Source organism: Callithrix jacchus, chromosome 22 (genome assembly GCF_049354715.1).
Source record: "Callithrix jacchus isolate 240 chromosome 22, calJac240_pri, whole genome shotgun sequence".
NCBI lineage: Eukaryota > Metazoa > Chordata > Mammalia > Primates > Cebidae > Callithrix > Callithrix jacchus.
The window spans coordinates 37852900-37922852 of NC_133523.1; the positions used below are offsets into that span (position 1 = coordinate 37852900).

A 69953-nucleotide genomic window follows, 5' to 3' on the forward strand; every position below is an offset into this window, starting at 1 on the left:
ACCATGTTTGAGGGTCATGCCTGCAACCATGGGGTGGCACACACTGTGCCAGGAACCAGGGAACAAGGAGGGAGAACAGCTAGGGGAACATCCCACTGTTTTCCCCTCCACCTTTGGTCAAACCAAAAAGGAGGAGGATATTGAGGGACACCTCTTCTCTTGTCTCTTTTCAGGGATGGGTAGCAAGCCATCCTCAGCCTGTACTCCTCTTGATTGCTTTTTGTACTCTTTTGACCCCAAAATTCTATAAAATAAGTGACTTATTATCATTTGCACAAGGGCATGACCTTCTTACCATCTTGAGAATGAACATATCTGGCCAGCTGAATGGAGCCTTGACTTTAATCTTATCCAACAATTAGATCTTTTCTGTAGGCAGGAGGTCAAATGGTCTGAGATCCTCTATGTACAGGCTTTCTTTGCCCTGTGAGACAACCCAGACCTTTTTTTTTTTTTTTTTTTTTTGAGATGGAGTCTTGCTCTGTCCCCAGGTTAGAGTGCAGTGGTGCCATCTCAGCTCCTTGCAACCTCCACCACCCAAGTTCAAGCAATTTTCCTGCCTCAGCCTCCCAAATAGCTGGGACTACAAGTGCACACCACTACACCCAGCTGATTTTTGAATTTTTAGTAGAGATGGGGTTTCGCCATATTGCAGGCTGGTCTCAAACTCCTGACCTCAGGTGATCTGCCTGCCTCAGCCTCCCAAAGTGCTGGGATTACAGGCATGAGCCACCATGCCTGGCCTGACTCAGCCCTCTTAACAATCATATCAGGCTGGTCTTTGATGAGCAGTTCCCCTATGTCAGAAGACCAAGTTTTTGAGGAGCTGTTGGAGGTGGCTTCTATGTGCCCCAGTCCTTCCAGTTTCCTATATTCAGGGCCCCCTCCAACTGTGCCATCAGTTCCACCATCTCCGGACTTCCCCAACTTCAACTTTACCCCTACAAGAAATGCCAGATGGAAGGGGCAACACTAGGGTACATAGTCCCATCTCATTACAGGACCTTAGGCAAATAACAGGAGACTCGGGCTGATTTTTTGACGATGCTTATAGGTATATAGATGCCTTCCGAAATTTAACACAAGTGTTTGATCTCGCATGAAGGGCAGTTATGCTGCTTCTAAGCCAAACCCTCATTGTAGCTGAAAAGCAGGCAGCTTCGCAAGCAGCAGAATAGTTCAGAGATGAACTGTCTCCTACAATAGACCAAAAAGGAAGAGGGGAGATAGGGAAGATGAGGAAATAACAGAATCACCATTCTCAACAGGGAGAGAGCCTGCACCTCCTGACAGTTCTGAGTGGAATTCCTGTGACCCCCATAGAGAAATAGAAAGGAAAACACTTTGGAATGTTCATTTTAAAAGGCTTGCAGAGAACCAGAACCAAACCTCTTAATTACTCTAAACTGTCCTTGTTAAACCAGAAAGCAGATGAAAACCCCCCTGCCTTTTTGGACTCCTTTCGCTTCAGTATTTTACTCAGCCTAAGGTGCAATTGAGTAAGACACCATTCTACTCATTCTCTCTGGAATGTTCTGAGAGCATTCCAGACTCGGCTGCAATGTTCCTCCAGCACTGGTACCGTCGGCTATGCACTCAGGGCAGTGGATATTATTTATATGAAGAGGCCTATTTATAACAAGAAGTTCCTTATATATTCACACAAGATTTATACATGCTTCCTCTTATTTACACACACCAGTCCCAGTTCTTCCCTGTTAATTCAGACATGTTCTTCCTTATTCCACACTTCTTTTTTTTTTTTTTTTTTTGAGACAGAGTTTCGCTCTTGTTACCCAGGCTGGAGTGCAATGGTGCGATCTCGGCTCACAGCAACCTCCACCACCTGGGTTCAGGCAATTCTCCTGCCTCAGCCCCCCGAGCAGCTGGGATTACAGGCATGCGCCACCGTGCCCAGCTAATTTTTTGTATCTTTAGTAGAGATGGGGTTTCGCCATGTTGAACAGGATGGTCTCGATCTCCTGACCTCATGATCCACCCACCTCAGCCTCCCAAAGTGCTGGGATTACAGGCTTGAGCCACCGTGCCCGGCCATTTCACAATTCTTTAGTCTTTATCTTAACACCTTACAAATTAGAACAATACAGAGACATGAATAATGGCCTGGACCACAAGAGTGGATTTCTCTACAAAGATGAATTCTTCTCCTTGGTGAGATGAACAGTATGTGCAAAGCAGCGCTGAAGTGCATTTCTAGGCATGGCTCACATCACAGTGATCTGACTCTAGGACACATTCTTGGGCTCTCGGGAGACAATAATTGTGACAGAAGCCACAACCACTCTGGATAGTCCAGCTGTTGGGTGAATGTATTTTCACAGAATGTTGTGCATGAATTACTCCTCCTCAATCCTCTCACTCCTGGAAGTTAAGTTTCCCCTTTAACCATCTTCATCTGCAGCTGGCCTTTCAGGACTCTGGCTAGAAAATCCCTCCCATTTTGGATGCACAGGCTGGCACCTTTGTCTATTCCCATAATTATAATAGCTCACGCTGAGGCAGCATTCACTACGCACCACGCACTATACTGAGCTTTCCAGGTAGCTAAAGTTCTCAGTAAAATTCCTGTCAACTTCCATATTTCCACAAATTAAAAAAAACTGAGGCAGGTGAGTTAGGTACCCGGTATAACCCAACTCCATAATTAAACCTCATTCACCTCTTCATCTGGGAACAGGACACCCTGAGATTTCTGAGGTCTTTCTGAATACATCTATAACATGAATATATTCTGCATATATACTTAATATTAATATATATTCTACATGAATATATATATTTTACGTGAATAAATACAAGGGTTGAGTATCAGTTTTTCACTAAGCTGACTTTTCATCACAGAGCTCTTTTACGAACGGTTTCTCTTGGCACCCAGACATAACTAAGAAACAGCTCCAAAGTCTGTTAGCAGCAGCAGTCTGTCCAAGTCTGCAGCAACCTCAATTCTTGCCTCTTCAGAAGAAAGAATTTCACTAAGAGACACGACGCAGAAGAGACTGAGGCAAGTTTTAGAGCACGAGTGAAGGTTCATTAAAAACGCTTTAGAGCAAGAGTTAAAGAGTACACTTAAAAGAGGACCGAGCAGGTGACAACAGATCAAGTGCGTGGTTTGACTTTACTTACGCTATTGTAGGCTGGCATAATCCTGGGGTCCGCATCTCTTCTCCCCCGATTTTTCCCTTGGAGTGGGCTGTCGGCACGCACAGTGGCCCGCCAGCCCTCGGGAGGGGAACAGGTGCCCTGTGTTTACCGGAATTGTGCGCATGCGCACTTGAGGTTTCCTGCCCTCACCTTCTAACCTCTTAATTTACGTGCCTGAGCCCATGCTCCCAGCTTCTGTGAATTTATCGGCAAACTGCTCATTACCTGTTTCAGGTGTTTTCTATCTATTGAAAGACTGCCTTTATCTGGCACTGCTGTGACCAATTATTACTGTTGAGAGGCAGTTACCAACCACCTCACATCACTTGATAGTCAGCTGACATTCCTAGTGTATGGGGTGGGAAGCTGTTTTCTGCCCTGCTCATGTTAGACGAGCTGCCTACTGTAACACTCTCAGACGTCTCATGGTCAGATTTTAGCTAGGACAGACTGCCGATATTATGGGATAACCAGCAATATCCTCCCAACTGAAACTAATAAACCTTAACCTAGATTATGACTCAGCCAAGAATGTATGAGGCATCTTCAAAAAGGTGAAAGCGTACCTCAACAACTCAAAACCACACAAATACCAAAACCAAAGATTCAGTTAAATTTTCCCAGATTCAGATAAGGGAAGGCCTTCCTGCATTAATAGTCTCTATGATGTAAATTTCCCCACAAAAGGCAGCTTTGCAGGTTCACTCTTGTTTGCTGACCCTCTGGCAGCCATTTAAACATTTTTCAAAGAAATATGATTTGAGTTAAAATATTTTTATTTTCTTCAACTGGCAGGTGTTTCTAGAGGTGGAATTTGACGTTCAGCAGTTGCAGGTGTTTTATCCACTGTAGAGGCCTGATCCACCATCATTTAGAGCTCCTGTTGGATGTGACCAAGTTGGAAGGTGTTTGGGGCACTAGACATGCCAAACAGTTGGTCAAATCCAGAGGAACAGTGATGAAAACCAAAAACACAAACAGCCATTGCACGATTTACATCCTTTTGGGCACTCGAAGCATAAGGAGAGGTCAGAGGCAAGAAACAATAAACCTTCACCTGTAACTACCTAGTTCTAAAACAAAACCCAAACCAGCTCGTTACCTGAGAGGGGACCAAGATGAAGTCTGCTCTCCACTGTCACAGAAGCAGAAACTCCCCTTCTTGTAGGAAGTGAGGAAAACTCCGTAAGTAGAGGAGTTCTGTGGTAAAACAAAACTCAGATCTCAAACAAGCAAGTGGGGAGAGCAGCGACCTTGAGAGTTAGTAGAACGCAATCGTCAGAAAGTCACACAGTCGGTCAGAGCTAAAGCTCTATTGTTGGCACTGAGCATGACAGGAGAATCGCCGCACGTCAAAGGGGCTGAGCTCCATTCAGAGGATCCCTTCGTGGCTGCCATATTGTCAACCAAAGTGAGTGACTGAGGCAAGTGTCTGCATCCGTTGAGGTTTTATTGAACCAGAGCTTTGATACAAGAAGTAGAAAAAAATCTATTTAGGCAGATAGTGAGGGCAACAGGGTCTTTGGCAGAGCTTCCCTTCTAACAAAAAGCAGCCCCAGAATTTTTTTTTTTCTCTAACAAAGAGCAGCCTGAAAAATCAAGCTTCAAACATAAATAAGGAAGCTAGAAGCTTGCACAGGGGAATGGCAGCAGCTGTGCCAATAGAAAAGGGCTCCCTGGGGGCCAGGCGTGTCCAACATGAAGGCTTTATTTTCCATATTTTGTTACCATGTGTACCGTGCCAGAGAAATGGGCAATATGGCCCAGCTCAGGTAGGGAAGCCACCTGCATAATACAGGATCAGAATGGTTGCTACCAGAAATTGCTGCCCTTGACAGCAAATGACACAACTTGTCTAACCAGTCTTTGATGCCCTTTGCAAATCAGACACCACCCTCAGCAGCTCATCTATAAAATGATGCACCTTCTCCATCCACCATATTAGCATCCCGTAATGTCAATACCTATGATTACTGGGAATGTTGACTTTGAGCACTGGGCTCATAAAATGACCATTTTCCTTGGAAGCATTCTTAAACAACCAGTGCCTGGGCCACACCGTGCACCAATCAGATCAGACACTCTTGGGGAAGGCACAGGCATTCAGACGTTATACGCCCTGCAGATGACTCTAACCAGTATCCAGGGTTGGAAACACCCAGCTTAGACAGTGAAGACTAGAATCCTGGAAAATCAGCTAGGATGCCATTCCTTAGCCTTCACTTTTTAAATGAACATCCAGTTCTAAACACAAATATATACATCTGGACATTGGCATGGACACATGGTAGGGAAATGGGAAGGTTAAAAATCCACCAATTGGGAAAGTGACAAGTGAGCAGACTGCAGCCAGAAGGCAGGGCCGGGTGCAGTGGCTCAAGCTTGTAACCCCAGCATTTTGCGAGACCAAGGCTTGTGGATCGCTTGAGCCCAAAAGTTCAAGACTAGCCTGGGCAGCATAAAGAAACCTCATCTCTACAAACACACACACACAAATATACAAAATTAGCTGGGCATGATGGCACAAACTGTGGTCCCAGCTACTCAGGAGGCTGAAATGGGAGAATTAAGCCTAGAAATTCAAGGCCTCAGTGAGTTCTGATCACACCACTGCACCTCAGCCTGGGTGGGGGAGCAAGACACTGTCTCTGAAATTAAAAAATAAATAAATACGACATTTTTTATTTATTAATTTTTTTTGGTTTTTTTTTTTGAGATGGAGTCTCACTCTGCCACCAGGCTGGAGTGCAGTGGCGTGATCTCAGCTCACTGTAATCTCTGCCTCCTGGGTTCAAGTGATTCTCCTGTCTCAGCCTCCCAAGTAGCTGGAGTTACAGGCGTGTGCTACCACGCCCAGCTAATTTTTTTATTTTTATTTTTTAATAGAGATGGTGTTTTACCATGTTGGCCAGGATGGTCTTAATCTCCTGATCTCCTGATCCAGCCGCCTCAGCCTCCCAAAGTGCTGGGATTACAGGTGTGAGCCACCTCGCCCAGCCAGGATAACATTTTTAAGGCAAGATTTAGTTTGAAAAATGCATCTCGTTGTATGTTGTTTACATGCTGCAATTGGAACAGAACATGGAGGTATTTCCATCGGAATACCCGAAAGATGCTCTACTTTTTATACAGCTGCATTATATTCCCCTGTGCAGATATAAGTTAACGTGTTCAATTGGCATTATGCTGGTGAAAGTCTAGGTTTTTCTCAGTCTTTTGCTCTTAAATGATCACTATCATGAATAACTATGATTGGGTGTCATTTTGATGACTGTAACTGTGATAAATTACTTCCATTGAATTTTGGGAGCCAAAGGGAAATATATTTTATATTTTGACATGTATTTAGAAAGTTTACTCCACAAGATTTGTATAAATTTCTATGCGTCCCAGAAAAGTAGGGGAGGGTGCTATCATCTCACTTACTTCCAAATGTTGTGTTATCAAACACGTGGTTTGGGCACATTTGAGGCCACAGGACTGTATTTTAATATTTGGTGTCCCATGACATCAACCTCCATTTCTACTGTGTATAGGAGGGCGAATTTTGTTTGTGTGTCTCAGAGCCATTAAATCAACCTAGGTGTCCATCAAGAGTGGGATAGATAACAGAATTCATACCTATATACCATGGAGTACTAGGCAGCCATATAAAAAGAAAAGGTCATGTCGTTTGCAGCAACATGGATGCAGATGGAGGCCATTATCCTAAGCACATTAACACAGGAAGCCATAAGCGGTCACTTTATAAGTGGTAGCTAAACATTGCATGTTCAGGGACATAAAAACGGCAACAGGAGAAGCTAGAAGCTACTGGGGAAGGGAGGAAAGAAAGGGAGAATAAATGAAAGACCAACTCTTCAGTACTATCCACGATGCCTGGGTGAGAAGATTATTCACACGCCAAACCTCAGCATCACACAACATGCCCATGAAACACACCTGCACATGTACCCTCTTATCTAAAATAAAAGTTGAGAGGAAAAAAAAAGAAAAGTTTTCTAAGCTTACAGTCTCAGAGATTTGTGATCAATGCGGTGAAACTACTTATATTTAATCAATATCAACTTGGAGAGAATTCACATCTTGAGAATATTTATTTTCTCTGATCCATGAATATGCTATAGTTCTCCACGGAGTATTTAGACCTTCTTTAATGTCCCTTGATTGTTATAATTTTGTCTGAAAAGATTGTGTGCATTTGGTCTTTGGTTGGATTGGTTCCTAAATATTTTATATTATCTCACACTATTATATTCCTTTTAATTACACAATCTAGTTGTTTGTTGTTGCTGATGGTAAATTAATATATTTTAGTATACTCATAATATTCAACTACCTAATCTCTCTTATTATTTTTAATTTTTTCCATTAGACTCTCTTGGATTCCTCTATATGAACAAGGTTATCTTCTGAAAATAATCACAGTTTTGTTTCTACTTTTCCAATCCATTTAACTGTGATTTATCTTGCATTTCTTATTTCTTTAGGCTAGGAATTCCAGTATCAGGTTAAAATAAGCATTAGATTTTTTTTTCTGAACTCCTTTCATATATTTACCCCCTTTTCTGCTATGCTTTGGTATTATTAATTTTACGTGTTCTTTATATAGTAGCATATTATCTGTTTATTTTAATTGCAAATATATTCGGATATTATTTGCTTTTCTTACACAGAATGTTTTGACTGAAGACTTTTTTTCAAAGGTTCATGCGTGTAACTCTTTCCTTCCTTGGCTACACAGTAAGAAAGTCCTTCCCCACCTGAATGAGCTTTAGTGGCCTCAATTTGCTATTTAATTTTCATTCATTTGTAACATGTCTGGAAATATTTTTTTTTCTTTCTTTCTTTTTCTTTTTTTTTTTGAGAGGGAGTCTCTCTCTTTTACCCAGGCTGGAGTGCAGTGGTGCAATCTCAGCTCACTGCAACCTCTCCCTCCTGGTTTCAAGTGATTCTCCTGCTTCAGCCTCCTGAGTAGCTGGGATTACAGGCACCTGCCACCATACCCAGCTAAGTTTTGTATTTTTAGTAGAGACAGGGTTTCACCATGTTGGTCAGCCTGGTCTCAAACTCCTGACCTTGTGATCTGCCTGCCTTGGCCTCCCAAAGTGCTGGGTTACAGGCGCGAGCCCCTGCTCCTGGCCTTGTTCTGTTTAAGATGCTTACCAGTTATCCACCTAACACTCTGAATGTCCATGTTGTCCACAATAAATCATTTTAAAGACTTCATCCGTACTCTAGCAAACACGCCTCATCCCTGCAAAAATATGCATTTGAACCGAACATTCAAAAGGCAATAGCAACGGCACAGGATAGGCAAACACCCTGCCCCACAGGTGTTCTCTTCAGATTCACGTGGAACATTTGTGAAGACTGAGCTCAGTCATATATTAGCAAACACTGTTGAATAATCACATACTGTGAGGCCACATTGATACAATCACAGTGAGAAAGTATAAGTGTTTTTACTACTCACAGGCACTGGGGAGCACACGGAACACCTGGAGACCACAGACACAGAGGTCAGGGAGCCCAAGCAGGGAGGAGAGAAGGGAATAGCAGGCCAATGGCATTACTGGGTTCAGGGTGTTCTCTGACAGGTTTCCAGCAGGAAGCTTCAATGGGTTTGTTAAAAGCAAGGAAACACAGCAGTCAGGAGATCACGCTGTGACTGGGAGGTGATCACTTTAAATTTGAGGGGAAATGACAAAACTCTCAGTTTAAAGGAAGCAGCTGGAGAGGAGAGCCCAGCACACTGAACAGGAGAGATGCTTCTAAGATTATGTCTCTGGCCACCAACCAGAGCCATTTTGAATGGGTACAGTAGTGGAAATTGTCAAAGTGACCAAGCTCTGCTTCTGATATGAGGCATGAAACTTACACTTGAAAATACAGATGCTAAGGCAAGATAAAATTAGGAGCACCTGTGACATCCAGGGACACTAACAGGGTGTAGTGCTGTGCCCCATAGTCAGTCTTGGGTTCTGGTCCCCTGGGAGTCAGAAATAAAGATGACTTGTCCCTGCTCCACCTGTGCCCCACCCCCGACATTGATCTTCCCTCTCTGCACTTCCCTCTTCTGCTTACAAACCCTACCCTGTTCTCAGCCCCAGACATCACTGCCCCGCGTGAATACACAGTGCAGCCAAGCACATAAACACAAACTCATAGAAGGTGACAAAAATCTGTGCATGGGACATCTGATTGTGAACGAGGGAGGACAGTGAACTTGCAGCCTCAGAGACTGGGACTCACAGGACTGAAACGTGATGGAGATGTGACATATGTGCATAACTTGCTGTGAAATGTGCAGATCCAGGTGGAATAAAACTCAGCCTACGCAGGGTACGGTGGCTCACACCTGTAATCCCAGCACTTTGGGAGGCGGTGGATCACCTGAGGTCAGGAGTTAGAGACCAGACTTACCAACATGGAGAAACCCCTTCTCTACTAAAAATACAAAATAAGCTGGGTGTGGTGGCATGCACCTATAATCCCAGCTACTCGGGAGGCTGAGGCAGGAGAATTGCTTGAACCTGAGAGGTGGAGATTGCGGTGGGCCGAGATCACGCCATGGCACTTCAGCCTGGGCAACAAGAGCGAAACTACATCTCAACAAACTCACAGCCTAGCCTGGGGCCACTGCCGTGGAAACTTCCCTCCATCACCACTAGATGGCGGCAGAGTGTCTCTAAGCCCGCAGCCTCCCCCAGCAGCTGCTGATGGCGGCAGAGTGTCTCTAAGCCCGCAGCCTCCCCCAGCAGCTGCTGACCTCTCTCAGCAGGGCCCACATCCCAGCAGGGTCCACCCTTACCAGGGTCACCACGGCCCACATCCTCCTGGTACTCCAAGCTCACCACACGGACTCTGCCAGCTCCTTCCTGCAGCCCTGTGGCCGCCCACCAGAGGCTGTTCCCTCAGAAGGCAGGTCCTGCCCCCAAAATGCCGTTTCCTGGGCCTCAACCAAAAGGGCATCATGTTCCAGGACAGCGCTGGTGCGCTCGGGCCACACTGGGCACTGACCCTCGTGACCTCCTTCCATCCTCACCACCTCTTTCTGCGACTGCTCCCTAAATGCCGCCACTGCTCCATCTGTCCCGCTCTCTGGAGCATCCCAGGCCCAGCCCCGTGCTATACAGCAGCACTGCCTGAGTGCCATATGCCACCAGCAGTCAGCCAGGCACCCTCTGACCCGCAGTTTGGACCCCAGAAGGCTCAGAGCATGTGTAAAGATCACCCACAGCATCATTTGGGATGTGGCCACCTGCGTTTTGCTGTCCCTTGTCAAGTCAGAAGGAAAGACACAGCTGTCCTCTGTGCACAAGGGGAGGTAGGATGAGGGGTATGAGCTCCCTTTGCTCCCAGAACATGGCCCACCTTCATCTGCTCTCTCAGGGGTGACCACAATGCCTCCAGACAGGCTCTCCAGCCACTGACTGCTTCTCCTCTAGACAGAGAGGCCTGGCCACATTCAAATTCTCAGTAGGACCCAGGGGAAGCCAGCACAGGGAAGACCGAGCCCATCCTGGCTGCAGAGTAAGTGGGCTGAATCTGCAACTCAGCCTCTGCTCTGTCCCAGGCTCCCGCTTTGGGGTTTCAAAGAGCTGTGTCCTGTGGGGATTCTGGGCAGCTCCCCGCTCCCTGTTCCACCAGCCGTAAACAAAATGGGTGACCCCAGGACAGTCAGTGGGGCAGAGGACAGAGGACTCCCAAGATGGTCAGGGAGAAAATAGGCCTCAGCCCAAGCTCAGCCAGCAGAACCCAGGGAGCAAGAGAATGGCTGAGATCTGTCCCTGGTGACCACGGGGACCACAGCCTCCACTGACCAACCAGCACAGGCCTCTACCCCCAGAGGCAGGAGAAGTTCGCCATGTACACAATATTGAGTCTTCTGGTCCGTGCAAACGAAATGTCTTCATTTGTTGATGTCTTTAATTTCTTTCAGCAATGTTTCGTAGTTTTCAGGTATAATCCTTTGACTTTTTGGTTAAACTTATTCCAAAATATTTTATTCTTTTTGATGTTAATGTGAATTCAAATTCTTAATTTCCTTTCAGATTGTTCATTGTTAGTGCATAGAAATACAACCGATGTTTGCATGTTGATTTTGTGTCCTGTGACCTCACTGAACTTACTTATTAATTCCAACATGTTTTTTTTATAAAGTTTTGTTACTTTTTTATTTTTTATTTTATTTTATTTTGAGACAGAGTTTCGCTCTTGTTACCCAGGCTGGAGTGCAATGGCACGGCTCACCGCAACCTCCGCCTCCTGGGTTCAGGCAATTCTCCTGCCTCAACCTCCCGAGTAGCTGGTACTACAGGCACGTGCCACCATGCCCAGCTAATTTTTTGTAGTTTTAGTAGAGACAGGGTTTCACCATGCTGACCAGGATGGTCTCAATCTCTTGACCTCGTGATCCACCCGCCTCGGCCTCCCAAAGTGCTGGGATTACAGGCTTGAGCCACCGCGCCCGGCCCAACATGTTTTTTATCTTTAGTGTTTTCTACATGTAAGCTCAAGTTATCTGTGAACAGAGATTATTTTACTTCTTCTCTCCAATTTGAAAGTCTTTTTTTCTTGCCTAATTTCTCTGGCTAGGACTTCCAATACTACATTGAATAGAAGTGGCAAAAGCACGTGTCCTTTGTATTGCTCCTGATGATACAGGGAAAAGGTTCTGTCTTTCTCCATCGAGTATAAGCATAGGCAACGATGCTCCACGTCACTAATACTTGAGATATGCAAATCGAACCGCAGTAATAAACCATCGCACACACCTCAGGATGACTTTGATTTAAAAAACTAAACACAGAACAACAAGCGTTTTCAAGTAGGTGGAGAAATTGGAGCTCTAAGGGATGCTGATGAAATGTGAGATGTTATCGCCTCTGTGGAAAATGGTGTAGCTGGTTCTCAAAGAAATTAAACAAAGAATCGCCATTTGATCCAGCAATTCCGCTTCTGGCCGTATCCCCGAAAGAACAGTAAGGAATGTGAACACCGATGTCCACAGCATTACCACTCACAGGAGCCAACACGTGGAAACAATTGAAAGTCCATTAAAAGATAAGGAAACAGACAAATGAGGCACAGCTGTGCGGTGGAATGTAACCTGAACTAAGCAAGGAATAAAATTCTAATACACGGTGCACAGTGGAGGAACCTTGAAGACGTGATGCTCAGTGAAATAAGCCAGATGCAAAGGACAATGATTACAGAATTGCATTTACATAAGATAATTACAAGAGTCAATTAGATACAGAAGTGGAATGGTGATTCCTAGGGGTTAGGGGGAGAAGGAGTGAGAGTTATTGTTTGTTTGGTGGGTACAGAGGTTTAGTACGTTCCGATGAAAAAGTTCTGGAAATAGATAGCATGCTGGTTACACAACACTAAAATGCACACTTAGAAATAAGTTAATGATAAGTCTTTTATATATGTGTGTGTATATACATATGCACATATATATATGTGACTTTACATATATACATATAGTGTCTGGTAGTCTTACCCTCTCTATAAATACACACTTTTTGGCACTGTTTCCTGCCATGCAGAGTCCCCACGGGTGAATCTCCCGATTTCTCCAAGTGTGCATCATTCACTGTCCTCCCTGCTGTGTCCCACGTGCTGTGTCAACAGCCTCATACAGCTGGTGACATCAGAGCCAGGGCACAGCTCAGGAGTCTGCCCTGAAGCCCCCTCTCTCTCCATTTGCCCTGTACCCTGACCTGGGGACGTTTGGCTTCAACCAGCAGCTTGATCTTGGTCAAATTCAAGAGAAGCTACCTGGGCTCCTTCTCCACACATGCTGGTCCCACCCCGGGTGGAGTCAGGCGGGGCCAGTCACCAGGCGAGGCCAAGGAAAAGCCGGGAGCAGAGTCTCAGCTGCTCCTCCCTCATCCAAGGGGCTTCCTCCTCTCATTTAGGGGGAAAGTGTGAGCTTGTTTCAAAGCCTCAGATGTTCCTTGTAGCTCATGGAGTAGGTAAAAGAAAACAAAGAGGTGACAGAAAGGCATGTGTTGGTGACAGAGAGAAGCAACTTGATCTCAAGGACTCTCCTCCTTGTCCTTCTGTGAAGCCTCTTCCACTACAGGGCTCGGGGCTGAGGATGCTCCTTCCCTGCATTGCTCAGGCCAGACACAAGCTCAAGCATGAGAAATCAGAAAAACAAGGAGAGAGTCTGTAACAGAGATGAATTGGGAGGTTCAGAAGGAGAATTTGGGATTTACTTGTGCCCATGGGACACAGGCTGGGAATAAACAAGTTTTCCTGACTCTTCTCTGAAAGCCACCTATTGCCAGGGATGCCGGGATCCACTTACCTGGGACTGTGATCGTCTTGAATATGGAACTTCTCTTGCAAGTGGCTAGGTTCTGAGCAAAACAGCCATAGAGCCCCCTTTGCAGTGATCTGGGGGATACAGATCTCTTGTGTTTGTCGATAGATCCTCCAATAAATCATCCAAAAATACTGTGCAGGTGGGTTAGAGGCCATGTGGCAGGAGAGACTGAGGTTTGTCCCTGGATGACAGTAGGAGTCTGAGGGGGAAATGGTGTGGGTGTCCAGGCCATCTGCAGCAAAGAGAATAAAGCTACAGGTTATATCATCAGAGGGAAGGGGAAGTTTCTGGTCTGTGGAAGGGACACAGTGTCCCTCTGAGCCAAGTCACAATCTTGAAGTCCCAGCCAAGACCTGCTGTGTTAACTGAGGCCAAGTCTGAGACATTACCCGTTTCTCTCAGAAGATGTGGACCCTGAGCCTCACGGGACAGGAGCACCCCCTTTCCGCCTATTCTTGGTCAAGGCTGGGACTGCCCAGGTTGGCCTGGGGCAGGAAGTCATGGCCAGCCTGGGTGTCTAGGGGTGAGGGTCTTGTACGTAGACCTGAGAGGGACTGAGAGGCCTGGCTGCTGGCCTTGTGGATTTGGGCTGGCAGCCTGGGTCACAGAGGAACAGAAGATACTCACAGGTGACATTCAGGGTGACGGGGTCACTGCACTGGCACTCACTGGGTTCTGAATTTCACACTCTTAGGGTCCTGTGTCATTTCTTGTGCCATTGAGTAGAGTGAGGGTCCTGTTGTCTCATTGGACATCTACAGCCTGGGGCTGGATGGGAGTCTCTGATTGTTCACCCACCACAGGTAGGTGGATTCCTGAGTCTCAGGTTCACAGGTTAAGGCCACGGCATCCTCGTCCTCCACGGGGTTGGAGTTGTTGCTGGTGATGGAGGGCTTGGGCAGCTCTGCTGTGCAGAAACCAGACAGAAGATTGCCTTGTGTGGCACCTGTGATTCCTCCACGGGCATCTTTCAATCAGAGTTGGCATCTTCCACCTCTCAGCCCACCCGAGTCCTTGAAAGCCCACAGAAGGTGTGTGTGTCACAAGACAGATGCATGGCCATCTGAGGGCTCACAGACTGTGAGGCCACCTGCTCTGTGTGGGCACCTGCACAGTATGAATTGAGCAGCAGTGTTGCGTCGTGAACAGACACAGGACCGGGAGTCAGCCCCTGGTGCCTCTCCTGGTTTTTGCTGATTGCTGCCTGCCTGGCCCACCTTGGGGTCCTCATCTGGAATGGGCAGCTGCGGGACCCTTTTCAGCTTCAGTCCTACTTGGCCCCACTGGGTTTTCTTCTCTGCCGCCCTCTGGTGGACAGAGAGGGAAGTGTGAGCAGGAAGGACCCCAGGCCAGGCTGTGTGTTTTATTCCACATGGGTCTGCAGATTCCACATGAGGTCACACGTATGTTACAGCTCCATCGCATTCCAGCCCCCACGAGTCCCAGTCTCTGTGACTTCAAGTTCACTGTCTCTCTTTCACAATCAAAAATGTCCCAAATGCAGATTTTTGTCACCTTCCGTGTGTTTGTGTGCACCCTGAAGGCAGTGGTGTCTGCAGCTGAACGTTGGGCAAGGCTTTGGGAGCAGAAGAGAGAGGTGCAGGTCCGGAAGATCAGTATCAGGGGAGCAGAGTGGGAGAAGTCTTCATTTCTCACTCCCAGGGGCCAGAATCCGGGCCCCTGACCCTGGGGCACAGCAGCGCACCCTGCTGGTGTCCCTGGGTGTCGCAAGTGCTCATAACTTCAGGTTGCCTTGGTGTCCATATTTTAAGATGTAAATTTACTTGTCTCCTATCAGAAGCAGGACTTGGTCGCATGAGTTTTTGGTTTTCGTTTTTCTTTTCAGGACAGTATCTCACTCTGTCACTCAGGCTGGGGTGCAATGGTGCAATCTTGGCTCACTGCAACCTCCACTTCCAGGGTTCAAGCGATTCTCCTGCCTCAGGCTCCCAAGTAGCTGGCACTACAGGTGCCCACCAACATGCTTGGCTAATTTTTGTATTTTTAGTAGAGAAAAGGTTTTGCCATGTTGGCCAGGCTGGTCTTGAACTCCTGACCTCAAGTGATCCTCCCGCCTTGGCCTCCCAAAGTGCTGAGATTACAGGCATGAGCCACTGTGTACAGGCCATGACTTTTTTTTAATACGGTAGCTGGTTTAAATGGCTGCAGTTGGTGGCCAGAGATAAAATCTTAGCGGCATCTCTCCTGCTCAGTGTGCTGAGCTCCCCTCTCTCCAGCTGCTGCCTTTCAACTGACAGTTCTGACATTTGCCCTCCAATGTACAGTGACCACCTCTCAGTCCCAGCGTGATCTCCTGGCCCCAGTGACTGCTGCTTTACACCCACCCCTTAAAGCCCCCTGCTGGAACCCTGTCAGATAACACCCTGGACCCAAAAAAGCCATTGTCCTACAGGTCCTTCCTGTCTTCCCTGCTGGGCTCCCTGACCTGTGTCTATGGTGTGCCTCATGCTCCCCAGTGTTTATAAATAGTAAACAAAAACACACACACACACACACACACAAAAAAAACACTTACAATTTCACATGATGGTTGTACACTGACGCCTCCCATGTCATCTGGGTCCAGACACGGAGGTTGTCACACGTGGGCCCACCACATGTTGGGATGGATGAGGAACAGGAACAGAGGTCAGTAACTTAAGGATTAAACCCAGGAATGGGCAACAGGTTTGAGAGGTGAACAGGTGTGAGAAGTGGACGGGTAAATTTTGAGGACATACAGAACACCTTCCTTCCCCATAATAAGGCAACGTTTAGGCCCCTGAGGTTCAGAGAGGGCCCAGGGCAGGGGCATCAGGATGCTGTCAGCTCACAGGGCCAAGAGTGAGACTCCAGCGCTACCCGGTTACTAGGTCTATTTTGGGATGGATTCTGCAAGGGGAAATTTTACCCTCCAGGGAGCACTGGGCAAAGTCTGGAATATTGTTGGTTGTTGGTTGTCAGAGCTGGGGGAGGGAGTCCTGCTGGCACCGAGTAGAGCTGGGGTAGAGCCCCCAGGTGGTGCTGAGCACCCCACAGCTCACAGAGCCCCACCAGCTTGACCACCCCGAATGTCAGTGCTGAGGAGCCAGAGCCCTGCTGTGCCTCCCACAGCTTCCCTGAAGCGTCCCTCACCTGCTCCTCCCATCTCTCCTGACCACTCCCCCACCTCACCCTCCTCCTTTCCCCTCAGACCCCTCCACCTGAACTCACTCTTAATCCAAAGCCAGCCCTGATCTCTCCACTCTCCTGGCCTCTTTTTGCTCCTTAGCAGGAGGCGCCCCCTAGAGGGCGCCCTAACCCTTTCTAGAGCTCATGCCCTCCCTTTCCATCCTGAGACAAACGTGGCTGCTTTTACTGCCACAACCCCAGCCCTCCACACTCTTTAGATTTGCTCAAGGGGGACCTCCTGGACAGGCATCAGAGACCCCAGGGAGGAGCGTCACTCTGGAGATTTTGGTGGCGTGGACTGGAGACCAAGAGCCACCCTGGGGCCCAAGTCTTTGGGGAAGGGATGGGTTCATGCAGGCGGGCTACACCCTCAGGGTCCAGAGGTCCCTGCTCTGTGTGGCCACTAAGGACATGACCATGCGCCAGGGTCCCGAGGGTCCTGTCACTCAATCTGTGCTCAAGGGACATGGCTGGACTGTTGTGGAACCTTCCAGATGGGGCCTTTCCCAGTGGGGATGAGTCCTCCCAGGGATTTCAAAGAGGGTCCTCAGCTGGAAGAATCAGGAGGGAGCCACAGGGGTGCGGGTTTCCCTCAGGGCCTTTTCATCATGTCTCCATCATGATGGAATAATGTGGAATTTCATGCAGGTCCATTTCACTTCTGTTCTGCTCATTATAATTTTTTCTAGTGAATCTGTTGTTGTAGCAAGGGCAAATGTTCTTTTCTGGGTGTTAAACTCACGTTGCATTTCTGGGGAAAAAAACTCTCCTGGGTAAATCCTGCTCCTTTCGGTCATAGTTCGTTTAGGGTCATTTCTCCGTGCTCCAAAGTAGGGACTGCAATTTTACTTCCTCATCGTGTCCTGGTCTGGTGTTTTTGTTTGCTGGTTGTCTTTGTTTGTTTTTGAGATGGAGTCTGCTCTGTCTCCCAGGCTGGAGGGCAGTGACTTGATCTCAGCTCACTGCAGCCTCCGCCTCCTGGGTTCAAGCAATTCTCCTGCCTCAGCCTCCCAAGTAGCTGGGGTTACAGGTGCCCGCCACCATGCCCGGCTAATTTTTGTATTTTTAGTAGAGACGGGGTTTCACCATATTGGCCAGGCTGGTCTCGAACTCCTGACCTCAGGTGATCCAGCTGCCTCAGCCTCTCAGAATCCTGGGATTACAGGCGTGAGCCACTGAGGCCAGCCGTGGTCTGCTTGTGACATGAAAGTTCTACTTCTACAAAGATGAGTTAATGAGCATTTATTTTTCCTGTTCTCTGGAAGTGTTGTGTAAGTTTGAGAACAGCTTGTCTTTGATTGTTTTGTGGATATTGGTTTTTCATTTAACCTAAAGAGATTTTATACTTTTTTTTTTTTGGCGAAGTAACATGGACATAGCAGTAATGTCTGCATGTGTGTGAGTAATGTCTGCATGTGTGTAATGTCTGCATGTCTGTGAGTAATGTCTGCATGTGTGTGAGTAATGTCTGCATGTGTGTAATGTCTGCATGTCTGTGAGTAATGTCTACATGTGTGTAAGTAATGTCTGCATGTGTGTAATGTCTACATGTGTGTAAGTAATGTCTGCATGTGTGTGTGCCAATGACAGCCCTGTCCAGATTAAGACAGACCAATTGCCTGCACCAGGTGGCACTCCCATGCCTACTCCCATGCCCCTCCCATCATTCTGATCTCTAGCACCAGAGATGGGTTTTGCCTCTTGGGAGCGTTATAGAGGTAGAATCAGTCATCATTTTCCTTTCTTTTTTGAGATGGAGCCTCACTGTGCTGTGGAGTGCAGCGGTGAGATCTCAGCTCCTTGCAACCTCTGCCTCCCAGGACAGCCTCATGTTCTCTGTGACCTGCAGACTGTGGTCACTGAAGGTCCACTGAATGGAGGTTCCAGTGTCACTTGTGAGGCAGATCGGGACCACACAGTCCTTCTGTTCTGTGACTGTGTTGCTTGCTGCTGGCTTGGATGGAAGGCTGAACCACTGGCCCTGTGGACAAACCAAGGAGGTGACTGACTGGGAGTGGCCTGGGCCCTGGGGTCACGCTTTGTCCTCAGAGATCCCAGCCAGCTCTCAGGTCCCACAGTGAGCTGTGCAAGGTGACCACCCCAGGGATGGCTCCGACCCCCTGCAGTAGGTGGAGCACCTGTTCAGGTGGGGGTCTGTGAAGAGAGGGCAGCACCTCCCCTCTGACCCCAGGTCACCCAAAACTGCCCCCTGCCTGCCCCCTGGCTGTCTCTGCAGTATCTGGCTGTGTGTCTAGCATCTTCACACCAGAAAGATGGCTTCTCCCGGTGGCTTCTGGGTGACCCTTCCCTAGCACCTTCTGTGACTCCATCAACAGCACCTTATCCTGCTGTGCACTCTTGAGTGTGCTGGGGAAGGCAGGCTGGACAGCTGTGTTCATCCCTGGGCTGGGGAAGATTTACATGAAACCAGGAAATCATTTCCTATTGCTGGATAATTTGTTGGTGAACAAGGACACCCCAACTCAGTCCTGATGATCTTAGAGCCTTCAGAATTTCCAATCTCAAGGATTTCTGAACCTAACAGAATTTCACTTCTGCACATTGAGTATCATAATGAAGGAAATTTCTAGAGATACGTGCTCATGGTTTTGCAAAAGCCTGGCACTTGTAGGAACGGAAGGAAATGGCCTCAACAGAATAATGGCCATACACAGAAAGCTTCCAATTAATATCACACTCAGGAGAACACGAAAACTCTTCCTCTAAAATCAAAACAGGCCAGAGGTGGTGGCTCATGCCTGTAATCCCAGAACTTTGGGAGGCCAAAGTGGGTGGATTACTTGAAGTCAGGAGTTCCAGACAAGCCTGGTCAACATGGCAAAGCCCCGTCTCTACTAAAAATACAAAAATGAGCCGGGCATGGTAGCAAGTGCCTGTAACCCCAGCTACTCGGGAGGCTGAGGCAGAAGAATCGCTTGAAGCTGGGAGGTGGAGGTTGTAGTGAGCTGAGATCGCACCATTCCGCTCCATTTCCAGCCTGGCAACAGGACCAGACTCTATCGCAAAATAAAATAAGACAAGGATGCTGTGTTTTTGCTGTTGTTGTTTTCTTTTTTTTAAAAGGCTAGTCAAGCGGCAGGAGCGGAAGGAGAACGAATAAATCTGTAACTGGTTGTGACCAATTAGCATAAACCCCACTGCATTTGGCCAGCCAAGGGTGCCGCTGTTACCACTTCTGTGAAGTGTGTCCTGGACGTCCCGGCCACAGCCATCCACCGGGAAAATCAATAAAGGCATCCAAATGGATCAGGAAGAAGAAAAATTATCTCTGCCGATGACACGATCCTATACGTAGAAAAATACACGATCCTACGCCCGGAAAACAACTCTATTAGAACGAATACAGACAATTTGCCAAGGACATAAAATCCACGGGCAATAATCGGCTGTGCTCTCTTCACCCGCTATGAACAAAGTACACGAAATCATGAAAACCACTCATTTACAATAACATCAAAAAGAATAAAACACTTCATAATAAACTTAAGGAGGTGGAAAACTTGCACGAAAAAATCACAAAACGAAGATAAAAGAATGCAAAGAAGAGAGACATACGTGCGGAAACAGCTGTGTTCACAGACCGGAAGACAGTATTTCTCAGTGATCTGCAAATTCTTTTTTTTTTTTTTTTTGGCTGGGAATGAGAAAATAACTTTATTTGATTGTGGGGAGTGGGCCGACGTCCAGCCTCAGAACTTCTGGAACTGCTTCTTGGTGCCGGCGGCCTTGGTGACCTTGAGCATGTTGAAGCGCACAGTCTTGCTCAGGGGTCGGCACTCGCCCACTGTCACGATGTCACCAATCGGGACGTCCCTGAAGCAGGGGGACAGGTGTACGGACATGTTCTTGTGGCGCTTCTCGAAGCGGTTGTGCTTGCGGATGTAGTGCAGGTAGTCTCGGCGGATGACAATGGTCCTCTGCATCTTCATCTTTGTCACTGCGCCAGAGAGGATCCGCCCACGAATGGAGACGTTACCAGTGAAGGGGCATTTCTTGTCAATGTAGGTGCCCTCAGTAGCCTCTTTGGGTGTCTTGTAGTACCGCGGGAGCTTCTCCTTGCCAGCTTCTCCCAGCAGGACCCTCTTCTGTTTTGAAAGATAGTCGGCTGCTTATGGTGGGCACGCTCGGTCTGAATGTCCGCCATCTCTGCGAAGTCTTAAACTTCCCGTAAAAGTACCAACGACACTCGCTGAAATAGAAAACCTGGCATAAAATTCATGAGGAATTTCGAATAGCCAAAGACATCTTGCAAAAGATTTCTTTTTTCTTCCAAGAGAAATCTGGAAGTTGGAGGCCAGGCTCAGTGGCTCATGCCTGTAATCCCAGCACTTTGGGAGGCTGAGTCAGGAGAATTGCTTGAACCCGGGAGGCGGAGGTTGCAGTGAGCCAATATCGCGCCATTGCACTCTAGCCTGGGCGACGGAGTGAGACTCCATCTCAAAAAAAAAAAAAAAGAGATCTGGAGGTTGCAGACCTCACGCTTCCGGATTGCATCATTTCTACAGAGCCACAGCGATCAAAAGACTGCGGTCTGGCCTTGGAGACCAGTGGAATAGAATAGAGACTGCAGAAGCAGCCAGGAACACTTTCTCCGTTCTGTTCCTGCCCCTGGGGACACTGCCCCTAGGGTCTTTCTTAACGTCCCCATTCAGTTTAATGATCCGGGGAGCTGGTCCATCTGTCCTCTCCAGGCTGAGACAGTGAAAGGCGGAGGCGCTCTCCTTGCCCAGTTGAGGCTCTGGGGGCTGGGCCCTGGCTGGTGCCCAGCTCAATGAGCCACAGCCCTTGGCCAGCTGGTAGGTCATTCCTCCCAGTCAGCCCTGCCCCGGAGGCCACAAGCCAGCTCTGCCCCGGAGGCCACAAGGCAGCCCTGGTACAGGTTCCTTAGAGTTGCCTGGAGTCAGGAGCCCTGGGGCTGAATTTTGGTGAGCATCCCAGGGGCCCCTCAGGCCAGGCCCTGACCCAGTTCTCCAGGGTCTTTCTCAAGGTCAGGCTCATGGGGAGGGTACGGGGTGGGGGGGGCTTGGTGGAGACTGAATTCCCCCTGATGTGTGCCCCTGCTTCCCCATCAGACTGTCCTTCCTCTGCAGCGAATGTCTGCAGGGTCTGGATGCAGAGCCCTGGGTATCCAAGCCTGGGGGATTATTTTGGCCGGGTCTCTCTGTGCTCTTTAGTGTTGGGGAAGATGAGATGATGCCCAGCAGGAAGGTGACAAAGGTGGCTCTCAGGGATAGAAAGGGGCTCTCTGGGGGATGACTGGCGGGGGAACAGCCCTCTGTCTCCAGTGTCACCAGCCCGGCCTCTGACCCGGAGAAAGAGACCCAGGTCCTGGGGTCTCAGCTCCTGGGCATGGAGGGAGGTGTCCTGTATGTTCTAGGGAGAGAAGACTGTGGTGGAGGGAGGTGGGAGGCTCTGGGCTCTGCTGTCCTTGGGGAAGGCTCCAGGGACCCTCCCTCTCTGTTTCTGTTGGCTGAGCCGTGGCTCAGGGGCTGTCCATGTTTTCCCTGTGTTCACCTCTCAGCCTTGGAGTGGGGGGAGAGAGAGAAAGTAGAGAAGAGATGGAGGGAGAGAGAGAAGGGAGAGAGAGAAAAGAGGAGAGGGTGTGTGTGTGTCTGTCTGTGTGTCTGTGTGCATGTGTGTCTTGTGGCCACCACACCTTCCCCATGGGTGATGCCAGGAGGGAGTGGGAAACTGCACAAGGACCCTTGGAAAAGCAGGTCCCACGAAGGAGCAGGCACGTGGGAAGGACTGAAAGGATCTTTTGTAGCAAGGGCTGGAAACCAGGCTTCACCTTCACCTGCACCTCCTTTGCAAAACCACGTCCAAGATAACCATTTCCTGAGCGTTATCTGTGTGCAATGTCGCCCCCTGGAGGGCAAAAGGAGACCTGCGGCCTTTTCAGGGGCTGCCCCAGGGATGCTGACTAGTGTCTGCATGGTATGAGCCCACATGACCCCTGGGCAGAGGTGGGCTCTGACCTCCAAACTGCAAGGTCAAGTCACCCCGATCCTGCTTATGGCAGGTCCCTAGGCTGCCCAACTCCATGCAGAGCAAAATGAGCTCCAGGAGAGGACAGGAGTTGTCCAGAGAACAGCAGGTCAAGATTTGGAGAACTGTCCACCAGGGGGATGGGCTGCCTCAGAAGGAGCCACCTGTCCCCAAGGTTTCAAAGGAAGGGCCCAGGGAGGTGTCTCTGGGGGCTTTAGAGAGAAGACACCAGCCTGGGAGATGGTCCCCAGAGTGCCCTGTGTTCCTCCACCATAGCACTGGGAGTTCTGCCTCCAGGTCATCTGCGTCCCAGTCTGTCGTCTGCTCCAGGCCTCCCCGCAGGGCCCAGAAGCTGGGGCAGTTCCCACCTGGAGACTCAGCCAGGGGGTTCCTGGTTCCTCTGTTAGGGGAGGGAAGGCCCCGTGACCCTCAGCCTCTCTGAGAGGGAAGCAAAGGCAGATTCTGGGTTATCCTGTCCCTCCTGCAGAGGAAGTTCCCCTGGGACCCCAGCACTCCTTGGGCTGGTGAGAGGTCTGCAAGGACCGCAGCCAGGTGCCCCCATCTCCAGGGCCCCTCGGGGTTAGTCATCACCCGACTTCCTTGTGGCCAGGTAGGGCTCGGTCCTCCCCTGGCGGTCACTCCGTCTGGGATGTAGGATCCAGAGTCTGCAGCAGATCAGGTGTCTGTGTGAGAATAGGAAGGACATAGGCTACCGGCCCAGGCCCTCCTGGGAGACGTGACATCACTCACAAGTCAGAGGCGGGGAGCAGGTGTCAGTGTTCTGGGACGAATCAGATTCTGAGCCCTCTCTGTTAGAAGGGCCTGTCCTACCTCCAGAAGCTCTGAGAGTTCAGGCCCCGTCCCGGGGGCAGCCGCAGGCACTCACTGGCCTCCTCTCGTGCTGGCGCCAGTGCCCTTGTGTCCACACGGAACAGGCTGACTCCGGGGGTCACATGGAGGTGATGAGCTTCTGCTGGGTGGCCGCCCATTCATTTAACTAGTATTTATTGAGCATCTGTTCCATGTCAGGCCCTGGGCTGGGCCCTGGGATTCCACAGAAGGCAGGACAGACGTGACGCCTGCGCTCACGGAGTTTCCCTGTAACAAGGAGACAGGCGCTCCGTGAACTTCCTGGGACCAAGAAGTTAATGATAACGAGAGAAGGGCTGTGAGCAGACAGCGTGGGGGGCGTCGGAGCCTGCGAGGGGCTGAGCTGCCCTGGAGAAGCCTTTTTAGCTGAGCCCCTGGAAAAAGCGAGTCGGGGGCGGGGGCAGGAGCTACCTGCAGAGGGAACCGTCTCAGGGAGGAGCTGATGGAGTCCCCGTGGAGAGCTCGGAGGGCGAGGAAGGCGTGGGCTGAGGTCACCCAGGTGAGGGTGGGCCCTGCTGGGAGCTCAGCAGCCGCTGGGAGGCTCCAGGCTGGGAGGGATTCTGCCGCCCTCTGGTGGACACTGAGAAAAGTGTAGGCGGAAAGGTTATTACACCAAGTAGCTTTTATTTTTAAAAATCAATTTTTCTGATTTTTATTTATTATTTATTATATTTTATTGCATTTTAGGTTTTGGGGTACATGTGAAGAACATGCAGGATTGTTGCATAGGTACATACATGGCAATGTGTGTGCAGAGTTCGCGCCAAGGGCTCGAGACAGCAGCGTGACTCGCCCCAGTTTGGCTGCAGGACCTATCTGCACTCCCCATCTCGAGGGCTGTCAGGTGAGACAAAAGGCCGCGGGCTGAGTCACTGAAGCAACAACAGAATGCAAAGCAAAGGTCTGCAGTTTACGAGGACATTGTGCTGTCTGTTTCCATGTCCCCATCAGTCTCTATGTAAGCAATAAACTTGCTGCAATTGAGATGCCTAAGAGGAGCAGAGACCTCTGCCCATATTTTCCCTGGAACTAAGCCTTTGTTTTAGCTCCTGATGAGAAACAGGTTTAACCAGCCACCTTAAGGGCGCCATTGTATCTTTGAAATGTAAACTACTATCACAAGCCCCCTTAAACTGCTTTCTGAGCGGATATCACAAGCCCCTGATAACTATTTTTTATGGAGTTTCTATTTCCTTTCTGTTTACCCCTTTCTTTCTACTGAGATAAAGTAAATGTAACAAGAAAAAAGGTATAAAAGCTGTAACCCACAAGAATAAAGACGCTGTGCTGTGCTGTGCTATGCTGTGCTACACTCGCTGCGCTGCCTAGCCCTCCAGACTCCACTTTCCTGTATTCTTTCACTTCCGCGCACTCTCTCTCTCAGGTTGAACGAGACATCTACGTTGGCAGTCTTGGGGACTCCCACAGGTCAGTAGCCCCCCGGCAGACGTGCCGGACCCCAACAGCAATGTAGTTTGCTGCCTCCATCCCCATCACCTATATCTGGCATTTCTCCCCACGTTATCCCTCCCCAACTCCCTACCCACCACTGTCCCTCCCCTAGTCCGCCCCCACAGACCTCAGTGTGTGATGGTCCCCTCCCTGTGTCCCTATGTTCTCATTGTTCAACACTCGCCTATGAGTGAGAACATGCAGTGTTTGATTTTCTGTTCTTGTGTCAGTTTGCTGAGAATGATGGTTTCTAGGTTTGTCCATGTCCCTACAAAGGACACGAACTCATCGTTTTTTATGGCTGCATAGTACTCCATGATGTATATGTGCCACATTTTCCCTGTCCAGTCTATCATCAACGGGCATTTGGGTTGGTTCCAGGTCTTTGCTATTGTAAACAGTGCTGCAATGAACATTTGTGTGCATGTGTCCTTAAAATAGAATGATTTATAATCCTTTGGATATATACCCAGTAATGGGATTGCTGGGTTAAATGGAATTTCTATTTCTAGGTCCTTGAGAAACCGCCACACTATCTTCCACAATAGTTGAACTAATTTACACTCCCACCAACAGTGTAAAAGTGTCCTATTTCTCCACATCCTCTCCAGCGTCTGTTATCTCCAGATTTTTTAATGATCGCCATTCTAACTGGCGTGAGATGGTATCTCAATGTGGTTTTGATTTGCATTTCTCTAATGACCAGTGATGATGAGCATTTTTTCATATGTGTGTTGGCCTCATATATGTCTTCTTTCGAAAAGTGTCTGTTCATATCCTTTGCCGACTTTTGAATGGGTTTGGTTTTTTTTCTTGTAAATCTGTTTTAGTTCTTTGTAGATTTTGGGTATAAGTCTTTGTCAGATGGGTAGATTGTAAAAATTTTTTCCCATTCTGTTGATTGCCAGTTCACTCTAATGACTGTTTCTATTGCTGTGCAGAAGCTCTGGAGTTTAATTAGAAGAAAACTTAGGCAAAAACCGTCAGGCATAGGCATAGGCAAGGACTTCATGACTTTGTTCATAGCAGCATTATTCAAAATAGCAAAAATGTAGAAACAAGCCAAGCAATATGTCCCAACGCACATCTCACGTTCAACTGTAATTCCCAGTGGTGGTGGTGGAACCTGGAGGAAGGGGACTGGATTATGGGGCCGCGTTTCCCCCTTGCTATTCTCTCGATAGTGAGTTCTCATGAGATCTGGCGGTTTGAAGGTGTGTGGACTTCCCACCTCACTCTCCCTCCTTCTCCTGCTCCCGCCATGCAGACATGCCAGCTTTCCCTTCACTTTCCCCCCATGATTGTAAATTTCCCAAGACCTCTGCAGCCATGTTTCCTGCACAGCCTGCAGAATCGTGAGCCAATTAAACCTCTTTTCTTTATAAATTACCCAGTCTCAGTTATGCCTTTATAGCAGTGTGAGAACAAACTAATACACCAAGTTCATCCATCCGTGAATGAATAAACAAAAGGCTGAATCCCATACTTACAAATGAATGGGATTCAGCCTTAACCAGAAGGGAGGTTCTGATGGGTGCTTCATCGTGAGTGAGGCTTGAGGTCTTTCTGCTAAGTGAAATAATCAGACTCAGAAAGACTTGTACTGCATGATTCCACTTATCAGAGGTGCCTAGAGTCAGGAAATGCATAGACTGAAAGTGAAAAGGTGGTTGTCAGCGGCTGGAAGGAGGGGGAAGAGGAGTTGGTGTTTAGTGGGTACAGAGTTTCAGCTGGGGAATATGAAAAAGTTTTGGGTGGGGATTGGCAGTGCTGGTGATTGAACAACAACCTTACTGTGCTTCCTGCCACTGGATGAACACTTAAAAGTGGTTAGAATGGTGAATTCTATGTTATATGTATTTTACTGTAACTTACAATGATTCCTATTGATTTGCATAAAGCTTTGCAGGTTATGAACAGCACAGCTGGCCACTGGGGCTGGCCTGGGGCCAGAACCTCAGTGCAGAGGAAATAGGGGTGAGACACAGTGTGGGAAGTAGAAAACTTCCTTTTTAAAGTTTCCCTTTTTGTTAAAGAATAAGTGTGCTAATAACTTCGTTAAGCCCTATCCTATGTAGCTGTTAGACATGTCATGCTTACAGGCATGTAGTATGTTCTATGTCCTTGTACTTTAACCAAGATATCTGTGCTGGACATGCTCACAGGCATGTACCAGCTTTCCATTGCTTTTACCTGTTTAGAAAAGTTTTAAGTTGTTAGGCAATCGGGTTTTAGTTTAGATTGTGAGGTCTGGCTCCAACCAACGGTCACAGCAGTAGGGCTGACCCCAAATACATAAGGGATAAATTTGTGTGTTTTCCTTTGTTCATTGTACTCTTGTGGCAAGACAGCTAGTGAAGGTACCCGCCCTGCAGTCCAGGAAGTAAAAATTGTGTTGCTGAAAGATGCTTTGTCTCAGTGCTAATGTTTCTTTGCAGCACCGAGCATCTATTTTCAACACAGGCTCTTCATGCCTGCACACGTATATGGATACACACGAATGCAAATTTCTGAGCCATGTACATATAACATCTATTCAGGAAGTTAGACAGAAAAAGGAAATGTAATAAGCTGAAGGATGAGGGTAGGTGGGGCGGCTGCTCAGGAGGACTGTGGAGCCCACATCACCCAACCTTAGAGGCCTCTCTGAGCAGCTGGAGTGCACCCCGGGTACTTGGGAGCTCTGGAAAGAGGAGCAGGAGACGGAGAAAGATCATCTCTGACATAGGGAAGAAGCTGGCTTGGATGCTGGTGGCCCCCATGGAGATAGGGAGACCCAGGGAGACCACTGCATTCATTCAAGGGAGAATGGGTGGTGGCACAGACTCAGGTGGAGGCCACAGGATGCAGAGGACAGGACACAGCAGAGAGAGATGCAGGACATGGAAGGGACAGAAAGGAGTGACCACCAGACATAAAGGACAAGGACAGTGGAAGCATGAGAACGTCTGCTGGGTATCCGGCTGAGGGGTCAGGTGTCCAGGGTGCCCTTCCCTAGGGGAGAACCCCAGACAGGAGCCGACTGGTAGGAAACCGCTCAGCTCACTCCAGCAAGAAGCAGAAAGGGGACTGGTTAAAGAGCACGGTAGGAAGGTTGTCAAACTCCAAAGGACCCCACGAAGCCGACTTGGAGGCCACTGGGCCCAGGGCAAGGACCAAACCACAGGCACAGGACAGCTTCGGTCAAGATCTTCCGGCCACTGCAGGAGGCAGAAACCACACCCTGCACCCTGCACTGCTGAGGCTGGCCCTGGAGTCCAGAAGATTCTGGGCCGCCACCCCTATCCCCATTCAAAACAATAAAAACAAAACCAAAATCAAATTGGTGCCGTGCGCCCTCTGCTTCCTGGTGCTGCCCGGGATCCCGAGTCTTTCATGGGAGCAGCTGACAGGGAAAGCCTGGGCCCGTATCAGTGGCCCTCCTACAAGAAGTGCCGGGAAAATTAACTTTCTGGCTTCCTCCCTGGGAAGGCAGAACATTCCCCACATGTCCCAGGGGTGTTTAAAAACTGCAGGACAGCCAGAGAACACACATCATGTTCCACCAGGAGTTCCCGGCAGGACGTCCCCGTGCAGATGCCCATGCCAAGGTGGGTGTGTAAGCTGAGGAGCTGAGAAGCCGGGTCCTGCCTAGAGTTGAGATCTGAGAGGCGTCAGCACATGGAAGGGAGGGAAGCTCCGATGCCACGAGGCTGGGAGATCAGATGAACCAGGAGAGGCAGGACCAGGAGGGACCCCGGGGAGCAGCCTCCTTTAAAGCCTGGGGGAAGCAGCTTCAGAGAAGCTGGAGTAGCTTGGGTGGGAGGGTGTTGGAAAAATAGAATTAAAAAACAGTTTCTGCTCAGCCCAGAAACCCCCCTCACATATGCAGAAGTAAAAGAAACCTGTCTTGTTACTGAATAAGCATTAAGCCAGAATGTGATGCAGTCTGCTAAGAGATTACCAAGACAGAAAGAAATCCCACCCTTGCATTCAGCCAAGCAGGTGCCACCCGTTACACACAAGGTCTCGAGATAGTGACTCGTCCCCAGGTGAGAGGACGTGACAGCACCATTTGTCACATGCAGTTCATCCTAAATTCACCTGGCAACTGGGTTGATTCTCTGTGTAAATTGGCTTTATCCACAGGAAAAACAAACCTCTCTTATCTATGACAGGAGGTAGTTTTGCAACTGGGAGTGAGATGCCTCCAGAAGTGAGGTTCTTTCCTTCACACAGAAACTGAGAGACAGCGCGCTCTCTGCCCCATGCCTGCCTTTCAAAGAGAGGGCTCCCAGGGCCTTGAGGAGAACAGTTCTGGGTTGTACAGCAGGTAAGAAGCTTAGTAGGCTTTAGAAAGCCTAACATACATCTCCATGGGCAGAGAAAGGATTTTTGATTACACCTCTTCTAAAAAAACAAAACAAATGCTCACCAAGTCCAGCCTAGGCATTATAAAAAAATCCCATCTCCATAAAAAAATAATTAATCAGTGAGATGTTGTGGTATATGCCTGTAGTCCCAGCTACTTGGAGGGTGAGATGAGAGGATAGCTTGAGCCCAGGAGTTCAAGGCTACAAGAGAGCTTGGATGGCACCACTACGCTCCAGCCGAGGCGACAGAGGGGGAATCTGACAATCAATGATGAATGAATGAATGAATGAATGAATGAATAAAATATCAAATGCTGTGAAAGAAAAGGATCTCTTTCCCTTTTTGTACCAGGCTTAAAAACATTTTTTAAAATTTGTATTTACCTCACAGAGGTTATTCCAGGAGAAGTGGCCTTCGGTGTCAAATGAACCTGAGAGTCCCTGGCAGGTTTAGCAATAAAGGAAGACGCTGATGACAGTAAAAGCAATGTCAGAGAAAGGGGAAGATGGAAGTGGACGTGGACGAGTGAGCAGAAGGTGACAAATGGAAGCAAAGAAACGTTTCCAGACCGTTGAAGATGCTTGACCTAGAAGAAAGAGGCGGTGGATGGAATGGAAGCTCAAGGAAGTCACTCGAGTAGAGGGCTGGTCAGAGTCCCTGCAGAGGGGCTGTGGAAGGCTGGCGGGGCAGGCGGCCCCACCCTGTGTCACCCTGAGGAGCGTGTGGTCACAGTGAAAAGCTCAGTTGGTGTCTGGGATCAGCGTCCGGAGAAGAGAGGTGGATCTTCAGCTCTGCAGCCCTCCCCCCGCACACTCTGTCCCTCTCCCCTGCTTTTCCTGCACTCCATGGTCTGGCTCCCATTTAGGTCACGTTTTCATTTCTCTGCCGCTCTTTCTCTTTTCTCCTCTTTTTCTTAACCCCTGTCTTCCCCTTTGTACCTTTTTGAGTCCCACTAGTAGAATTTAAACAGCTTTTCAAGTTGGTTTTTTTGTTGGCAGAAATTGACTTAGGACCCCACGTGAATAATTTGGAAATTAAATGAGTGTAAACTGGCTCATGTCTCTGTAAAAAAACAAAGAAAATCTACATTCCAATGCTTTCTTCGTCCACAGTAGCCCACAGTTCCGCTTTTTTTTTTTTTTCCAGTTACTTGCCATTAATTTTTAAAAGTTTGTAACCTGGTTACAAAAATATGATGGAGGAAAAACCCTTCTTCCTGTAAGAGGAAATCAGACTTGACTAATCCCCATGCTGGCTTTGAAGAAGTAAAATCGGGGAATGATAAATTCGTATGCAGTAAATATCACAGAGGTGGAAAGTAAGCAATAGGCGGTAGAGGGAATAACCACAAATTATGAAGGAACGAGCCATTTAAACCACAATAGAATTATAACAGAAATGAACCACGGGCTCACGCCTGAAATCCCAGCACTTTGGGGGCCAAGGCAGACAGACCATTTGAGGTCAGGAGTTTGAGACCAGCCTGGCCAACATGGCAAAACCCCATCTCTACTAAAAACACACACAAAATATAGCTAGTCAAGGTGGCAGGTGCCTGTAATCCCAGCTACTTGGGAGGCTGAGGTAGAAGAATTGCTTGAACCTGGGAGGCGGAGGTTGCATTGCGCTGAGATGGTGCCACCACACTCCAACCTGGGCGACAGAGTGAGACTGTCTCAAAATAGAGAAAAAAAAGAAAAAGAAAAGAAATGAAGCTCAGTGCTTCCCAGTAAATTACTCCAGTTGGAGTTGCAAAATATCATTCTCAGTATCTCCTGAATGAGAAATCAACAATGTAAGAGCATGTATGTTTCAAATCCAGTGTATTATTTTATGGAGCTTTTCACAAGCTCCAAAAGATTCATAGTGCAGAACTGCAGGTTCTAGAGAAATTCCACGCCTCCTCCTGCAGGTAGTAACTTCATTTGGAAGGCAGCTCTTGGCTTATATCTGGGCCCAGTGCAATCAAGTTCAGGTCCTGGTGCTGAGCTACCAAACTATAACTTGGGGCATGCACAGCAGCCTCCAGCATCCACGGGGCTGCTGAGTATGGCGTCAGCACTGAGCAGGTCCGAGGTCAGCAAGTGTCTCAGGCTCCCGTGGCTCCCAGGGGACCTCTCCTCCTGCCCCTCTCTACCACATCTGTGAGCTCCTGGGAAACCCTATGACCTCGTACAGAGGAGGAAAGGGCAGACCAGGCTTATGGATGGGTCCTCACGGTGAGCTGGCACCCGGCAGAAACAGACAGTAGCTGCCTTAGTGCCCATTTCAGGTGGCCCTGAGGAATGATGTAGGGAAATCCTTCAGGTGGGCAGAGCCTCAGGGGTTCTGCAATGAGGGATGGACTTGGGTCCATTGAATGTACCCAGAGTGGGCCACATAGTCAAGGACTTGAAGAGAATAAGAGTAAAACTGAGGCAGGGGTAGACACAGGTGCTCCTCTGGGGATGGGCACAAAGTGTGAGCTTTGCCGTCCCACCCTTAAGCTCAGAGCAAGTCCTGTGATGATGAGGTTCTTGGTGTTTGGTGGACAGTGTCAGGCAGCCTCTGTCCCTCAGTGTTTATTCAGGGGATCTAGGTGCAGATGGCCACATGGACAGGGAGGACTGCCATGGAGCTTACCACAAGTGGACCGAGTCTCCCAGGACTGACCGGTAGGTACCCAGCCCTGCCTGGGGTAGGCAGATCCCGGGGCTCAGCCCCTGGAAGGCGTCATTTTACAGCAGGACTATGTGACCACTGCAGACAGGCTGGCCACACAGGACACGTCCCATCCTGGAGGGGACTGAGCTTTGTCCTCACAGGGATACGCACACACTGAGGGTTCCAATTGGCCTTCCCTGGACTCTAGGACAAGACCATCCAAGACTCACTCCCCATAAGAATCAAGGTTTGGTTCCATGGCAGTACCATCCGGTTTGTGTAAGTGCACCCCGTGATGTCCCTACTGCCGCAGGAACAGCAAAATCACCTAACAACACACTTCGCACAACACATCCCCATCGTGAAGCAAGGATGACTGCACTAACCTCTCCTGCAGCTGCTCAGATGGGGTGAGCCCCCTGTTTGTGGCAGGGCCCCTCTCAGGGTATCCTCCCCTCCCTTGTCATGGCGATGCCCAAATACCCTTGGCTGGAGCACCCTGAAGGCTCTGCTACCATCCAAGCTGGTTTAGAGACGTGAACCAGACCAATAAAGGGCAGGCTTTGAATGGTGGTTTTCTCATCAGGTTCCTCTCGTCCCCCATGCTAGATCGCTGGGTGTCCTGCTGTCCCTCACAGTGAGAGATCCCAGCACCGGGAGAAAGGACAGGCTCTTTATTATCAGATACACGCAGCCACTCTCCAATGTCCCCTCTCCCATAGGGCAAGTCCGGCTGCTCCGGGTCCTCCCCAGTGTCTTTATTAGGTGAGCAGACGTGAATGGTTGTGTGGGGGGAAGATAATTCATGGACAGGCTGGGAAAAGAATTTGGTGTCCAAGGCCATGAGGGTATGAGGTCAGAAGGATGCTTGGGTGTGGTGGTCAGCAGGGGTGAACAATCATAGGGGAAATGAAGTTAGCAGGAAGGACAAAGCATCCCCCACCACAGCGCCAGGGCCAGCGCCAGCCCCAGCCCCCATGTGAGAGACTCCAAGCCCCCGGTCCCACCTCCCTGGGGCTTAGGGACAGGAGGCTGCTCATCACCCTTCTCACGCGCAGAGAAGATCCCGATTTGCCTGGTGTGGTTCAACAAGGAGCCGGAAGGTTGAGCCACGCAGCCCTGAATGCTCACTGTGGTGACCACCCCACCTGGAGGGGGCAGACCAAGTCAGAAACGACACCAAGTACAGCCCAGCCAAATTCATAAACCTGGGAGTCCAGGCCCCAGCCCCTCCTCCCTCAGACCCAGGAGCCCAGGCCCCCAGACCCTCCTCCCTCAGACCCAGGAGTCCAGGCCCCAGCCCCTCCTCCCTCAGACCCAGGAGTCCAGGCCCCAGCCCCTCCTCCCTCAGACCCAGGAGTCCAGGCCCCCAGCCCCTCCTCCCTCAGACCCAGGAGTCCAGGCCCCCAGCCCCTCCTCCCTCAGACCCAGAAGCCCAGGCCCCCAGCCCCTCCTCCCTCAGACCCAGGAGCCCAGGCCCCCAGCCCCTCCTCCCTCAGACCCAGGAGTCCAGGTCCCCAGCCCCTCCTCCCTCAGACCCAGGAGTCCAGGCCCCCAGCCCCTCCTCCCTCAGACCCAGGAGTCCAGGCCCCCAGCCCCTCCTCCCTCAGACCCAGAAGCCCAGGCCCCCAGCCCCTCCTCCCTCAGACCCAGGAGCCCAGGTCCCCTGTGTCTTCATCCTCAGGACCCCGCTTGCAGTACTGACCTCCTGAGAGATGAATGTACCCATCGTAACAATGATCAGCACCCCTGGGGCAGGTCATTTTGGGGGAGTCAGATGAGCAGGTTCCCAAGGGCTGTATACAGGTAGGACACTGCCGGTCTCCTGGGACAGGGGCAGCTGGGGAGCGGAGGGAAGGTGGGAGTGCAAGGCTCTGTGCTCAGAGCAGCCACCCACCTTGGGCCCGAGTGTCTGTGTGTCTGGGCCTCGTCTCTCCACAGCCCTGGATGCCATACCTTGAGGAGGGAGAGAGTTCAGCAGGACACTGCTGCTGCTGGCTCCATTGCACAGGCTGGAGGAGCAGAAGTGGGAATAGGAGGCCACGAGCACCCCATGAGGGCGTGAGTGGATAGAGGTCGTCTGGGAATCCTTAGCCCCAACAGCACTGCAGCCTTTGCTCCCCACCAGGGTTGATGTGAGTCCTGAGGGTGAGAGGGAAAGCTTGGCTGGGGGACCCGGTGGCTCCCGGGGCAGCAGGGGCTCTGGAGCTGGACCCTCTGCCCTCCACAATACCCCCCAGCAGAGGGTGAATGCAGATACCCTGATCACAACTGCATGGGTCATATTTAGCATGGGGTGAAGACGGAGGCCGGGGCTTAGGTCCTCCCCAAAGCTCTCCCTTTGCCCAGTTCTCTTTCAAATGTCACCTTCTCCATGAGTCTCCCCTGAGCAGTCATCTTAAAATTGCAGCCTTCAGGCTGAGTGCAGTGGCTCACGTCTGTAATCCCAGCACTTTGGGAAGCCAAGGCAAGCGGATCATGAGGTCAGGAGTTCGAGACCAGCCTGGCCAACATGGTAAAACCCCATCTCTACTAAAATTACAAAGCTTAACCAGGTATGGTGGCACATGCCTGTAATCCCAACTACTCGAGAAGCTGAGTCAGGAGAATCGTTTGAACCCAGGAAGTGGAGGTTATAGTGAACCAAGATCATGCCATTGCACTCCAGCCAGGGCAACAGGGTGAGACTCGTCTCAAAAAAAAAAAAAAAAAAGGAAAAAAAATTGCAGCCTTCACCTCACTTTTCCTGTCTCCCTTTCCTCGCCAGACTTCTCTCCAGAGCTCAGATCCGCATCCCCATACTTCGCTCCTTTTGTTTCCTGTTTCTCAAGGCATATAAAGCTGTAGGAATACAGATGGCATGGAATCTGCAGCGCCTACAAGTGCTGGATAAACATCTCCGGAATGTACGAAGAAGCCACTGAGATTCCTCAGTGCCGGCACGGTTCTCCGCCCTGCGCAGGGATTACCGCATACATCATCACCTCTACCCAGAAAGGTAGACACTGTCATTGTCATTGCTTCACGCCCAGTTTTCTTCCTTTTTTTTTTTTTTTTTTTTTTTTGAGACGGAGTTTCGCTCTTGTTACCCAGGCTGGAGTGCAATGGCGCGATCTCGGCTCACCGCAACCTCCGCCTCCTGGGTTCAGGCAATTCTCCTGCCTCAGCTTCCTGAGTAGCTGGGATTACAGGCACGCGCCACCGTGCCCAGCTAATTTTTTGTATTTTTAGTAGAGACGGGGCTTCACCATGTTGACCAGGATGGTCTCGATTTCTTGACCTCATGATCCACCTGCCTTGGCCTCCCAAAGTGCTGAGATTACAGGCGTGAGCCACCGTGCCAGGCCACGCCCAGTTTTCTTAGGAGGGACCCAAGATGTGGAGAGAATAAGAGTTGGATTGAAAATTGCAGATGTGAGCCAGGCACAGTGGCTCACGCCTGTAATCCCAGCACTTTGGGAGGCTGAGGTGAGTGGATCATGAGGTCAGGAGATGGAGACCAGACGGACCAACAAAGCAAAACCCTATCTCTACTAAAAATACAAAATTAGCCAGCTGTGGTGGCACATGCCTGTAATCCCCGCTACTCGGGAGGCTGAGGCAAGAGAATCGCTCGAACCTGGGAGGTGGAGGTTGTAGTGAGCCAGGATCGTGCCATTGCACTCCAGCCTGGGTAACAAGAGCAAAACTCCACCTCAAAAAAAAAAAAAGAAAGAAAGAAAAAAGAAAATTGCAGATGTGAAGAGAGCTGAGCAGGAAATTCAGGGGAAAGGATCGGGGTGGGGGAGGGGTGGGTGGAGGGAGCTGCTGGGGACTTGGGACAGGTGTTCACCTTCTACATCAGGCTACGCACCTACATCTACCAGCAGCAGCGTCTCCTGACACACCTGCCCAGCCCCACAAGTCTCGGTGTTAGTTGTGGTCCATTCAGTGGGTTCTTGGCTCAAGTTCTTATGCTTCTCAATGGTGACACCTCGATAGCAGGTCAGAAAATCTGGGGAGAGGAAAACCAGGGTCTGTGCAAGCCAGGAACCCACCATGTCTGTCATCCAGGTCCTGGGCTGGGGAAGGTGATCATGCTGTTGAGTCACACTCCAGGTGACCTGACCATGGAGTCCCTCAAGCACAGATTCAGAGGGGACTTGGGAGTCCAAACCCCACCTGCATCGTTCCCTCGTTTCTGCCTGAACACCTGCAGGGACGTCCTCTCACACCTGTGGGAATGGCCATTCCTGGCTTCAGGTGTGAGAGCAATGGAAGCTTCTCCTTTTCCTCTGCCCGGCTCTGCTTCCCCATCTGAACTTTAAGGTCCTCATTGCAATAATAAATTCAGAATCTGAAACCTTTCTCGTATCTTTCAGCTGCAAAACTCTATGTTCCAAACAAAAGATGCTGCCCTCTGCGCCTGGCTGACGTCATTGCTTCCCACAGACCCACCCATCTAAGGTCCCAGGGGGCTCAGCTCCTCTGGGATGCCTCACAGCACCCCCACAGTAGTAGGGATCACAACGGCACCCTCATTTGCAACAAGGGAAACAGAGGCAGTGTTGCTCAGTAGCTGCCCGTGCCACTCAGCTTGTGAGTGGCAGAGGTGGGCTGGGAACCTAGGGACTCTGGACCCTCAGGGTCAGTGTTGGGGGCAGGAGGGAGATGTACTGATGACCATCCTCTGCTACCCTAGCCCGGAGGCCCTCAGGGCTTTAGTGTGTGGCCCCCGCCTTCCCTCATGGCCATCACAGAGCAGGGGGGATGGGTCCCTTGATGCAGGGACTCCTAGACTGAGCCCCCAGCTTCTACTAGCACGTGGGACCTGCAGAATGGATATTGCCCAGGAGGGCTGCTCATTTGCATACTTCACGGATGATGAAATCAGAATCACGGCTCCTGCTCCCTTCTCCCACCCTTCTCTCCCCGCCCCCATCACCCCCACCTTGATCTGTGCTGGTTTTCCTGAAAACGGTGGTGTTGTCTTTGACCACCTGGTTCCTTCCCACCGTATCCCTCAGGAAATCTTGCTGGCTTGAGCTGTGTAAAATCTTCAGAACCCAACCCCATGTCACCACCTCCTCTGCTTCCATCGGGACCAGGGCCCCTCCTGGGCCACTGGAAGGGCTTAGAATTTTAATCTCCAGAATGGGAACCTCCTGGAGTCTTCAGAGCAGAGGAGTCACAGGAACTGACTTAGGGTTACCCAGCCTCCCTCTGCCTGCTGGGTGGAGAAGGGAGCGAGAGGAAGAGTGGCAGGTGGGCGCAGGGAGAGCCTCAGGAGGTAGGTGTGTTTGGCATGGTGTGTGTTCCGTGTATTTGTGTTTTGTTTGCGTGTGGTGTGAGTGGCATGCCATGTGTGTTGTATGGATTGGGTTGTGTGCGGTATGTATTGCATGTGAGATATATTGAGGGGGAGAGTATGTATGCGTGGTGCCTGACATATAGTGTGGACATGACACACACACTGCATGTACATATAGTGATTGTGCAATTGTGTGATGCATTTGTGTGTGTTGTGTGTGTTGTGTGCTCTGTGTGAAAATTGTATTCCATGTGAGGTATGTCAGGGGCATGGGGAGCATGTGTGGTATGGGATGTGTGGTGTGTATGTGGCATGGTGTGATGCATTGGTGTCTGCTGTGCTTATGATGGGCTGTGTGTGTGGCATGTGTTGGGTCTGATTTGTTTCTGAAATACCTTCAGGATTATCAGTGTCACCTGGTCCCAGAGACCAGGGCCAGACCCTAACACCAGCATCAGTCAAAAGGAAAGGAACATGTCTCAGACCCTGCCTTTCCCTGCTCCACAATCTTCCATGGCTCCCCAGCCTTCAGGAGAGGGTCCACCCCTGAGCCTGGCTTTTATGTACTTGAGCGACCACCAGGTTCCCCACTTACCTCCCCCTCCGCCACCAGTGTCCATTCCAAAGGCACACCAGGTCCTTTCCTCCTTGGCCTCACACCTGCTGTTCCTTTGACTTGGATCAGCTTCCTCTTCAATGCCCACACCCACCCTGTCCACCTGGAAAACTTCTAATCACCCCCAATCCCCACTGTACACCCTCATCTCGATGAGTCCTTCTCAGGTGGAGTGAGGGACTCTTCTTGAAAACAGCAGGCTCACTGCCACCTCCAGTCCTCTGCAGATGCTACACACTGTTTCCTCTGCCACCAATGTCCTCTTCCTCTTCTATCATGAGCTTCAGGTCATCTTTAACACACAGTTCACAGGCCACCTCCTCTATGAAGCCCTCCTTAACTCTCTATGCCCCAGGACATCAGCATCTTCCTCCTCTGAGCTGCCCTAGGCCCCACATCCCTGTTTGCCACAGCCCTGATCACCTCAAGCTGTGACCATCTGTGTCTGTGGCACCTCCCCCTCCTAGTCCCAGAAGTCCTTCAGGTAAAGACAGAGTCTGACTCCTTGGGGGGGCCTCCTGGGAGCGCTGCATGCCCTCACTTGAGCAAACACCTCCTGGTACCCTTCCTGAGCTGGCACCTGAGCTACCCAAGGCCGGAAACCCTGGTGCCAGAGACACCAAGCCCCTGGCCTCGGGCTCCCAGCCTAGTCAGAGAGAAAGAGCAAATGCACAGAGAAAGGTGTGCAGAACTCACACAACTCCAGTGTGGTGTGGGCAGACAAGGACACTGAGGCTCGGGCAGGGAAGACTTTGCTTTTAGGAGGGAAGCTATGATTCCTGTAAGACCTCCGCCTCCCTGCCCTGGCTTCCTGGTGCCTTGGAGCACTTTTCTTTTCTTTTCTTTTCTTTTTTTCTGAGATGGAGTTTCACTCTTGTTGCCCAGGCTGGAGTACAATGGTGCAATCTTGGCTCAGTGCAACCTCTGCCTCCCAGGTTCAAGCAATTCTCCTGCCTCAGCCTCCCAAATAGCTGGGACTACAGGCACCCACCACCATGCCCAGCTAATTTTTGTATTTTTAGTAGAGACGGAGTTTCACTATGTTGGTCAGGTTAGTCTCAAACTCCTGACCTTGTGATCTGCCCACCTCAGCCTCCTAAAGTGCTGGGATTACAGGCATGAGCCACTGCACCTGGCCGCCTTGGAGCCCTTCTTATGGAGAAATTCCCTGGCACTCTCTTCCAGGGCAGCATCTAAATGGGCAAGCAGGGACCCTCTCAATGTCCTCGTTTAACTCTTGCTTTCTCTGTCACACATGAAGCACCCTTGATTTTCTCTCTGATGTTCTCTCCTGTGCAGGCAAGGCTGCTGGGGCACTCCAGCACCACAGGTGGGGGCGGGGGTGCTGAGGGTGGTGGAGAGGTTAGGGTGGCCTAGGAAAGTGGGAGACCTAGGGTTACCCAAGGCCAGGAATGTGGAGACACTGAAACGGAAGCAGCCCAGCACTCCCAGCAGCATGAGAGCCAGCAGGGGCCCCAGCACATGCAAGCAGTCCACCCTGCACCCTCACCTTTCCCCTTCCGGCTTTGGTGCTGTGGCTCTGGATGCCTCATGGGACTGCAGGTCTCAGTCATACCCACGGGCCCAACTTCCCGGGTCCCATTGAGCAGGTTGCAGCCTGGCTGGGTCATGCATCCCTGGACTCTCAGATTGGAGGAGATGCCCCCTGCAGAAAGCGGGGAGAGAGGGAGAGTCTGATGCTGTCCTGAAGACCACCTAACCCTCAGAGGCAGGCATAGCTCTGGAAGCCAGGCCCACCCTCCTCTGGGTCTCATGCCGTGCCTCAGCTCACCCTTGCTCCCAGAGTCTAAGACCTCGGTCCCCGGACCTTTCCGTTCAGTCCCCCAGGGCCCCGATGTGCCAGGGTTACCTCCTGTGAGCCTGAGGAGTCCATCATAGCAGTCTGTGCTTCCTCTGGGGCAGATCTCTTCTGTGCTCTCCAGACAGACTTCCGGAGACAAGCAGACTGGGCACCTCAGGGACCCTGGGTCTGGGGAAGTGACACAGAGTGAGGGGGCACTGAGAGGGCCCCAGATGTGATCAGATACCTTCTCTGCACCCGCTTTTGCTGGCCTCAAGAGTCAACCTGCTCAGTCTTCCCAAAGGGCCTTTCTGCGGCTCCCCTCATGGGATCTGGCTGTGGGAAAATAAAGAAGTGTAACCAATGAAAGAGGAGGGCAGAGAGAACAGGAGGTCTGGATAAGGCACCTGGGGCTGGGTACAGAAGGGGGTCTTGGGGGCGGCCGCGCTCGGTGGCTCATGCCTGTAATCCCAGCACTTTGGGAGACCAAGGCAGGCAGATCACAAGGTCTGGGGTTTGAGACCAGCCTGGCCAACATGGTGAAACCCTGTCTCTACTAAAAATATGGAAAAAATTAGCGGGGTGTGGTGGCACATGCCTGTAGTCCCAGCTACTCGGGAGGCTGAGGCAGGAGAATCACTTGAATCCAGGAGGCGGAGGTTGCAGTGAGCCGAGACTGCACCACTGCACTCCAGCCTGGGTGACAGAGCCAGACTCTGTCTCAAAAAAAGGTGCAGGGGGAGGTCTTGGGGGGCAAGTGGGGTAGGCAGGGTGGAGGAGGGGGCCTGTTGAGGCCAGACGGAGGCTCAGACATGGTCAAGTCTGAACCTTTCAACAAAGTCTGAGACACAGAGGCAGACTCTGGTCATGGGAGCCAGTGAGTACCCTGGAAGGAGCCAGTGGCTTCACCTCTAAATGCGCTAAACCTCTAAGAACAGGAAACTTCTGAGCTCACAAGCTGTTCCAATAGAAGAAGCGAAAAACATCTCCCCAGACTCTTTAGAACACCAGCCATAGAAACTTCAAAGTTACAGGTCAATCTCCCTTAGGAAGAGGAAATGCAAAAAACCTACAGAGACCTTGTTGAACCAAACGTAACAGAATACAAGAAGAAAAAAAAGCAGCAGCCAGGATCACCCAGTTAATGGTGGTTTCAAATCCGAAATCACCTGTTTGCTCTTAGAAGCGGAGGGGTGCGAGGAGTCCTGGGTGGGATGGGTGGGTGAAAGGATCAGGAGTGAGTGGGGAAGGAAGGCGAGGTGCGGGGCGGCGGCCAGGGAGCAGTCAGCGGAGGAGTGGAACGAGCCAGGAGCAGGACAGCGAGCGAGGGCGGGACGGACTCTATAACCAGCCCTCTGCACTCAGCCGACCCCCCTCCTGGCAGCCCCTCCCTCTCCTCCCGCAGGTACCTGCTGGTGGCGGCGGGGCCCAGAGCGGGGCGGAGGTGATGAGGTTGTTGCAGCGGTCCTCCTGGCGGCACACGTGGGTGTAGGAGGTCACGGAGAGGCCGGGGCCCATCCGGTGCTCAGTGACGCGGGGCGCCTGGTCACCGGCCTGAGTGCAGCCCTTGGAGAGCACCACGCTCACGTGGGGTCCTGGACCGAGAGAGGGAAGCAAGCAAGGATGGAGGTCAGGCCTCCGGGGTCCTGGAAGGAGACGCTGCAACGTGGCGTAGGCTGAGAGGCTGGAAAGGGGATCACCGGGACCCGAGGAGTCGCTCCTCCCGGGGAGGTGGCTCCCGAGTCCCAGCACAGAGTTCCAGGGGCCGAGTGGGCAGGGCCTTCTCACCGCTCTCTATGAACACCAGCGTGTCCTGGCACCCCCAGCCGCCGGCGCAGGTGGTCTCCTTAGGGGTCCACGACAGGGGCAGCACGGATACATTCCACACACCATGAATTGTTCCCAGCTGGCAGACCAGCGCCTGCCCTCCTGGAGTGGAGAGAGCAAATCCATCTCAGCACGGTTCCCGTGTGTAGCCTCCAGGAAAGTCCCCTCCAGGCTAGGGTCATCGCTTACCTGGCAGTGGGAAGGTAACCCCCAGGAGGACCAGCAGGAAGACCGGACTCATGACCTGTCTGTGGCTGGCACCGTCTTGTTGCTTTTTCACCAGGAAACAAGTCCTTTATACCAGCTCTTAAGCAGCCAGTCCAGGAAAGGGTGGGGAGGGGAGGGCCTTTTAAAGAAGCCTGGGCCCCACCCTGAGTCTTAACTGCCCCAACGGCCTATCAGGGACCCCCTTTCTTCCTCAGCCCCCCCCCCCGGGTCCAGGCCCCCAGCCCCTCCTCCCTCAGACCCAGGAGTCCAGACCCCCAGCCCCTCCCCACTCAGACCCAGGAGTCCAGACCTCCAATCTTCCTCCCCTAGACCCAGGAGTCCAGGCCCCCAGGTCCTCCTCTCTCAGACCCAGGAATCCAGACCCCAGCCCCTCCTCCCTCAGACCCAGGAGTCCAGGCCCCCAGCCCCTCCTTTCTCAGACCCAGGAATCCAGACCCCAGCCCCTCCTCCCTCAGACCCAGGAGTCCAGGCCCCCAGCCCCTCCCCCCTCAGACCCAGGAGTCCAGACCTCCAATCTTCCTCCCCTAGACCCAGGAGTCCAGGCCCCCAGGTCCTCCACAGTTAGAAACTGTGGCATCTTGACCCTAGGGTCCCCCTGGTTCAGACTTCCAGCCCTCTTTCCTCCTGAGCCCAGCTATGTGGATTCCCACCCCCACCCAGTTTCTGCAGTAGTTTGGAAAGGCAGTTTCCTCATTTCTCATGGGCTCCCTGGCCACCCCTGTACCCCAGGTGGGGAAATGGCTCAACTTCCTGTGGGGAAGTTGTGCAGTGGGCATTGGCTTGTCCCATGTCTTCCTGCCTAGTTTCTACCCTCCACTGGCTTCCGACTTCTCCGTTCTTTCTCTTTCCTTCCTATATTGCTTTTCTTTTGGTTCCCTTTCATGCCTTTCTCTCATGCTGTCTCTTCTATTCTCTACCCTCACAGTACAACATAGGACCCAAGTCTCCAATTTCCTACCACTGGGAAAGACTCAGCCAGAGGCTGCGTGGAGACTGAATATCTAGGAAAGAGTTATGGTGCATTTGGAAAATGCAGATTTGATTTGCTGGAAGTGGATGTGGAAAGGCACTGGTGTGCCAGAAAAACACATTTTCAGAAAAACAATTCCCACAATCCTACCCTGTGGCCGGGTGTGGTGGCTCAAGCCTGTAATCCCAGCACTTTGGGAGGATCATGAGATCAAGACCAGCCTAGCCAACATGGTGAAACCCCATCTCTACTAAAAATACAAAAATTAGCCAGGCATGGTGGCGCATGCCTCTAGTCCCAGCTACTCGGGAGGCTGAGGTAGGAGAATCGCTTGAACCTGGGAGGCGGTGGTTGCTGTGAGCCAAGATCATGCCACTGCACTCCAGTCCAGAGACAGAAAGAGGCTCCATCTCAAAAAAAAAAAAAAAAAAAAAAAAAAAGCCCACCTTGTGGTGTTGCCTATTCCTGTGGTGTAAATACTCACAGCATGTCTAATTTTAAGCAACAGTTTGCCATCAGGGTTGATGAAATCCCTAGCTATGAAAGCAATGGCCTTTCCAGGCTTATACAAATCAGCTCTAACACAATGGGGAGGAGGAAGACAGGAAGGAATCACGGGTATCTGTCAGTGACCGCAGAGGGAAGTTGGGGGGAGGTGTCTGTGACGGAGAGAGGAGAAGCAGAAGAGGGAAGGCAAGAGCAGGAATAGCAGAGAAAGAGAAATGAGTGTGACTTGCAATTATATGCTTATTTCTGACCTATCTATACATTTTATCTTTGTGTTCGTAAGTTTAAATATTTGCCATACAGGCAGGGATGTGTTTGTCTCATCTCCTGCTATGTCTCCACCACCTACAAGGCAGAGAATTTTTTTTTTTTAGAAACAGAGTCTCACTCTGTCACCTAGGCTGGAGTGCAGTGGTGCAATCATAGCTCACTGCAGCTCACTACAGCCTCCATCTCCTGGACTTAAGCAATCCTCCCACCTCAGCCTCCCAAGTAACTGGGACTACAGGTGCGCACAGTCACGCCTGGCTAATTTTTGTATTTTTTGTAGAGACAGGTTCTCACTATGTTGCCCAGGCTAGCCTTGAACTCCTGTTATCCTCCATCCTTGGCCTCCCAAAGTGCTGGAAGTATAGGCATGAGTCCCCAAGTCCCAGCCTCAATAGATATTTATTGAATGAATGAATGAATGAATGAAAAGGGGAAGACAACAGCAGAGCCCTCACTCCATTTCTACAGGTTGTGCACTGTAGAAATCTTGCCCCCTCCCCAGCAATTCACGTTGTCACTGTGTGAATGGTGCCCTGGAATTGTGCATAACCTGAAGCAGTGTCCTTGATGGAAGAGGGAAGGGAAGGGTGGGCAAACAGGGTCATAGGTACTCAATTAAATGTGTCACTTTCACATACATGTGGCCAATAATCATGTGAAAAAAAGCTCAACATCACTGATCATTAGAGAAATACAAATCAAAACCACAATGAAATACAGCCTCACACCAGTCAGAATGACTATTATTAAAAAGTCAAGTTCGAAACCAAACTGGCCAACATGGTGAAACCCCATCTCTACTGAAGAAAAAAGGGGCGGGGGGGGCGCAGTGGCTCAAGCCTGTAATCCCAGCACTTTGGGAGGCCAAGGCGGGTGGATCACGAGGTCAAGAGATCGAGACCATCCTGGTCAACATGGTGAACCCCATCTCTACTAAAAAAAAAAAAAAAAAAAAAATTAGCCAGGGGTGGTGGTGGGCTCCTGTAATCCCAGCTACTCAGGAGGCTGAGGCAGGAGAATTGCTTGAACCTGGGAGGCAGAGGTTGCAGTAAGCTGAGATTGCACCACTGCACTCCAGCCTGGGTGACAGAGTGAGACTCTGTCTCAAAAAAATAAATGAATAAAAAGTTAAAAAGTAACCCATGCTGGCAAGATTGCAGAGGAAAGGGAACTCTTAGACACAGCTGGTGGGAGTGTAAATTAGTTCATCCATTGTGGAAGACAGTGTGATGATTCCTCAGAGACCTAAAAACAGAAATACTACTCAACCCAGCAATCCCATTACTGGGTATATACCCAAAGAAATATAACACGTTCTATTATAAAGACACATGACCATGTATGTTCACTGCAGCACTATTCACAATAGCAAAGACATGGAATCAACTGAAGTGCCCATCAGTGGCAGACTGGATAAAGAGAATGTGGTACATATATACCATGGAATACTATGCAGCCATAAAAGGAATGAGATCATGTCCTTGGTAGGAACACGGATGGAGCTGAGGTGGGTGGATGCTTGAGCTCAGAAACTCAACACTTCTGACTGTGTGGACTTTGGCCATTCACTCTCCTCTCTGAACTTCCTTGTGTTCTGTAACAAAAGGTTACCTGCACCCGATGGTTTGTGGTAAGGATTAAGAGCCTTGCGCCACCCAAAGCAGCTTCTCAGCAAACCATGAACACGGTGATCACTATGAGCCCTGACTCTGCTTCGGGCCATTGTCTGAGCGCTCATTCAGGCATGGCCACAACAATGAGAGAGAGCCTATTTTTAAAATTTGTTCTATGTTTTTAAATTATGGATTCGGGGGTGGGGGTCCATTTGCAGGTTTATTGCATGGGTATATTGCATCACGCTAGGGCTTGGGCCTCCACTGAACTCAAAACTCAAATAGTGAGCATAGCACCCAACAGTGGGTTTTCAACCCTTGCCTTCCTCCTTCGCTCCTGCCTTCGGGAGTTCCTGTGTCCATTATTCCCATTTTTATGTCCGTGAGTATCTAAGCTTTAGCTCCCACTTGAAAGTGAAACACGCAGCATTCGATTTTCTGTTTCTGTATTAATTCACTTAGGATTATGACCTCCAGCTGCATCCATGTTGCTGCAAAAACCATGATTTGATTTGATTTTTATGGCTGCATAGGATTCCGTGGTGCACGTGCACCACGTTTTCTTTATCCAGTCTTCCAGTGCATATTTCGATGGATCCCATGGCTTTGCTGTTGGGGATAGTGCTGTGATAAACATGTAAGTGCGGGTATCTTTTGATAAAACAATGTCTTGGCCTTTGGGTATATTTCTAGTAGTGGGATTGCTGGATCGAATCATAGGTCAATTTTAATTCTTTGAGAAAGAGAGAACCCATTCATTGCCCAATTTTATTGGTGAAGAAACTGAGCCCCAGAGGAGCTCAACAACTGCCCAAGACCACACAGTGTGGTAGAAATACCTGCCCAGCAAAGAAAGACCTGTGCTCCCCTTCCAGGGCATAGGGATGAGGTTCAGTTGCTAGGTGGTGACTTCCTAGCCAGAGACCATCATTCCCAACTCCACCCAACCGCGTGAGTAGTTCCCACTGATGAAATGTGGGCAGAATTGACTTCAGGTCACCTCTTTTTTTTTTTTTTTTAATGGAGTTTTGCTTCTGTTGACCAGACTGGAGTGCAATAGCATGATCTTGGCTCACTGCAACCTCCGCCTCTGGGGTTCAAGCAATTCTCCTGCCTCAGCCTCCTGAGTAGCTGGGATCACAGGCATGCACCACCACACCCAGCTAATTTGTATTTTTGGTAGAGGTGGGGTTTCTCCGTGTTGGTCAGGCTGGTCTTAAACTCCTGACCTCAGGTGATCTGCCCACCTTGGCCTCCTAAAGTGCTGGGATTACAGGCATGAGCCACCACACCTGCCCACTTCAGGTCACTTCTGAGCCCCAGTGTGGTTAAGAAGCAGAAATGCCTTCTCCTTCTCCCGTTTATGGGTTGGACCTTGATGTCAGGGTAAGCTTGGAAGTGAGCTGCTGGCTCTGTCCTGCAGAACCTGGCCGAGCAATGGATGAAAGGAGTATTCAGACACAGCTGTGCAGTGTAAGAACAGCTAGGGGACCGACCAGTTCTAGTGGCCTAAGTGCAGCAGCCCCGACAAGCTGACGTTGTTGCTTTTATTCAGTGCAGACATAATGCCAAAAGCTGGATCCAAAACAATCTGTGGATAATGAACAATTATTGTTCCCCTTTTCAGGAAGCAGCAGTCACTTGACAGTCAGTTTCTAGACAACAGAAGTAAACCGATCTGTTAAAGATAAATTCCCCAGGCCGGGTGCAGTAGCTCACGCCTGTAATCCCAGCACTTAGGGAGGACAAGGCCGGCAGATCACCTGAGGTCACGAGTTCCAGACCAGCCTGACCAATACAGTGAAACCCTGCCTCTACTAAAAATACAAAAATTAGCCAGGCGTGGTGGCACACGCCTGTATTCCCTGCTAATTGGGATGCTGAGGCAGAATAATTGCTTGAACCCGGGAGGTGGAGGTTGCAATGAGCTGAGATCATGCCATTGCACTCCAGCCTGGGCAACAGAACCAGACTCCATCTCAGAATTTTAAAAAATAAAGAAAGAAAAAAGAAAAAGATAAATTCCCGTACACTCTATCGTATCTACTCCTCACCCTCTGCCTCAGGGATAGAAAACAGCTGCCTTCAGCTATTCTCCCCCAAAGCTTTGCAGAGCCCTCCGACCTTTCAGAAAACCTGCTCCTTTCCCTACAATTTCTCTTACCACCGTGACCGATCTCCTACAGTGAGCATGGAAGATGCCATAGTCCCCAGATGTCTGAGGAAACTAGAGTATGCCTTCCCCCAACCCATACTCCACGAAATAACTTGTCAAGAGGCAAGCGGGAAATAGCCACCTATTACATGAATATTTAATGTGATGATGTATCTGATGTAGCTGCTAGCATTTTTAGCACACACAGCTAGAAAGTGTTTTTCTTGCCGGGAGCAGTGGCTCAAGCCTGTAACCCCAGTACTTTGGCAGGCAAAGGCGGATGAATCACTTGAGGTCAGGAGTTTGAGACAAGCCTGACCAACATGGTGAAACCCTGTCTGTACTAAAAATACAAAAATTAGCTGGGCGTGGTGGTACATACCTATAGTCCCAGCTGCTTGGGACGCTGAGGCAGGAGAATGGCTTGAACCTGGGAGGCGGAGGTTGCAGTGAGCTGAGATGGTGCCATTGTACTCCAGTCTGGGCAAAAGAGTGAGACTATATCTCAAAAATAAAAGATTTTTATAGGCCTTTGTGCTGACCAGAGGAGGAAAAATGAGTAAAAAGACTGAAACACGAGGCTGGCATTGCTATACACCTATGTTCTTGAGTACTGGTGGCGCCATGGATTAGATGAACACCTCGGAAGCCAATCTGACACCAGACCATCAAAGTCCTTTGGCCTGAAGTTCCATTTTGGCAAAAAAAAAAAAAAAAAAAAAAAAAAGATAAGATAAAAAAAGAAAATCTCTAAAGTATGTAAATAGAAGGGAGCTATGATATTTGGAAACTGTGGGCTTTGAGTAAAGAGGCTGATACTCTCAACCTGCTATAGTTTCATCATGATCTGAACAATTTACTTCCTCTTTCTAGCCTTCCATCTCTTCCTGCAACATAAGACGTGGTTTTCAATCTCTCCACCACACAGGAAAAGGAAATCAAAATAGATAAAGCCCACACCAGGAGCAGTGGCTCACGCCTGCCATTCTAACACTCTGGGAGGCCGAGGCAGGCAGATCGCTTGAGCTCAGGAGTTTGAGACCAGCCTGGGCAACATGGAGAAACCCCATCTCTACCAAAAATACAAAAAATTGGCCGGGCATGATGGTGCATGCCTGTAGTCCCAGTTACTCTGGAGGCTGAGGTGGACTGATCTCGTGAGCCTGGGAGGTGGAGGTTGCAGTGGGCCAAGACTTCACTGCTGCCCTTCATCCTGGATGACGGAGCAAGATTCCCTCTCAAAAAATAAAAAGAAAGAAAGAAATAGACAAAACCCAATGTTGGCAATGCTCTGTGACTGATATCTTAGGGTTGGTGGAGAGAGTGGACTTAGCACTTATGGAAGGAGACATATTTCCTGGGTGCCACAAGGCCACATATACCCTGGTAAGACATGGGGGAGTGTTGGGCTGCTACCCACCTTTCATCTGTTTGTCAGGCAAAAATGCTTTCAAGATCATTCCACTTGATTGTCTTTTAAATAAAAATAATGTGGGAATGTGAGGCCGGGCACAGTGGCTCACGCCTGTAATCCCAGCACATTGGGAGGCCGAGGCGGGTGGATCACGAGGTCAAGAGATCGAAACCATCCTGGTCAACATGGTGAAACCCTGTCTCTACTAAAAATACAAAAATTAGCTGGGCATGGTGGTGCACGCCTGTAGTCCCAGCTACTCGGGAGGTTGAGGCAGAAGAATTGCTTGAACCCAGGAGGCGGAGGTTGCAGTGAGCCGAGATCGCGCCATTGCACTCCAGCCTGGGTAACAAGGGTGAAACTCCGTCTCAAAAATAATAATAATAAAAATAAAAAATAATGTGGGAATGGAATGGAATTGCTGAGTGGCTGGCTGGGTGTATGCTTAAATTTTCAGCAGCTGCCAGACTGCTTTCCATAGTGGTTGTACCATTTTACATTCCCCCAGCAGTGTGAGCTTTCCAGTGCCTCCACATCCTTGCCAACACTCGGTGTGGTCACTCTTTTCAGTCTTAGCCTTTCTAATAGTTCTGTAGTGGTATCCTCTTGTGGTTTTATTCCGTATGTCTTCCTTGAGACAGAGCCTCACTACGTTGCCCAGGCTGGAGTACAGTGGGCCCATCACAGCTCACTTTCTCTTCAGGAAAGTCTTCCCTGATCTTTCAGTCTAGGTCGGAAGCACAGTAATATACAGTCATGAGGCCCCAGAGTCATCCCTTTTGACTATTAGTGCAACTGTAATTTTTTTTTGAGTTTTTTTTTTTTTTTTTTTGAGATGGAGTTTCACCCAGGCTGGAATGCAATGGTGCGATCTTGGCTCACTGCAACCTCCGCCTCCCAGGTTCAACCCATTCTCATGCCTCAGCCTCCCAAATGGGATTAAAGGCACGAGCCACCACGCCTCACTAATTTTTTTATTTTTGGTAGAGACAGGCTTTTGCCATGTTGCCCAAGCTGATCTTGAACTCCTGACCTCAAGTGATCCACAAGCCTCAGCTTCCCAAAGTGCTGAGATTATAGGTGTGAGCCACCGTGCCTGGCCCACGGTTGACTCTTAAGACTACAACCTTGTTACTTCAGAGTTGGTCTGAGGACTGAGATATATCACCTCCTACCCATCAGTTCAGCCCAAGAGGTTGAGGCTGCAGTAAGCTCGATGGCACCACTGCACTCCAGCACGAGCAACAGAAGGAGACTCTGTTAATGAATGAACCCATCACTTCTCTGAGCTTCAGTTCTTCATTTGAAAATGGTGAAAAAAAAAAAAAAATTCTCGGCCGGGTGCGGTGGCTCACTACTGTAATCCCAGCACTTTGGGAGGCCGAGGTGGGTGGATCATGAGGTCAAGAGATCGAGACCATCCTGGTCAACATGGTGAAACCCCGTTTCTACTAAAAATACGAAAAATTAGCTGGGCATGGTGGCACGTGCCTGTAATCCCAGCTACTCAGGAGGCTGAGGCAGGAGAATTACCTGAACCCAGGAGGCGGAGGTTGCAGTGAGCCAAGATCATTGCACTCCAGCCTGGGTAACAAAAGCAAAACTCTGTCTCAAAAAAAAAAAAAAATTCTTTCCCTGCTGTTACATGAGCAAGTTCAGAAGTGGTGTGTATAAAGTGCTTCCTACCTAGACAGGCAGTCTGGAGTTTGAAGCCCTACCTTGTCATTTGGGGGCTGTGGAATGGTCTCAGTGCTGGAGCAGAGAGTGGCATCTGGTGCTCGGTGTCATCCTAACCCCCACAGTCCCTATTGTAGTTTGCTAGGGCAGCCACAACAAAATACCACAGAGGAGGAGATAAACGACAGAAGCTTATTTTATCGCAGTTCTAGAGGCTGGAAGTCCATGCACTTTCCTCCTCTATAAGAGGTCACAGCGTTTCCCACGAGCTCGTATATGTGGTGGAGGGAGAGGCTGAAGGAGCAGGTGCCATGGGAGCCTGAGCCACCTGCTGGGTCACTGGCGTCCTGGGACCTGCTTGAACCTGACCCCATACACAGCTCACCCTGGGGTGCTGGAGGCTGCTGTGCACGCCCCAGGTCATTTAGTAGCTCAGACATCACCAGGACACAATGTGCCATTCAGGTCCCAAGGCCCTTGGTGTCCTGTGCTCAGGCATTCAGACACCACTAGGTGCAGGGATAAGCCAAGAGCTGCTTTCCAAATGAAAAGAGCTACTGCAGGAGGAGGTTCCTCTACAACCTCCAGTTCTGCACTCTGAATCTTTTGGAGCTTGTGAAAGGCTGCGTAAAATAATACACTGGATTTGGGGTGGCGGGGGTGGAAAGTATAATCCAATTATCTATTTAAACTACCTCACCCTAGATAGTATATAGATTTAGTCATGTCATAGTAGGTTCAGTGGAAAAATACGATGCATAATTTTTATAATGAAAAGTCATTGCCATTTTATTGTCTACTCCCCAGTGAAAAAGGCAGAAGTTGAAAAGAAATAGAAAATAAAGTGTAACAATATATTTGCCTACTGAAAAAAAAAATCCACTGGATTTGAAACACAGGTGCTCTTACACTCATTAATTTTTTAAAACACTCATCCAGGACTTACTGAGAAGAATAATTTACAGTTCTAAGTGGAATATTTTAGTGGGAAGGACAGTGGTTCATTTCTATGATCGTTCTATTGTGACTGAAACGGTTTGTTCTTTTGTGATTTGTAGGCATTCCCTCTACCTATTTACTTTCCACCTCTGATGTTTACCCTTATGCAAATTTCTCAGCCCCTGACATTACTTCTCCAAAGCCCGCATGAGGCCAGTCCAGCCTGATTTCCTGTTACAGGAAGGAAGGCTTTTTCACCATGGTATTTGTGTCACCAGGTTACAAGATTTAAAAATCGATTGCGAGTGACAGTAACTTAAAAAAAAAAAAGAATCAAATATGTGGGCTACTCTGGAAGAAGAAAGCATTGGAATGTAGATTTTTCTTTGTTTATTTGCAGAGACATGAACCCGCTTATATGCGTTTAATTTCCACATTATTCATGGAGAGTCTAAAGTCAATTTCTGCCAACAAAAAAAAAACAACTTGAAGAGCTGTTTAAATTCTACTGGTGAGACTCAAAGGTACAAAGGGGAAAATAGGGGTTAAGAAAAAGGAGAAAAGAGAAAGAGAGGCAGAGGGAAATGAAAATGTGACCCAAATGGGAGCCAGACAATGGAGATGCAGAAAAAGCAGCGGGGAGGGACGGAGTGCAAGGGGGAGGGCTGCAGGATCTGAAGATCTACAGAGAGCAGAGCGGGCAGAGACACTAATACAGAGAGATGGAGGGAGGAGAGAGGACGGAGAGAGGGAGAACTCGGAGAGCCAGAGCCAGAGCAGCAGAAAGGGAGCCGTAGAGAGACACAGGAAAGGACTAGGGTGAGACAAGACAGGGCCCAGGCTTGTGGATTCTTTTTTTTGAAATGGAGTCTTGTTCTGTCACCCAGACTGGAGTGCAATGACGAGACCTCGGCTCAGTGCAACCTCCACCTCCCAGGTTCAAGCAATCCCCCTGCCTCAGCCTCCTGAGCAGTTGGGATTACAGGCACACACCACCATGCCTGGCTAATTTTTGTATTTTTAGTAGAGACAGGGTTTCACCATGTTGGTCAGGCTGTTCTCAAACACCTGACCTCAAGTGATCTGCCCACCTCGGCCTCCCAAAGTGCTGGGATGACAGGTGTGAGCCACTGGGCATGGCTTATGTACCATTTTAACAAAGGAAAGGGGTTTGCTCTTCAAGGAAAGTCCCTCATAGAAAAGTGACCTGGAAATACCTGGGAAATTGATGGAGGCGCAGGTTCTGGTAGTGAGGTCCGTCTGTGCACACTCACCTCAGTCCCCAGCATGAGCTGCTTTTCTTTATCTTCTGGGTAGAAAACGACTTCACAAAAGCAAACATATGTTCTCTGCTTTTGGGTAGATAAAAGGAGGGCCTAGCTCTTCCCTTATCTGTTGATTCTCAGTGGCCTTCAGCTCAAAATAATCCTTATGCCAAAGTGGTGAATTTTGGGGTGACTTAACTTGATCCCTTTCAGGCCACTGATGAGTCCATCTTTCCCCATCCAGGCAGAGCTAAGAGAAACCTGTGAGGTGGCTGGATGGGTTTCTTATTTAAATATAGAGTCTCATTAAGAAACATTCATTAACTCATTGGGCACTCCTGAGCCCCCGCTCTGTGCCAAGCCCTATGCTGAATGATACTGAGACCCCAAAGTGAATGAGACCCATCCATGCTCTCAGGTACCTCCCATTCCCAGGAAGGGCACAGATAGGGCAGAGTGCTTAGGCCCGTAAGAGGGTGTGGTGACTGGGAACCAGGCTGAGCGTCACCTCTCAGAACTACCTTCCCTGTAGGGTTCCCCTTAGGGTGAGAGAGCGACATACCTGCTCAAAGCAGCCACCATTGTGCATTTCATGCTGGGGAAATCCAGGCAGGAGCCTCCGTGGCTCTTGTCCAAATGTTGCTAATCTTCTTCTAGTTCTGCTGGTCAGCCTGGAGCAGCAGCAGGGCCTGAAACCTCTCCCTTCTCCTCAATCCTCCTTCGGCTTCTTCATCTCCTTCCTGAGCCAGGTGTGCGTTAACCTCTGTGATAAAGGTCACTCTTGCAGGTTCCCTGCTCCATCAAGATGAAGCAGCAAGAACAGAGGCAGATTCTGTGGGTCCTGAAACCTTCCACCTTGTGTGGAGGTCCCACCTTGCTCTTACTCCCCCCTTTCTGTCCATCTTCCCTTCTGCAGGGCCTGCCCTGCAGGCTTGGAGCTCAGGTCGGATGTAGAGACCACAGCCTCACAGGCTTCTGTCATCCAGAGATTGGACCCTGACAGATTCCAGGTGGAGAGAGATTTGGGGATCTAAATGAGGGGCAAACTGGCCCACCTGAGGTGGCAGGGAAGGTTTCCTAGAGGCATTGCTGCTATTCCTCATTGCACTTCCAAATTTTAGTCACGTTCCACTTTTACAATTATCTGGTATCCTTTGCACTATTATTTACTCAAAAATTTTCCTTAAAATGGCTCACTATTTGTCTTTAGCCTTTTTTTTTTTTTTTTTTTTGAGACGGAGTCTCACTCTGTTGCCCAGTCTGGAGTGCATTAGCACGATCTCCACTTCCCAAGTTCAAGCGACTCTGCAGCCTCAGCCTCCTGAGTAGCTAGGATTACAGGTGCGTGCCACCACACCCGGCTAATTTTTGTATTTTTTTTTTTTAGTAGAGATGGGGTTTTACCATGTTGGTCAGGCTGCTCTGGAACTCCTGACCTTATAATCTGCCCACCTGGGCCTCCCAAAGTGCTGGGACGTGAGTCATTGTACCCAGCCAGCCTCATCTTAAAACAATAATGTTTATCCCATCATGGGATTAATATGCTAGTTCCAATTCTTTTACTGTAATAGACACTTAAACATCGCATGTAACCCTTTTGGACAACTGTCACGTGTAATCCCTTAGAATCATCTCACGTACCCTACACCACTGACACCTGAAACCTATTTTGGGAAACACTCCTTCAGGTGAATCTTGAAGGATGAACAGAGGTTTAGATGGAACCAAATCGAGGAAGAGTTTTGTGCTGAGAGCAGGATGAGAAGTTTCCCGGAAGGTGTGACAGAAGCTGCATTAGTTACCCATTGTTGCCTAGCAAATTACCCCACAGCTTCACTTTTTGTTTGTTTTGGTTTTTTGAGTCGGAGTTTCACTCTTGTTGCCAAGGCTGGAGTGCAATGGTGTGATCTTGGCTCACTGCAACCTCCACCTCCCAGGTTCAAGCAATTCTCCTGCTTCAGCCTCCTGAGTAGCTACGATTACAGGTACAAGCCACCATGCCCAGCAAATTTTTGCATTTTTAGTAGAGACAGGGTTTCACCATGTTGGCCAAGCTGGTCTCAAACTCCTGACCTCAGATGATCCATCTTGGCCTCCCAAAGTGCTGGGATTACAGATGTGAGCCACCCAACCCCAGCATCCTATGTCCTTTTGACATGACCCTTGTAGTATATGATAATTCCCTGCTTTGGCACAGCAAATATCCCGGGCTCACCTTATATAATTCTTATTTCAAATCTGAAATCAGGCACATCTCTAAGGAGTCTTGAAGAAGTTTCATTTTCATGGGAAATGGTATTTTAGAGACTATAATTTAAACACTAAGTAAGGGTGCTGTTTCCTACTGTTAACATATACAGCTAGAAAGAGACATTCTTTAGAAAAAGAAATGCTTTTCCTGAGTTCACACTAGTATTTCCCATGCAAATGAAAGATTCTTAGGTTTTAATTTAAATGCATTGGTTTCATATTTCTATCTCTTTTCTCTGGCCCTGACGCATAATTACTTATTTGCTATTTGTTTTGAAATAATCATGCAACTTTTTGCACTAAGAATAACAATACTGAATTCAGTTGAGATTTTCATTTCTTTCAATCAGCAGGATCTATCTCACTAGAGTTGTCCAGTCATTGTACACAGGTAAAGTAGCTGGAACTAATTTTCCCGTGTTACTACGCCACCAACTTTCCACCCAGAGTCATTTCCACCAGTTTAGTTTTCACTTTTAGAAATGGCTTCGCTCTTACGTTTTACTTTTTTTCTTTTTTCTTTTGAGACGGAATTTCGCTCTTGTTACCCAGGCTGGAGTGCAATTGCGCGGTCTCTGCTCACCGCAACCTCCACCTCCTGGGTTCAGGCAATTCTCCTGCCTCAGCCTCCTGAGTAGCTGGGATTACAGGCACGCGCCACCATGCCCAGCTAATTTTTGTATTTTTAGTAGAGACGGGGTTTCACCACGTTGACCAGGATGGTCTCAATCTCTTGACCTCGTGATCCACCCGCCTCGGCCTCCCAAAGTGCTGGGATTACAGGTTTTTTTGAGACAGAGTCTGACTCTGTCGCCCAGGCTTCAGTGCAGTGGCACGATCTGTGCTCACTGCAACCTCCGCTTCCCGGGTTCAAGCAATTCTCCTGCTTCAGCGTCCCAACAAAAATGTTTCAGCCAATTCCCACTGAAATATATATTTCAGAAAGGAGAAAACTGATCCCAGATAGAAGGTATGGGATGCAAAAAGTCATGAAGAGCGAAGAAAGCAGCAAATACACGTAAAAATGTAAATGTCCTTTGTATAAATGATGCTAATGCTGTCTGGTGGGATTACACTAAAAGTCCCGGCAAGGTTACTATGTAATTCACGGGGAGGAGGCAGTCAGTGACGCTAAGTAAATCTAAGGTCATTTTATTATTCAGAAAAAAGGCAAAGTTTAAATTGACTTTAGACTTTGGTAAACTGGGATTACGTGCACATGCCACCACGCCCGGTTAAATTTTTTTTTTTTTTTTTTTTTTTTTTTTTTGTATTTTCTAGTAGAGATGTTGGTCAGGCTGGTCTCAAACTCCTGACCTCAAATGATCCGCCCACCTGAGCCTCCCAATGTGCTGGGATTACAGGCGTGAGTCACCGTGCCCCAGCCTTATTTTGTTTTTAATGCTGTAAAGTATTTACCCGGTTACTCAGTCAACTGTTAAGCAAAAGGCTTAAGAGTTCACATTCCGTCTCCGTCCCCTCTAGGTCCCTCCCTCCTCCTGTAGGTGAATAAGTTTAGTTTTTTGGTTTATTCTTCCACTGCTTCTTTCAAAAAGTTTAGGCAAATATGTTTATGTATTAGCATTTCACCCCTCTTCGGAAAGGGGTAGCATTTTAATATATAATCTACTACAATTTGTTTTTTCCTTTCCAACCTTTTATTTTGAAACTTTTCAAGCCCATGAAAAAGGTGGAAGAATTGTACAATCAACACCCTTCTTTCACCAAGATTCACCAATTGTTAACATTTTGCCATATTTGCTTGATTAAAAAAAATTTCTATGAATCTATATACATGTGTGTGTATGTGTGTGCATGTATCTTGTGTATACACACAAGAGAAGGAATGAAATATATATATATATTATATATATCAATTGACTTTCGACTTTGATAAGTGAATCATGCATGCTATAATTTCTTTTTTAAAAAGACATCTAAAATGGAAGGAGGTTGGGCACCGTGGTTCATGCCTGTGATCTCAGTATTTTGGGAGGCCGAGGCAGGTGGATCACTTGAGGTCAGGAGTTTGAGACCAGCCTGGCCAACAGGCTGAAACCTCGTCTCTACTAAAAATACAAAAATTAGCCGGGCGTGGTGGCAGGCACCTGTAATGACAGCTACTCGAGAGGCTAAGCCAGGAGAATTGCTTGAGGCACAAGTTGCAGTGAGCTGAGATCGTGCCACTGCACTCCAGCTTGGGCAACAGAGCAAGATTCCATCTCAAAAAATAAATTGTTAGAAGGATACAGAATTATTGAGTATAAAAGGAAGGGAAACGGGCCGGGCGCGGTGGCTCACGCCTGTAATCCCAGCACTTTGGGAGGCCGAGGCGGGTGGATCACGAGGTCAAGAGATTGAGACCATTCTGGTCAACATGGTGAAACCCCGTCTCTACTAAAGATACAAAAAATTAGCTGGGCATGGTGGCGCGTGCCTGTAATCCCAGCTACTCAGGAGGCTGAGGCAGGAGAATTGCCTGAACCCAGGAGGCGGAGGTTGCGGTGAGCCGAGATCGCGCCATTGCACTCCAGCCTGGGTAACAAGAGCGAAACTCCGTCTCAAAAAAAAAAAAAGGAAGGGAAACGATATTCCATGTAATAAGAAAGCTCCTTGGTCTTCATTCGCAGCAGGAATTCAGACGGTGAAAGCAGGGTTAGGATCCTTCTGACCTTTTGCGTTTTAAACGGGTGTCAGAAAACCTGAGCTGGGGCCGGGGCTGTGGCTCTTGCCTCTAAGTCAGAATCCACCCCAGCAGAACTATAGCGCAGCGCCGTGGCCTGGGATAGCCGGTCCCCGCAGTCCCCGCCGTCCCCGCCGTCCCCGCCAGCAGGACGCAGTGCAGCAGGGTTGGGCACCCATGCGGAGAGCTCATTGCCTTGGGAGACTGTCAGTAGGAAGGGTGGCCCGCCCCTCGCTCTTCACGCAAGGCCCATTCGTGGGGAACCTATCCTAAACCATCCCTAGAGGAGCTGCCTCTGGGTCCGACTTTTCTCTGCAGCAGAGCAGCTCCCTGGATGGGATGGCTTGAAAGTCAGTCCTCCACACAGGCTTGTGACCGCCTCGCAGCATGAGTGTAGAGCTAGCCTTCCCTCCTCAATCCCGGGGGTCCCCGACCCGCGCCCCCATTCCCCCACCCCAGCCTCTGGTATGGGAAGAGGCGACGTCTCTCCCGCGAGCCTGCCCGAGCCCGCAACGCCCTCAGGAGGCGCCCGCCCCGCCCTCTGGGCTTTCCGAGGGCAGCAAGGAACGTGCCTGCTCCAGGGATGAAGGGGCGGTGAGGGTCGCCCCTGCAGTGTCCCGCCTGGGAGCCAGCCAGGTCTTCTCCTCGCTCCGCTCTGCCCGGGCTCGACCCGGGGTTGGATCCGGGTTCGGGAAGTGAACGGCCAAGGCACGTCGGAGGTGGCCCTGCTGCCACTATTCGAGGGCTGGCCGTAAGCCAGAAGCTAGCGGTGGCGGCAGCTGCGCGTGTGGCCATCTGGGCCGTGGGCCGAGAGGTGGGGAAGGGGAAGAGGGTCCGCCTGGTCACTGCCCTTACACCCCTCCTCCTCTTAAAAAAAAAAAAAAAGACGAGTTGGGGGTACGGGGATGTTTCAGTGATGCGTGTGCGTTCCGGAGCCACACCACCCTCCAGAAGCAGGGCCACACCTTGCCCTGACGCCCACAGTGAGAAGTGCCTTCTCCCAGAAGGGCCTGCACCAGAGACTTTAGTCTTTTTTTTTTTTTTTTTTTTTTTTTTTTTTTTTTGGAGAGATCTGTAGAGATTGAGGTCGCTCCAGCCCTGGATCCAGGGAGGGCTGCACTATCAGGGAAAGCAGCTTCAGCAAGGCCTCACACCTCACAGTGAGTCACACTGGACTCTTCTCATCCCAAAGATCCCTGGACTATGGAGCATTGTCCTGGGCTCCCTGAGGTCCCATGGGAAACTTCTCAAGCACGGATGCTGCCATCTGACACTGTGGCCTGATCCCACCCCTGGATACCTGGGAATTCTCATGAACACCTGGAGGCCTGGTGCTACCTGATACTGTGACCTGATTCTATTTCCATCTCACAAAAGTTAAAGGGTAGATCTACATGCAGTCAAATCAATAATTAGATTAATGGGCTGATTAAAGGAAAAAACTTCAGACGCATTAAATTTAACTCAGGTTAATTGAATAATGCATTAATCAGGTAGCTTCCAGAACCAGAAAAGGTTCAGAGAAACTTCAGGGTGCTCAGTCTGTCTGTAAATGGTTGAATAACATCTACCACAGAAGAAAGTGAGGTAGAGGAAACTAAGGTAGGCACAGAAACATCTAGACTGGTAACAGTTGGGTGCTTGCCTTATTTGAACCAGGTTTGAAGTCAGTTGGCTGCCTGTGATTGGCTGAGACGCAGCTATTTTTACAATAGCAGGTTACAGACTGTTTACACATCAAGTTAGGTTACAGTTCACTATGTATGGAGAAATCTTTAGACCAAACTTAAAATAGAAGGGAGGGAGCTTTAGACCAAACAATGTTAACAGGGCAAATATTTTCATTTACAGGTACAGATTGGTCAAACTGCATAAAAAAGCAATACCCATAAATTTGAGTTGCCTGTTGAGGCATTGACACAATGTAGACACTTTCGGGTAAGCTTTCTTTTGCTCAGCAAAATGTTTGCGCCTGGAGGTGGGACTGGGCCTGAGGATTGGCTGGGAAGGAACTCACTGCAGCAATGGGAATGCTGCATGTCTTGGAAGGAGTTGTGTGAGTGTATGCACTCATCAAATGTACCTTCAAAACTCATCAAATGTACCTTCTCATTGTATCACGTGCTTTTTAAAAAAAAGCTAAAACTAAAACTCATCAAATGGTACAGTCCAACTTTGTACTTTTTACTTCATGTAAATTTCACCTAAAATATAAACAAATATGAAACTCTAGTTAAAGGCATAACTGCTGGAGTGTTTAGGGCTCACAGGCACTAAATTCTGCAACTCACTCTGAAATACATTTAAAAAAGTAGAGACGGAGTTTTGCCATGTTGGCCAGGCTGGTCTCCAACTCCTGACCTTAGGTGATCCAACCACCTCAGCCTCCCAAAGTGCTGGGATTACAGGTATGAGCTGCCATGCTGGCCCATTTTTTGCAATTTTCTTGTATGTTTGGAAATTTTCATAATAAAATGATAGAAAAGAGACTGGATATGCCTTTTCCTCTTTTGAAGATGACTTTTTTGTCCTTTATGAGTGTTTTAAAAGTTTTCTTATCTATATTTTATGAACTTCTTGTTAAGGTTATGCCTAAATGCTTTTTTTTTTTTTGAGACAGAGTTTCGCTCTTGTTACCCAGGCTGGAATGCAATGGCGCGATCTTGGCTCACCGCAACCTCTGCCTCCTGGGTTCAGGCAATTCTCCTGCCTCAGCCTCCTGAGTAGCTGGGATTACAGGCACGCACCACTATGCCCAGCTAATTTTTTGTATTTTTAGTAGAGACGAGGTTTCATCATTTTGACCAGGATGGTCTCGATCTCTTGACCTTGTGATCCACCCGCCTTGGCCTCCCAAAGTGCTGGTATTACAGGCGTGAGCCGCCACGCCCGGCCGCCTAAATGCTTTATATATTGTCACAATAAAGGCATCTAACAGGAAAATGAACTTCAGTCTTACCTCACACTATTGGAAAAAACTAACACAAAATGGGTCATAAACCTAAATGTAAATGCAAAAACTATACATCTTTTAGAAAAATACATAGGGAAAAAAACTTTGTGACCTTAGGGTAGACAAAGATTTTTATATTGGACACAAAAAAACATAAATTATAAAAGAAAAAAAAAATCTGATTTTTGGGGATTTTCTTAAAATGAAAAACTTCTTTTAAAATATACTATTTTCTTACTAGCAAAAACACAAGTCACAAACTGAGAGAAAATACTTGCAGTACATATATTGAAAACACAAAGAAAGGCCGGTTGTGGTGGCTCATGCCTGTAGTCCCAGCACTTTGGGAGGCCAAAGTGGGCAGATGACCAGAGGTATCTCTGTACACAGAGATGGATCAGCACAGCTGGAAGGAACCAGACACACACATGCCCATGCCCACATGCATACAAGCACACATGCACACTGACACGTACACCAGAGCAAGAGCTGGAGTGCAGTGGTGTGATCTCAGCTCACTGCGACCTCTACCTCTTGTGCTCAAGCAATCTTCCCACCTCAGCCTCCCAAAGTGTTGGGATTACAGGCATGAGCCATGGCACCCAGCCTAGAATCTTACTTGGGGTAAAATGAGAATCCATTGGAAGGTTTTCCCTTTTTTTAAAAACACAGCCTTGCTCTGTCACCCAGGCTGGAGTGCAGTGGTGTGACCTGGGCTCACTGTAGCCTCCACCTCCCAGGTTCAAGTGATTCTCCTGCCTCAGCCTCCCAAGTAGCTGGGATTACAGGGGCACACCATCATACCCAGCTAATTTTTGCATTTTTAGTAGAGACAGGGTTTCACCATGTTGGCCAGGCTGGTCTCAAACTCCTGATCTCAGGTGATCCACCCGCCTCAGCCTCCCAAAGTGCTGGGATTACAGACCTGAGCCACTGTGACTGGCCCATTAGAGAGTTTTAAACAGGAGTGATATGGTGTAACTTACAGTTAAGAGATCGTTCTGGTGCCAGGTGGGGAATAGCCACATGGGCCAGGGCAGAGCATATTGCAATAATTCCGTGAACAATGGTGGTGCCACAGTGCTTATATGAAAAGATGCCTTCACCGTAATTTAGCCATTGAGTTTTTTTCTTTTTTACAAATGTTCCATGGATTTTCATAAATTGTTTGCCAACCATTGCTCTGGACTAACCTCCTCATTTTCTAGGTGAGGACACTGAAGCTCTGGGAAGAACAGAGATTGGCGCAGGCTAAGGAAGATCTGTCAGTCTCTCTCGCACCATAAAGGCAGAGCCACCTTTCTCAAGGGGCTGTATATTGAGGCATTCTTGCATGGCTATAAATAAATAACTGAGGCGGGGCACGGTGGCTCATGCCTGTAATCTCAGCACTTTGGGAGGCCGAGGTGGGCAGATCAGCTAAGGTCAGGAGTTCAAGACCAGCCTGGCCAACATGGTGAAACCCCATCTTTACTAATATTACAAAAATTAGCTGGGGCATTGTGGTGCATGCCTGTAATCCTAGCTACTTGGGAAGCTGAGGCAGGAGAATTGCTTGAACTGGGGAGTTGGGACAGGGAGGTTGCAGTGAGCCGAGATCACGCCACTGCACTCCAGCATGAGGGATAGAATGAGACTGTGAAAGAAAGAAGAAAGAGAAAGAAAGAAAAGAAAGAGAGAAAGAGAAAAGGAAGGAAGGAAGGAAGGAAGGAAGGAAGGAAGGAAGGAAGGAAGGAAGGAAGGAAGGAAGGAAGGAAGGAAGGAAGGGAGAGAGAGAAAAAGGAAGGAAAGACGGCAGGGAGGGAGGGAAGGAAGGAAAGAGAGAGAGAAAGCTTACATAGGTGTGAAAGAGAACTGTCAGCACGAGCAACAAATCCAAGTGACCTGTCTTGTTCGTGGTCCTGACATGGACACATGGGTTCCATCTGACGGCAGCCCGTCCCATCACAGCTACTGCTCATGCATGCATTCGGGATGCCCGAAGTGAGGCTGAAGCAGGCATTCCTCGATTCAGCCCTATCATAAGGATGCTGGGGCAATGGTGCAATCAGAGGACAACGCTGGGCTGAGCAGGGGCCACTGCAAGTAAAGAGACCAAGCTGACTCCCAGCAGCCAGGGCCACTAAGGTGGGTGCTGAGGCGGGGGCCAGGCTGGGAACATGAGAGGCCATTTGGGTAAGGAGATAAGTTGTGTGGGTGAGGGCCAAGGGTTTGACCTCCTAGTATGGCTGGAGAAGCAGAGACAAGAGAGAAAAGGGCCAGAGCAGGCCATCTGGCAATGCACTGCCCTCTCTGCATTGCGTGTCTGGGGCTGCAAAAATAGGCGAGCTTTTCCTGCCAGTTCGCCCACTACCCGCCCTCCGAGCATGCGCGTCCTCCGAGATGGCAGGAATTGACTTCTCTGGGGCCAATGAGGTGCCACGTTCCTCCAGGCTCATCCAATGAACTTACCCAATGCTTTTGCGTCCACCAATGGAGTTTCGAGTGCTGTGTGGCCAGGCTGGCCCCGCCTTCCGTGGTAAGAGAAGGCCAGGCCGGGGAGAAGGCGTTCCAGGCCGCACCTTCGGCGTCGTGAGATTCCTGTGAGGCGTCGTTTGGAAGCCGGCCGGAATTTTGCTTCTCTAAAAAGAAAAAGAAGGCTAGGGACTCAGATTCTTGGATTCTGAGGAAAGAGAAGGCTGGGGACCGAGATTCTGGCCCTGAGGGGAAAGAGGGTTAGGGGCCTGGGCTCCCGGGACTGGGAGGGGAGCGGCCCAGAATGGCGTGTCCCGCGGGAAAAGGTGGTTGGAACCCAAACTCCTTGATCCCTACCTAGGACGGGGCTGGGCTCTCAGATTCCTGGGTTCTGATGGGGCTGGGGCTGGGACTGGGCCTAGGGCTGGGGGCTGAGATCCTGGGTCCCTGAGAGAGTGTGAGGGTGAACCTGGACCCCTGTGGCTGAGGGAGAAGCGGCCTTCGGGACCACACTCCTGACCTTGAAGTTGGAGGGCACTGGGTGGCCAGGCCTGAGAATTAAAACCATGGAAACGTGGTAAACCTGTGAACTCGCTCCAGCTCACAAGCTGGTTAGGGACAGATGGACTTCAGAGGTCATGGTCATGTACACCATAAACCCCACTGTGAGGCCGGCACAGTGGCTCAGGCGTGGAATCCCAGCACTTTGGGGGTCTGAGGCAGGCGGATGACCTGAGGTCAGGAGTTCAAGACCAGCGTGGCCAACATGGTGAAACCCCATCTCTACTAAAAATACAAAAGATTAGCCAGGTGTTATGGCAGGCACCTGTTATCCTGGGTATTCAGGAGGCTGAGGCAGGAGAATCTCTTGAACCTGGGAGGCAGAGGCAGTGAGCCAAGATTGAGCTACTGCACTCCAGCCTGGGCAACAGAATGAGACTCCGTCTAACAAAAATAAAAATAAAAAGTAGATGAAAACACCCCACCTTCAATTCAGTACTTGCCAGGACCTAGATTTATTTGATCTCACACGCTCTGGCTGTAAAGTTGCCTTCTCTCCCTCAAATTCACAGATCCCGACCAGCTCCTCCCAAACCTCTCCAGAAGAAGCCATGGGAACCCCTTGTATCCAGCATTTGCTGATCCTCCTGGTCCTAGGAACCTCCTTCCTGACCTGTGCGTATGGGGGACATAGGGGAAAGCAGTCATGTCACAGAAGGTGGATTGATGCCTTGGCCCATGGAGAAGTGCTTATCTTCTCGTTTTCTCCCCAGCGGACCTAGAGCTGCGTTGTCAGAAGGGTCTGTCTATGACTCTGGAAGCGGATCCAAGCAATATGTTTAACTGGACCACAGAGGAAGTTGAGACTTGTGACAGAGAGACACTTTGCCAGGAAACCGTACTAATGATTAAAGCAGGTGAAATGAGATAGGACAGCTGGGCGAGGTCAGAGGGAGGGTGATTATGTCCATGCCAATGCTTGTCCCCGTTTCCCAGGCCAATGGTGAGGGCCACCATCCATTTCCTGTCCCTTCTGTCTCATAACAGGGACTGAGACAGCCATTTTGGCCACGAAGGGCTGCATCCTGGAAGGGGTGGAGGCCATAACAGTTGTCCAGCACTCTCCACCTCCCGGCCTGACCGTGATCTCCTACAGTAACTACTGCGAGGATTCCTTCTGTAATGACAAAGATAGCCTGTCTCAGTTTTGGGATTTCAGTGGGACCACAGGTACCCTGGAAATGAGGGAGACAGGTGCTAAGAGAAACTCCATAAAGAGCTTGTGTATGGCCTCTCTTTGAATTCTGACCTGGCTTAGTCTAACTGGCCCCTATCCCAAAGTACCTCACAGTTCAAGTAATTTTCTTTTTTTGAATTGTTTTTTGGGATCTAAACACTTCTCAGAGCAGAGAGACGCCAGTGAAGGCTGGAGTGTAAATTGGGTTTTGTGTTTATTAAGCAATAAGACAGGCCGGGTGAGGTGGCTTAGACCTGTAACCCTAGCACTTTGGGAGGCTGAGGTGGGTGGATTATTTGAAAGCAGGAGTTCCAGACCAGCCCGGCCAACATGGTAAAACCCCGTCTCTACTGAAAGTGCAAAAATTAGCATAGTGGCGCACGCCTATAATCCCAGCTACTGGGGCGGCTGAGGCAGGAGAACTGCTTGAACCCAGGAGGTGGAGGTTGCAGTGAGCCGACATCACCACTGCACTTGAGCTTGGGAGACAGAACAAGACTCTGTCTCAAATAAATAAATAAAATAAAAAGGCAATGACGTCAGTGTAGGTTTCTGAGTAGGGTGGTATTAGCAGTCTAACAAGTATTGATTTCCCATTGCTGCATGAGAACAGCCCCGTTCCCCAAATTTACAAGGCCTGTAGTAACTTGGCCCTGCCTGTCTTTTCAGCTTCATTTCCCTCTTTCCTCTCTCATTTACTGTGTGCTAACTGGGGCTAATACTCAAAATGCTTAACAATGTAGATGGCACTAGCCAATCAAAATGGATGCCGGCCATAAAAACCAACAAAAACAGCTCAAGGAAACAGCTGTCCCTACAAGCTGAATATCAGCCCTGCAACTTCTCACATTCCCCGGATCCACCAGACTGGCTCATACCACCTGACCCTTTTCCTTGCTGTCTCCTTTACTCCTCCTCCAGACCCCATTTTCACGTAGCTAACCCCTATTCATCCTCCGTGTCAACTCAGGTATCAGCTCTTTGAAAATATTTGCCAAATTCTTTTAGGTAGTTCAGTATTCCTCCATTCCTTTGTCCTTATACCTTGAACACAGCAGCTACTAAGTTAATTACTTACATGTCTTTCTCTTAGAGATGCTAGATGACAGGAACTATGTTGTTTTCACCTTTGTATCTTTACACCTCAGCAGAGTTTGGAAGTCCGATTGATGGAGATTTCGCAGCAGAGAACACCAGCTGGGGAAGGATGGGGAGGCTGCAGTAATGGGCCTTGATTAGAGCGGCATCTGCAGGAAAAACCTGGGGAAGAGAAGGCAGCAAGGAACGGCATCTCTGGATACAGGACCTGCCCTTAACCATCTCTCTTGTTTCCCTCCAGCTTCCACTGTGTCAGCAACACTTCATTGCCCAACCTGTGTGGCTTTGGGGACTTGTTTCAATGCTCCTTCTCTTCCCTGTCCCAATGGTACAACTCAGTGCTATCAAGGAAAACTTGAGATCACTGGAGGTAAACTGAAATGAACATCTCATAGTTTCAGAGGCTGGAAAACCAGACCTTTGAGTAGCTCCCAGGAGATTCTGACACTGAGCTCTCCAGGGATGAGGGAGGACTGGATTCTCCTCTGATTCCCTAAATGTCTCTCCCCGTCCTTCCTTGTTCTGTAGGTGGCGTTGAGTCATCTGTGGAGGTCAGAGGCTGTACAGCCATGATTGGCTGTAGGCTGATGTCCGGAATCTTAGCAGTAGGGCCCATGTTTGTGAGGGAAGTGTGCCCACGTCAGCTTCTCACCCAATCTCGAAGGACTGAAAGTGGAGCCACCTGTCTTCCCATTCCTGTTTGGGGGTTACAGCTACTGCTGCCATTGCTGCTGCCATCATTTATTCACATTTCCTAAGAAGGCACTTTGGACCTGGCTCGGAGGACATCATTTTTGACTGGGAGCCGTCTTACTGTTGGGGTTCAACAAGTTGACGTGTAGGTGGGAATTTAAGGGAGAACAGATACTATGAATGTATTTGACATTTTTAATACAATTTCTGCTGTGATTTTTGTATGCAGTAGGCATTACTAATAAACATTTCTGCTGTGATTTTGTGTGTTTCAACAATAGAAGTGGAATTTTGGTGCTGAAAGAGCCTTTACAATTCATCTTCTCCAAACCACCCATTCTCCAGAAAGAGAATCTGAGATCTGGAAAACTTCAGTGAGTTTCCTACATTTAGCTATGGCCAGAGCCAAGGCAAGAACTTAGATATTTTGACCTAAAGTCTAATTTTCCTTTCACTCTAATACGCTAACTCCTGCTAGCTGGAGAAGTAACTAGCATTAGCCTCCTCCAGAGCACTCCCAGCCCAATCTTAAGGCTGCTGTTTTGGGGTCCTAGGATGTAGGGAACCAGCCCTACATCACCCGTGGGTGCCTCGAGTTCAGTGGTGACAAAGGAATGAGAAAAAGATTAAGAGAGAAAGTGGGACAAGGGGGCCATCACTCATTACTGGAGGAGACAGTGAAGGCCCCGAGCTCTGATCATCCACACTATTTATTGATTGCAATCACTTTGATCTATAGGGTAGGGGTGGAGTGATGGTGGATGAATCAGTGAGTCGAAACTGGTATGTCATCCTAAGGACTGATAACAGTGGTAGTTTAGGAGTTTCACAAAACAAGAACATGTGGTTATCTTTAGTTTATTATCTATGTACAGCTGATGGATCATGGACCTTACAAGGAGCCTAGAAGTCTGGCTACGTCATAGTGCTACAAAGGGGTTTTACGTCCTTGAGCATGGTGTTTATGGTAACAGAGCCTACGTCACCCTGCACCGGAACATGAGGCGTGGAGAGGCCTTCCTCCTCAGAAGCCTCCTGCGGCCTTCCACAGTTTGTTGTGCCTTGTTTATGTGTTACTCATAATCAATTTATGTAGGCACTCTGTAAGTCCTTTCTCCTTTGCAGCTTTTCCCAACACCAGGAGGTATGGCCAAATGAGAAAAATCAGACTCCAAATTCTCCAATTATGGGCCTGCTGCAGTGGCTCATACCTGTAATCCCAGCACTTTGAAAGGCAGAGACGAGAGAATTCCATGAGCCCAGGAGTTTGAGACCAGCCTGGGCAACATAGTTAGACCCCATCTCTCCAAAAAAATATAATCCAAAAATTAGCCTGGCACGTGGTGCTCGCCTACAGTCCCAGCTACTTGGGAGGCTGAAGTGGGATGATCACTTATGTCCACAAAAAGAGTCAAACTCTAAAATATTTGAAAAGAATTATTCTGAACCAAATATGAGTGACCATGGCCCATGACACCGCCCTCAGGAGACCCTGAAAATATGTGCCTGAGGTGGTCAGGGCACAGTCTAGTTTTAGACATTTTAGGAAGACATGATACAATCAAATGGATGTAAGATGTACATTGTTTCAGCCCAGAAAGCAAGACAACTCAAAATAGAGGAAACTTCCAGGTGATAGGTAGATTCAAAGATTTTCTGATCGGCAATTGGTTAAAAGAGTTATCATCTAAAGACCTGGAATCAATAGAAAGGAATGTCTGGGTTAGGATGATAAGGGATTGTGGAAACCAAAGTTTTATCACACAAATGAAGCCATCAAGTAGCAGACTTCAGAGAGAATACATTGTAAATGTTTATCAGACTTACGATCTGTTGATGTTAATGCTGGTCAGCTTTTCCCAAAATCCAAAAGGGAGATGGTATAATGAGGCATGGTCAACCCTTCCTTCCTGGCATGGCCTGTACCAGTTTTTCAGGTTAATTTTCGAAAGCCCTGACTGAGAGGAGGGGTCTATTCAGATGGTTGGTGGGAGGCAGCCGTGGCTTAGAATTTTATTTTTTGTTTAAAACCAAACAAGGAGCTCAGGAGGCTGAGGCTGCAGTGAGCCATGATCATGCTTCTGCACTTCAGACTGGATGTGAGTCTGCATTGAAAAAAGACAGATTCTCTGGTTACAGTGGGCCCCGTTACTGTGTCCCGCCTGTCCCGTTACAGTGGGCCCCGTTACTGTGTCCCGCCTGTCCCGTTACAGTGGGCCCCGTTACTGTGTCCCGTCAGTCCCGTTACAGTGGGCCCCATTACTGTGTCCCGCCTGTCCCTTTCCCGCTCATCCTTCCCTTCCCTGGGGCTGATTAATGACTCTGCAGTGGACTTGGGAGGGACGGAGACAGGGAGGAAGGGCTCATTAGGGTATGGTGAATGGGGACCTGTGACTACTGGGGGGGAAATATCTTTTGGAAATTTTTATGCTTATTTACTTATTACTGAAAAACACATAAGCTCTATCTTATCTTATTGTAAAAGACTCAAATGATACAGAGGTGTACAGAGCAAAGTAAAAGAAGGTGAGGGTAGGAGGAGACAGATATTTTCTCCTTAAAAAAAAAAACTTTTACTGCTGGGCGCGGTGGCTCAAGCCTGTAATCCCAGCACTTTGAGAGGCTGAGGCGGGTGGATCACGAGGTCAACAGATCGAGACCATCCTGGTCAACATGGTGAAACCCCATCTCTACTAAAAATACAAACAATTAGCTGGGCATGGTGGCGCGTGCCTGTAATCCCAGCTACTCAGGAGGCTGAGGCAGGAGAATTGCCTGAACCCAGGAGGCGGAGGTTATGGTGAGCTGAGATTGCGCCATTGCACTCCAGCCTGGGTAACTAGAGCAAAACTCCGTCTCAAAAAAAAAAAAAAAAAACCTTTACTAAGGCTTAATTGACACACAGTAAATGGCACTGGAGGTGGGAGGAGAAACTCTTAGTGCAAACCTTTGTTCCCCTCCCAAAAGACTGGGGAGTTTGGCCATAGTATATATATATACCAACCAAGTTCTTTCTAGAAAGTTCTGTAGTTCTACCCACAGAGAAAGGAAAAAAAAACATCTTGGGACACCGAACTCACCATGCTAAAGGGAAAAGCCAGGCTTGGGTGTGGAGTTACACCCAACTGCCTCCAATTTTGTTCCTAAATACATAGCTGCAAAGAGAGAAGGCTACGCACCTCCCCGGCAGGCCTTGCTCATAATTTGGCCACCAGGAAATTCCTTGTGGGCCCCAAGATCTTTATCCTAAAACAGTCTGTTGAGTTTCACCCTGACAATGTAATTAACAGCTCATCCTCACAGGTACTGGACGAAGACAGAACCAGAAGTCATCCCTCTGCTCACCTGAGATAAATGCCTATTCGACGGCTTCCTCTACCAGATGTCTAGTTTATTTTATGTGAAAATGCAAATCTGGCCTGGCACAGTGGCTCACACCTGTAATCCCAGCACTTTGGGAGGCCAAGGCGGGTACATCACTTGAGGTCAGGAATTTGAGACCAGCCT

The 69953-nt window shown here is 49.2% G+C and overlaps 2 protein-coding genes, 1 long non-coding RNA gene and 1 pseudogene across 7 annotated transcripts in view; 1 reads left to right on the top strand and 3 right to left on the bottom strand.

Moving 5' to 3' along the window:
* Positions 1-20311: 20311 nt before the first annotated feature.
* On the bottom strand, positions 20312-20858 carry LOC100391569 (small ribosomal subunit protein uS17 pseudogene; annotated as a pseudogene).
* An 11806-nt stretch (positions 20859-32664) lies between these two features.
* CD177 (CD177 molecule) lies at positions 32665-41809 on the bottom strand. The gene is made up of 9 exons (XM_008988127.5): positions 41729-41809; positions 41501-41641; positions 41122-41307; positions 39782-39901; positions 39422-39577; positions 35859-35999; positions 33962-34147; positions 33711-33845; positions 32665-33153 (listed from the first exon to the last, which is right to left on the bottom strand). The coding sequence occupies exons 1-9, from the start codon at positions 41778-41780 to the stop codon at positions 32921-32923; spliced, it is 1350 nt and encodes a 449-aa protein (XP_008986375.4). The 5' UTR covers positions 41781-41809; the 3' UTR covers positions 32665-32920.
* A 9876-nt stretch (positions 41810-51685) lies between these two features.
* LOC118150148 (uncharacterized) overlaps positions 51686-69953 on the bottom strand; it is a 20018-nt gene continuing 1750 nt past the window's right edge. For 2 of the 4 annotated variants that reach the window (XR_013530974.1, XR_013530972.1), the window contains 5 exons: positions 68274-68551; positions 65734-65915; positions 63744-63862; positions 62915-63084; positions 51686-53340 (listed from right to left, as the gene is read on the bottom strand). This is a non-coding gene — a long non-coding RNA (uncharacterized LOC118150148). Of the gene's footprint in view, positions 53341-55453; positions 62543-62914; positions 63085-63743; positions 63863-65733; positions 65916-68273; positions 68552-69953 lie in introns of those variants that run through there. The other 2 variants (XR_013530973.1, XR_004738061.3) reach the window with 2 other exon arrangements.
* TEX101 (testis expressed 101) lies at positions 62935-66706 on the top strand. 2 transcript variants are annotated; one of them, XM_054249590.2, is made up of 6 exons: positions 62935-62981; positions 63991-64093; positions 64192-64335; positions 64466-64648; positions 65995-66123; positions 66282-66706. In XM_054249590.2, the coding sequence occupies exons 2-6, from the start codon at positions 64030-64032 to the stop codon at positions 66509-66511; spliced, it is 750 nt and encodes a 249-aa protein (XP_054105565.1). In that variant the 5' UTR covers positions 62935-62981; positions 63991-64029; the 3' UTR covers positions 66512-66706. The 2 variants fall into 2 exon arrangements, with proteins under 2 accessions (XP_054105565.1, XP_035140950.1); XM_035285059.3 differs by having other exon boundaries at positions 62979-63045.

Coding starts and splice junctions, on each gene's coding strand:
- CD177 (XM_008988127.5), bottom strand. CDS start 41,780: ATGAGTCCGGTCTTCCTGCTGGTCCTCCTGGGGGTTACCTTCCCACTG. Junction 39,578..39,781: donor ACTCCTCAGGCTCACAGGAG/GTAACCCTGGCA, acceptor CGCTTTCTGCAG/GGGGCATCTCCTCCAATCTG. Junction 33,846..33,961: donor GAACTCTCTCCCTCCTCAAG/GTATGGCATCCA, acceptor TCCGCTCCCCAG/CTGCCCCTGTCCCAGGAGAC.
- TEX101 (XM_054249590.2), top strand. CDS start 64,030: ATGGGAACCCCTTGTATCCAGCATTTGCTGATCCTCCTGGTCCTAGGA. Junction 64,649..65,994: donor GGATTTCAGTGGGACCACAG/GTACCCTGGAAA, acceptor GTTTCCCTCCAG/CTTCCACTGTGTCAGCAACA. Junction 66,124..66,281: donor AAAACTTGAGATCACTGGAG/GTAAACTGAAAT, acceptor CTTGTTCTGTAG/GTGGCGTTGAGTCATCTGTG.